Below are 72,089 nucleotides of genomic sequence, written 5' to 3' on the forward strand. Positions count from 1 at the left end.
GATTAGGAACACTTGGATTTGGTGTATTAAAATGAACCCTAGCTAGAAATCAATGGGGTAGTATGTATATAAAGGCTACTTAAGGAATGTATCACATCTTAAGTGAAATGAATTGAAGGATATTTGTAAATGATGATAGGATTGAGTTATACTAGTATATCTATATTTAAAAAATATAGGTAAATTATGCCAAGAGATATCTTATAATAGAAAGGAATTTCGCAATTGCAACAATATTAGTAGTATACAAGAGTTTCAAAAATATGGATAATAATAGAGTTGCTTAAGTATGTACCATGTGCAAATAATAATAATAATAGAGTTCTAAATATGGATAATAATAGAGTTTTAAATATTATGGCACTCTTCCACTATCATTTGAATGTAACGGTTTCATATAGTTGGAGACAAGTGGCGAGGGTTCTATTTTATTTGGAGTAATAAAATAACACCTCCACAAAAACCAAAAGATGGCATATTTCATGCATTTACCCATCATTTGCATGTCAAATTGTTTCAAAATTGAACTTTTGTTTACGGACAATTTCATGTCATTGTAGATGCCTCTTGGCATAATCATATTGTTACTTTCTTGATGATAAGTTAAGTAAGGGCGTTGAGATACCTTAGGATGAGATGTTGTTATTTCCGCTTGCATATTTTATTCTTGTGATCATGTCGATTATGTGCATGGATAGCAAATGTTAAGTAAATGTAAAGGATTATTGGGTTAAAGGTGTTGCATTGATTAATGTTTTTTAAAAAATTATCTCTATTTGCATGTTAGATGGTTACATTTCTCTAGGGTATTTTGGCGGGCATTACATATGGTATCAAAGCTCATGCTCATACACTGGGTACTCTAATTTTATATTGAACCCATTATACATATTAGTAGAGTAGTTGATGTTCCTTTGCTAGTTCCTTTCTTGTTAGAAGTAGCCCTAGATTTATTCTTATAGATGTTTCGTGTCTCGTCCAGTCGAGATGCCTCATAGAGGTACAAGTCGTGGACGAGGTGGTCACTATGTGGGTACTCGAAGGAATCCTCGTCTAGAGGTTTTTGAAGAGACTCGCCACAATGAGCAGTAGTAGTCGTTTGGGGTTGAGGCAAAAGGAGAATCAGCAGGAGGAGTTTCGTCATTCTAGTCGTCGGGATATATTTGAGTATCAGGAGCGAGAGAGGGATCATTCGCGTTCGCCTCAAAGAAGAATTGATACAGTACCAAATCAAGATGCAATTATAGCAAGTCACATGAGGGATCTCCTTAGGACTCATCCTCGCACTTTTGATGGATCTAGTAGTGGTATGGAGGCAAAGACTTGGCTCTTGGATATGGGTAGGTGTTTTGCTCTGCATCCATATAGCAGTAACACCAAGGCTCGGTGTGCGATCATGCATCTTCACAATTTTGCTTCCACTTGGTGGCGGATGGAGGAACAAAAACTACATTTGGATATTGCATCGGTCTCGTGGGAGTTGTTTCTAGAGCGGTTTCATGCTCATTTCTTATCAGATCTTTGAAGGCAAAGGAAGGCTAATGAATTCCATGACTTGAGGTAGTTGACCATGTCAGTGGAGTAGTATGAGCGTAAGTTCTTTGTGCTTAAGTAGTACATAGGGATCGTAAATGATGAGGCTATGTTGGTGCAACATTTTGTTAGAGGTCTTAACAACTTTATTAGTGGAGGAGTTCGGTTTTACGAACCCAAGACCATGGAGGTAGTTGTGGAGAAGGTGTGCTTGGTTGAGGAGAATCTGACTTTGGCTTTAGGAGTTACCCCTGGCGTGCAGGTTGTCAGTGCTCTGGCTTTAGGATCAGTTGTGAAACGTGCATAGCCATAGACATCAAGATTTTCTAGGAATTACCCTCCCTCATTCAAGGGTTGACATTTTCAACAAAAGAAGAGTTATCAGGAGTCAAAGTCATGCTCGCAGATATAGATCACGGATGGATAGAGAGTGTAGCAGGCAATACACTATTCGTTTTCAATCTACTCAACCAAAGCAAAGTTCTCAGCAGGACTCTAATAGAGGCAGTTTCCAGCAATTCGGTGCACCTTCAGTTAGTTGTGGTTTTAGCAAAGGAGGTTGTTTCTCTTGTGGCCAGTAGGGTCATATTGCAATGAATTGTCCTCAGAGATCTACCTAGATGTATGTTCAGAGGCCAATGGCTTCAGAGCCTACAGTAAGTGATGCAGGGAGATCTCATCGTGTATTTGCGGCGGTTGATAATCATCAAGCTAAGCATTAGGGGACAGTCGTGGAGACTTTAGGTGAGATGGGTGGTATTTCTTGCTCAATATTGTTTGACTCGGGTGCTTCAGATTATTTCATATCTTCGTCTTTAGTAGAGTGATGCGGACTTACGATGGCAAAGCAAGACGATAGGTGGCAAGTTGAGCTAGCTATGGGGCCTAAAGTGTCGGTGGATTCCCTTGTGCATAGTTGTGTATTGGATTTGGGAGCATGTTCCACCATAGTGGGCCTTCGTGTTCTTTCTTTGGAGTCCTATGGAGTTGTGTTGTGTATGGATTGGCTTGAGGCTCATCAGGCTAAGATTGATTGTCATGGTAAGAGGGTGCAATGTCTTGATGATGGTGGTAATAATGTGGAGATAGTGGGTGTGCAGCGACCTATTTCTCTTCGCATGATTTCCGCTATGCAGTTGAAGCGGTGTGTGCGATAGGGTTTTCAATTGTTCGCGGTAAGGGTGAATGATTTGGATGTGAGAGAGAGTCGTGATGAACTCTTTCGTCGTCATCCTATTCTTCAAGTGTTTTCAGATGTGTTCCCTAGTGAGATTCTAGGTATGCCACCTAATCGTGACATTGATTTTTGGATAGACTTAGTCCCTGGAGCAAAGCCTATTCTAAGGGACCTTATCAGATGACTACTCACAAGTTGAGTGAGTAGTTGTTGCAGCTGGAGGATTTGTTGGCTAAGGGATTCATTCGTCCTAGTGTCTCTCCATGGGGAGTACCCATGTTGTTTGTTAAGAAGGATGGATCTCTTCGCTTGTGCATAGATTATCGGCAACTGAATAAGGTGACAATGAAGAATCATTACCCTTTGTCGATTATTGATGACCTCTTTAGTCAGATTAAGGATGCTCAGATCTTCTCTAACATAGATCTTAAGTCGGGTTATTATCAGTTGAGGATTTATAAGGCTGACATCCATCAGACAGCATTTCGCAGTCGATATGGACATTATGAGTTTACAATGATTCCATTTGGGCTTACAAATGTGCATTCAATAATCATGAGCTTGATGAATGGAGTATTCAGGACTTACCTTGACATGTTTTTACTTGTGTTCCTTAATAATATATTGGTGTATTTGAGGACTGTGGAGGAGCATGAGGAACATATGAGGCAAGTTTTGCAATGTCTTCATGAGAATCAATTGTATGTCAATATGGCTAAGTATGAGTTCTTTTAGACAGAGGTGAAAGTATTTATGCCATGTCATTTCGGGAGAGGTATCGCAGTGGATCCCTCTAAGATTCAAGGAATTGTGGATTGGCCGGCACCCACTAATGTGGGTGAGGTTTGCAATTTTATGGGTCTCACATGTTATTATCATCAGTTTGTTTAGGGATTTTCGAAGATTGCTCATTCTATCACTTCTCTTCAGAGGAAAGGGAAGAAATTCATTTGGTCAGATCAGTGGAAGACAACTTTTTAGATCCTTAAGGAGCATCTGACTAGTGCAACTATTTTAGTAGTGTCAGATCCTTTAGGTGATTTTGTGGTGTGCACAGATGCTTCTTTGGAGGGTTGAGTAGTTCTTATGCGGGATGGCTATGTGATAACTTATGAATCACGTAAACTCAAAGATCATGAGTTGAATTGTCCCACTCATGATTTAGAGTTAGCAGCAATTGTGCATGCCTTGGTGAGATGAAGGCATTTTCTTCTTGGGCATTAGTTCGAGCTGCATAGTGATCATCGCAGTTTGCAGTATATCTTTACTCAGTTGAACTTGAATGCTAGGCAACCACAGTGGATGGAGTTTCTTTGTGAGTACGATTTTGAGGTGAAGTATATCCAGGGTAAGGAGAACATTGTGGCAGATGTGTTGAGTCGCAGGAGGCATGAGGTTTCAGTGATGACTCTCAGTGTAGATTTGAGGAGTCAGATTCTTAGTGTGCTTCCTTCTGATGCTTGGTACCAGAAGGTTAGTGTGGAGATTGCTTCAGGCAAAGCTCTTGAGGGAAGATTTATGGGCTATTCATTGGAACCAAATGGTCTTCTTCGCCATTTGGGACATATTTATGTTCCACCTTCAAATGGACTTCGTGTTTTGATCTTGTCAAAGGCACATCATGCACCTTACTTGGTAATTCCAGGTGTCAAGAAGATGCATGAAGATCTTCATCAGTTGTACCCTTGGGCCGATATGAGGAGAGATATAGCAGATTTTGTGTCTTGTTGCTTAGAGTGTCAGCGTTTGAAGGCAGAGCATCAGCATCCTGCAGGTTTGCTGCAGTCAAACCTGGTTCCAGATTGGAAATGGGATATCATATGGATGGATTTTATAGTTTGTTTGTCGATGTCTTCTCGTCGTCATGATGCTATCATGGCCTCGATAATTAAATTGAAGAAGCATTTCAAGGATATCTGGCCAAATGACTTTGACTGATTGGGTCAGTGCTTAGTTGCCTTTGTCCTTGATGGCAAATGGGTAGAAAGATCACTAAAAATGTTTATGTTTTATATTTCATATGTTTTATGTGGAGACATTGTTAGGGGAGGCTATTGGCTTTTGATAAGTTGTTGGTGTTGTTAGTTGTACAGTATTTTGTAGAGATATTTCTATTGGTAAATATTTTTTGGATGTTTTCCATCAATGACAAAAGGGAAGATTGTTGCAGATGTGTTTTGTTGTCATTGATGTCAAACAGAGTGGTCCGGACATGCTCTAGTCTGGACATTTGATGCATTGAGTTTAGTGTTGAGAAGTCATTGATGCATGGGTGGTTATGGTCTTTTGAACCGGAGTTTGTTTTGGTGCTTCTACATTTCTGGCAAGTTGTGTCGTATTGTTATCAGTATGTTCTTAATGATGAGGTCTATCGGAAGTATGTTTTTAATGGTCCGGATGTTAATTATTTTGGTTCGAACTTCTTTTGAGCAGAGATATATTTGGTACAAGCTTTAGATCATATTATTGAAATTGGACATATAATGTATTTATGTATCGGTGATTTCGCAGGAGTATTCTTTTGATCCAATACCGTGTGTTGGATATTGTTTTTGGTCTGGCTTATGTTCCACGTTTCAAATTTTTGGTATGGCTGTATACCTTGATTGGAGATTTATGTACACATTACAATCCTTCTTTTGACTGACTTGGCAAGAATGTTTTTTGTTTCGGTTTGATATATATAGGTACATAGGATGTATTGTAGTGATATAAGAGAGAGAGAGATACATGGATAGTATAGATGCAAATATGAAAGCCAGTGTGTATGCGAGATATGTGCAGAGATTTGTGAAGTGAGAATGAGTTGTATATGTGAGATGTATGAGATAGTGTTGCAGTAGATATAAGTGAGAATCTATCATAGCAGTCCAAAAGTTGCAGCGATCCGAAAAGATCCTTTGATCCAGATGCTTCAAGATCAAAATTTTGAGCTTTACTAGTAACTATAATCTACATTCTAAGAGGCCTTTATGTCTACAATTCTTTTTCTGATTCTATAATATTGTATCTTGCTCTGAGTCCAGTTAGCTCCGTGATATTGATTCTTTTTGTATCTTGCTCCATGAGCAGTTAGCCTTGGATAGCAAGTCCGAAGTAGTTAGCTCTACTCTTTTTGTAATCGTCTTTTATATAGAGTGGATTGTTCTTGTGCAAGTGATTATTCTGCTAAGTTAATTCTTCATCATGTTGTTAAATTAGATTCACTTTGTCACATATGCTGTTAAGTTCTGAAATTTAGTTTGTGTGGATTCACCCCCACCTCTCAGCATCCGGTGTGTTCAACATGCAATTGGTATGAGCGCACCGTTCCTCACAGCCTGAGGGATAGAGAATAGTTGATGTAACTTAGCCGAATTCATCTTTAACTAATAATTAATAAAGTATAGTTTAGAGTATGCAGCAATTTGATGGGTAGAGAATGTTTAAAGAGCAAGCCCCAACTCTGTGTTGACACCAATACAAAGATAAGGTGATTTAATATGTAACAAAGGTGGTGGTTATACGTCAGTAAAAGGTAGCAAAGACAAAAATTAGAAGCAAATGTATGACAACGAAGAGACTCCAAGAATAATGCAATACAAAGCAGCGACCAAAACCTTGTGACTCTCAATCTGAAGTCAGTCGTGATTTTTGGGCAAAGGATTGTGATGACCATGATCTATGTTAATAATACATCAATCAAATAGCCAACGATTCATAAAAGAGAATCTATCCTAGGATCGAACTATCCTTGAAAGGAGCAATCATGGTTAAAGAGAAACAATTTAATTCACCAAAAAGCAATCTGATTTATTAGAGAAAAGACACAACTATTGGTTGTTAAAAAGTCACAATCATTTTTTATGTAAAGATACATGGAAGATATAAAAGGTAAATTCAGTTCATTTGTTGAAATGGGTAAGGAATGCAAGTAATCATCTGTGCATTAACAATTAAAAGTCATATGCATCAAAGAGAAGAAATAGTGCAGATTCATTAACAATTAAAAGTCATATGCATCAAAGAGAAGAAATAGTGCAGACTTAAGAAGACTTGGATGAATACATTCACGAAGAATTTATAGAAGAATATTATTAATAAATGAAGGCTTTCTTGGGCAGGTATAAGAGGAATTTCATATCAGATTGTAAACTAAGATGAGAGATGAGAGATGAAACATGGGTTAGATCCACTTTCTAGCTCAAAATGGATTATGGGTATAAACATGTGGTTAGACCCATTTTCAAGCTCAAAATAGATTTTGTGGGTAGAAAGATGGTTAGACCCACTTTCAGACTCAAAATGGATAAAAAGATGGGGTTAGGCCCACTTTTTGACTTAAAATGGATAGAAAGATGGGTTTAGACACACTTTTTGACTCAAATTAGATATGAGCAGCAAGACAGGGTTAGGCCCACTTTCTGGCTCAAAATGGATTATGGGTAGAAAGATGTGATTAGGCCTACTTTCTGGCTCAAAATGGATAGAAAGATGGGGTTATGCCCACTTTCTCACTCAAAATAGATATGAGCAACAAGATTGGGGCTAGGCCCACTTTCCAGCTCAAAAAAAGGAATCTAATAATACGTGCAATTGCGTATCTGCTCTGTGTTTGCATATGTCCATGTGTATGCTTCATGTTTTAAAGTGTATGTTTCATGTTTGGGTTCATACTTGATGTGTTTCCAATATGTTTATTCCATGTGTTTTTCCAAAGCCATTTCATATTAGCATTCATTTTGAACACTATGTGATCATTCCTTGAAGACAAACAAGACTATAATGTCCACTTTTTGAAATAGAATTTAATAAAAATAAAATTAAAATATGAAAAAAATAAAAAATTCAAATTTATATTAAAATATAAAGAATATAATTAAATATAATTAAAATTTAATTAAATTAATGAATGGTCAAAAGACATGAAATAAAAAGAAGTGACTCCCTTGAACATGAGATATGAAAGGGAAAAAAGAACCTCATTTGAGAGGGGAGATAGAGAAATGAAGAAGGGAGCATGTAAATCAAGGAAAGATTAATAGAAGACAAAATGGAATGGAGAGTAGATAAGTGGCTCTTTCAAATGGCAGAAATAATGAAGGTTTGCACTGTTTCAAAAGGCTAATTGTGAAAGGTTGTGTCTCTTGCCAAAGGGCATACATGAGAGGTGTGACCTCTCCTTCACATTGGGCGATATAAAGTGAAGAAGGTTCAATTGAGGAGATTTAGATATACATGTAGACATTACACACATAAGAATCAGAAATTCTAATTTATCTAATCTACATAAAGGAGAATGAAAAGAATTTCTCGTACAATAATATGTCCTCTTTATGCTCTTGTACTCTTCATCAATTTAAGTTCCACTTTTGCCACTACTATATTTTTCTCGTGTTCTTATTCGTCTTATTTTGTCATAAAGTTCCCTTTCCCTTGGATTTATCCAATCCAAATATCTTAAATAATCATAAAAAACAAATACAGATAAAATTTGAACAGACAGCCCTAAATACTTTGCAAAGATTTTGATGGCCACAAATGTCTACCTTTTCGGATCCCATCAATCTAATCCAAAATTCTCCTTGCAAGTCTGCTCCCCATATCTTTACTCCTTCGCACATTCATTTGAAATTCAAAATAGTCAGCAAATGACAGATCTTGACATGTGATTGGCCTTATGTTCATATATTTGGTATGACATCTGGCCACTCCCTAGCAGGTTCTTCTGATCATTGTTCTTCCTTTAGAGATTCTATGTGCCATCTTTCTAGCAATTTGGCTTTGAATAGTGAAAAGAATGTCAATGGATCCATAGCTTCTTATTTTCATGGATGTGCATCAACAAACCCTCACAAGCTGACAGGAAGGTGGCTCCGATACCACTAAAATTTCCCAATTGATATGAACAGTTTCAGATAATGATTATAGCAAACATTCAGATGTCAAATAGCATATAATGATTTCTTTTCCACACAACAAAATGAATGTGAAGTTCTCGGTATGATTGAATAAACAGATCAGTCACACTTCCAGAAAATACAAGAAATCTTCAGATCAGTCTATTCACACATAACTCAATCTTGAATATCATACTTGGATGGATGCCCGTAGGCTGACTTAATAAAAGTATTTATTTATTTATTAATAAAAACTCTTACTAGGTAGCCCAGAACGATATATTCAAATATTTAATAATTTCAATTATTAAAATTTGAATTATTAAGTGTTAGGGCCGACTACCACAAATTGGGGACATTACACCGGGCATCTGTTAAAGTATGAATCCAGTGCAAGTCCTTTCTTTTTGAACCTAAACGACTTGATCCCCCCATCCTATTTATTAAAAAATATACTCCCCAAGATGGAAATTACCTGGCCAGTTTAGTTATCTATTTATATAGACACACATACCTAAAGGAAGTAACATTCCAAATGACTGGTATACAACATGCACGTTTCCTGAAATGTAATAGAAATAGGAATAATTATAGATCTCCATGAGGATGAAAGCAGAGAGTTTTACAACGATGAAGCTGACAAAATGTTGACTTTATAATATTAAATTGATGGGAATAAGAAGTAAAAACTCAAGAAATCGTTACTATACATTGGCTTAAATCAGAGAGAATATCCATACTTGTGACGAATATCTCACCAATCACCACATTTGACTATAAATAGATTGTCTGAAAACTGAAAGTAGTGCAACATAATCAAACCACTCACAACCTTCTGCTACCTTCGGATAAATAAAAACTGTGTTACGGCCAAAAACAGCAGTTTAGGCAAAAATGTTGCCATTCACATGCAGTCCAAATAGCATAACCCTAATAATCTAAAATAAAATATAGAAAAAGAAATGACAACCAAATGGATGCTAGAAACACAAGTCTATATTTTAAAATGCAGTAACATTAAGATTACAATTTGAAATAAGCAGAAACCTTGCTATCTTTCTAGGTGTTCACAATTACTTTCACTTGTTCACTGGCGAGCTTTGCATAACTCAAAATTACATCACAGCTAAGAAGCCATTAGGACAATACAAATATTTTACAGAACATGTAAACCAATAAAATAACGAATGAAGAAAATACCCACTTGAGCATAATCTTTTCCCTACCACGTCAATCATATGCTCCTTACACTAACAAATACAGCAGATATTTTATTTTGGCTACTATGAACAATTTGTTTGGATAAATCAATCTGATCCAAGTTTGTAGAGAAAAATGCCTGTGCAACACTTTCCTTTTGAACGATGGTGACTTAATGCTCTGCAGGCATTTCAACAAGCTCACCATCAGATGAACCATCACTTCCTGTTGGTTTTGTTAAGATCGTCTCTGACTCATTTGGTTTAATACTTTTCATCCCATCTTCATCATCGCTGTCTAAGGACTGCAATTGTAGTGAAGTATTAAAGATTAGACAATTAAGTGCAGAACCATCTCAACTTTACGGAATATAATGCAATCAAAAACAACACATCACAAACAACCAATAAAAGTAATCAATAGCACTTACAGTGCTATTCACAATTTTATCAAAATCATCACCATAAATGTCATCCCCTCCATCTGTACACAGCAAACAATAACAAAATCAATTTTAAATGTTTGAACTGAAGCACATTAAGGATTGCAAATTTAATTCAAAGCTTTCAAGACACCATATTTCCTTTTACCCATTTGGTTTCTATCATTCATGATTTTGAGTCATCGTATTCCAAAAGTAATTATTGATTAGAATAAAGAAGAGATAATAGAATTGTTCCCAATTAGCCTTCTGAATCTATTATAATCAATATTTTCTTCTAAAGAATTGCCAATAATAACTGATCTATACAGAACTTTGAATGTCCTAAAAAATTAGCACGCCTTTCTCAATTAATTACTGCAAGTTCTTCAAAAGTTCAAACTTCAAAGCCTTCAATATTACTGCAGGTTATTCAAAGTTTTTATGTTTACTGTGGATTATTCAAAGACTTAAATGCTGGGTGGGATAAAAAGCTATGATCAAGCGTCATCCTTCATGGGTTTAATGGAGATATCTAATAAATAAATCTATTTTTTTCAAAAAAAAAAACTACCGTTGTTCTATAAGCAGCTTTAAAAGGGGTATGTGTATGTTCACAGCTGCATGTGGTGAATTAAAATCGTGTAAGTGAAAAAAATGAGTTCTACTTTGTATTACAATATTTGTGAAGAAGACAACATTTACTATGTATCTTTTATTGATCATTCCTCAAGGAACTCTTGGATTTACTTGATAAAAACCAAGGATGAGGTGAAGCTTCAAAAGTTTAAGGTTCTTGTAGAATATCAGACAGAAAATAAGATTAAGGTATTAAAGTCTAACAGTGGAGGAGAGTAAACACTTTTGACGAGGAAGAGGGGATCAAGAAAGCACACTTACAATGCCCTACAATCAACAAAATGGGGTTGCAAAGAGAAACAACAGGGCCAAATCTATAATCCATGATTTAGATCTACATATGGGTCTCTCGCTGAAGCATGTCTTTTAACTATCTATATTCTTAACAAGTGTCCTCACAGAGTATTGAAGAACAAGACACCAGAGAAGCTATTCACAGGTTAGAAGCCTCAAGTAGCACATCTTTGTGTTTTCAGTTGTTCTACTTACATTCATATCCCTAATGAAGAAAGGACCAAGTTGGAACCTTCTAATTTGAAGGGTACCTTTGTGTGTTATAGTAAGACCTCAAAAACTTACAGAATCTGCATTTCATCTCAACAAAAGGTAGATATGAGCTGAATGTTAAGTTTGATGACCTCCAACAGTGACCAAGGAGATAGAAGTACTTACTAACTCAAAAGCTTATCTGCAGAAATCAGATTCAGATCAGCAAGCTTCTGGAGGTGCATGTTGAACTCAACAAGAAAGCCTAAGTGGTTCACCCACACGCAACAAAAGACACAAAAGCAAGTTGAACTCCTATGACTTACAATTCAAGTCATCCTCACAAAAAAAATTCCTAATTATATTGGCCTAACGTCTTCCATCATTACTATCGGGCCTTCTAGTTTTAAGGAAGCAGCAGGTCAACAGGTCTGGCAAGATGCCATGATGGAGGAGTACAATTCCATTATGAAAAATGATGGGTGGAAGATAGTACCTTGACTAGAAGGGAAAGCAATGATTAACTCCAAGTGTTTAATATGCAAGATCAAACATGCAACAGATGGCAGCATAGGAAAATTCAAATCAATTTGTGTCTAGAGAGTTTTGCAAGAATGAGAGAGATGACTATAAGGATACTTTTGCTCCAATTACTAGGTAAGCCTCTATCAAATTTATGTCTTTCACAACAGTCTTTGATTGGTATTTATATCAATGCATATGAAAACAGTATTTCATAATGATTTGATCGTACATAAATCTGCCGAGAGTCATGGTACTCCAATATCAATGAATCTTTTCCAGGTTTAAGTTTCACTAAGACAAATACAGATTCCAATCTTTCCTATTTAATTGGTCATTCTAAGCTACTTGTTTTGCTCCTGTATCTAGACGATTTAATACTTACAAGAAGTTCAAAAGAACTCATAGAATTGTGCAGGATAGAGTTGGCAAAAGAATTTGAAATGAAAGACATTGGCTTGACGCACTACTTCATGGGGCTAGAAGTATGACAAAATCTAGGTGAAATTTTCCTTGGACAAGGAAATTATGCAGTCAAGATTCTAAAGAGATTTCAAGTGACGGGACTGCAAGTCCATGGCTACACCTTTGGTAGCAAATCTTAAGTCATTTGTTGATTCTAATTCTGATTCTGATTTGATAGATCCATCTTTGTATAGACAATTGATAGGCTCCCTCATGTACTTGGTAAATGCCATGCTTGACATTTGTTTTGCAGTCAACAACTTGAAGGTTCATTAGGTTATTACAAAACACATCCTCTAGTGCTTGAAGGGCACAATGTCTTTCAGACTCAGATATGTTGGTGATGAAGACTTAGTCCTATATGGTTTTTAAGTTCCGATTGGACAGGTAGTGCTAGTCGTAGGAAGAGCACTTTGCTTCATTTTAGGTAAGGCATGGTTTCCTGGTACAGCAGAAAACAGAATTTTGTAGCACTCAGTTCAACAGAAGCAGAATATATGGCAGCCAATTCTACTAGTTGTGAAGCTATTTGGCTCCACAAGTTACTAGCAGAGCTGACAAATCAAACTTCCAAAACTACCATGATTTACTACAACAATCAAAGGTGTGTCAAACTCTCTTAGAATCTAGCATTTCATGATTGATCAGAGCATATTGAGATCAAGTAAGACTTCATCAAAGACAAGGTTCAAAAGGGAGCTGTGGTTCTGAAGCACATTTCAACAAATCAGCAAGTTGCTAATATCTTGACTAAGCTTCTTTCAAAAGAAAATTCAAGATATCTAAACAACAGCTTGGCATAATAAAGAATACTTTCATCAATAAGAGGTAGTGTTAGAATATGTATCTCAAATAGTTTTCTGCAGCAGTACTAGTTGGGCTATAGCAACTGTTAAATACAATTGGAATTCAAACCTGAATACCAGCTTTAGATAGCTGATATATAAGACTGGAGTTCAAGTCCTGAGCGTCAGCTTTAGATAGTTATATTAATATAAGGTTATCTCTCAAGCGCCGAGTTTAAAGTCATATCTTCAGTTTAGTGTTCTCTTGTTTGAGTTTAACTGAGTTAGGGCACAGATTCCAGGAAACAATTAACTCTCTCTTGAAGCGTACTATCTTGTCTCTTCATGCAGATGATGCAGATATTTACTTTGATGTTGAGTTTGACTTTTGATAACTCTTATGTACACCCTTGTCACATGCATAAATTGAAAGGGCAGAGATACAGTTTTGTATGAGAAGTTTTATTTATTTTCTACACCAGACTTATGTTCAGAATTAATGAAAACAGTTATAACATTTTGATAGACATTCATTGAGATTTATTTACTGTTTTCTATAGTATGTGTTAAATAGATTCTTGCATCTAAGATAAAGTTTTCTTTAATAGATTCTTGCATCTGAGATAAAGTGCAGAATATATTTACCATGATTTAGAGAAGTTAACAGGATTGACAAAAACCAGTACCATTTGTTAAGGTTATCTGATCAAGCTCTGTTTGTTACTTCCATATATTAATTCTAAATTCAATATACACATATATTTCCCAAGAAATAACAAGACTTACAAAAGAGAAGAACATTATTATTATTTGAAATAACCATAAAAAGGTATAAGTAAAAAGGCAGTCACCAAAAGAATTATGTTCTATCATCAAAGATGATTCCGTACCTCCATCATCATCACTACTACCAATGTCTCCCAGAAGGAATGCATCTATATCATGCTCTGAAGGAGCACTTTTTGCCTTTGTTGAACTACTTGCTGTTATCATTTCGACTTCAGATGATATAGTCCTTGAGTTATCTTGCAACCTGATATTTCTTTCCTGTTCTTCTGTAGCAGCCTTGAGTTGTTGCATGAAACGCATCTCATATCTGCTCAATATGAAACAATTAACTTTAACACCATAAAATTGTCAGATGAAAATAGATAAATACATAATGGTATTTTCAGTCAATATAACAATGAGCAAGTCAAAAAGCATGGTCCCAAACACCACTTAAAAAGTGACAATCAAAATTGGCATACAAAGATTTCCTTCTACAAGTTAATCTCCACATGTGTCTATGTATCCATCCAGTGATGATTTCATTAGTGCCTTTCTCTAGATAAACTATACCAGTAAGACATTCATTCATTGAAATTAGGTTCATAGTTATCACAAGGTTTTGTTTACAAAACCCCAACTGAGAATTAGAAAATTGAACCATTGTGCTGCAGAATGTGTTATCCCTAGCTTCTCTTATCCCAATTCCCACAAAGTGTCTACAGCCTCTTGGCTTTCCTCTATCCCTGTGGTAAATTTATGAAAGAGATATACTCCTTGGTCATGACACCTAAGCTAAAAGACAATCCCACAAGGGAATATAAATTTATCAATTAAAAAAACCATCACAATCAAAGATAGTTTAATAGAGCATTTTCAGTCTAATACACATCATAGTAGCAAATCATGGGATTGCAAGATCACAGAAGATATTGGGTCTCACGTCTGAGTCTATTTTTCCTTAAAAAATTGGACCAGTCACTGAAAATGTAATTGAGTGTTTTAACCCATTTTCCTCCAGATTTCCCCAGCATTTGGCCTGATATTTCACAATTTTATCCCATTTGGCCACCATTGTTCAATTATATTTAAGTTTTTTTATTTTTTGAGCCAGAAAAGTTGTCAATTTTTTTACATTTTGAATGCAAACTGATTGATTTTCTTCAGTAACAAAACATGTTTAGGGCTATATTTATTATTTTTGTATTTATTTCCAAAAACAGTATATTGTTTTGTTTTATTTTCTCTTAAAGAGTTATTTTTTAATAATATTAATAATACATAAAATGTAAAAACAAAACTATGCTGTTTTTAGGGTTTTAATAACTCTAGGCAAATAGGCTTTGGTCCCATAGAGGGGGGGCTTCCTAAAAAATCTCAGCAGGTGTTGCTCAGAATTTTTAGGAGATTTTTTAAGTAGGGGATCTCATGGATTTTGTAATAACAGGCAAGCTTAAAATTTTAGTTTGTGATCTCATGATTATTTTTTAGCAATAACAAATGCTAAATCTACAATTGTACAGCTAAACCTAATAACGTTTATAGGCTGGAATTTTAAAAATTATAGATGAATAACATCCAGCAGCAAATTTTTCAGAAGCAGGTGAAGGAAACTTTCAGCCCCACCCCAAAGGCATCCCCTTAAATCTAAAATCTAAAAAGTAGGGGCTCCTACTTTCTTGCACAAGAATCCTGTAGCATAATTTTGTTTTCTAATGGAACCCCCTTCTCCACAAAAATAGTTCCTATAGCAGCTCCATGGGACCCCTTCTCTAGAATGGCTTTAAATATTAAAAACATCAGCTGATTCTCTTTTTTTCCTGTGTTCTTTTGGATTCTCAATATTATCTCAAGAAATTGAAAATATTTTGATCCTTCAGTGTGCCAAGATATTCCTGAGAAAGATATATGCTTCTAAGATATATATTACATTACATTTTTTAGAAAATTCACAACTTGGAAGCTATAAAAATAGAATTATATTTTTTGCTTAAAACAAATTATAGGGTAGGTAAACTATCCCATGCTAGCTTGGACATCTTTCTTCTGGTATGAATAAATAAAAATTAACCATGGCATTGTGACGATTCTCAAACTACCGGATCATATGACATTACCATCAAGTTGCTTAGAACATTGTCAAAAAAGTAATTTCAAGTTTGCACCAAATAGATTTTACCTAAAGTTACAACAACAAATTTTAAAATCAACTACAACTCGGTCCTTATTCCAATGTGTATAATCCAAGCATTTGTGCACATACATACATTGACATGGAGATAGAATTCAACACTTAATGACTAATAACAGGTGTGCAAGTTACTCACGGAGCCACATGACTTTTTACCAACATGAAGTATATTTTCCAAAACTTGCCTTCCTTCATATGCCGTGGACATAGCACATATCTGAACTGTGAAATTTCCTGTAAAACCACATTAATTTTAAATAAAACTTCTGCTCACTTAATATTAAACATAAATTAGACTTAATGCTACACTATGCAAATGAAATTGAACCCTCCAGCTTGGCCTTATATATAATAAGACCTTAGAACACTCTGCACTGTCATGCATTAACAGAAAACCAGTGCCATCTATTTATGCTTTCTTATTTGTTTCAACTAAGTTTTCAAAACTGAAATATTATAGAAAATAAGTTAATTTGCTTATACAATTCATCAATATCATTGCAAATCTCCAACATGCAAAACATTAACCTGCAGCCAACACTGTCATACAAAGAGAATAAGCTAGAGTCCAGTGAACTGTATGCAACAGAGAGATTTGATGAACTTTTCAATCATAAGTAACAGATTGGTTAGCATAAACAACATACAATGATGACACTTTTACAGGAACTGCAATGTAATGATATTTGACAACTTATGATAACAGTTTGCACGTGCAGCCTATTTAAAGCAAGTTCAGTTTCAGCAAGAAAGTGGCAGCAAAGGCAGTAATTGAAAGGAAACACAATCAGACTTGTGGACAACTTAACACAGGCATTTCACTAGGAGGGCGACACTATACCACGTTCACTCATATTGGGGTTTTTTCAGAAAAATAAAATTAAGAACAATATATACTTAAGTATTTAGTGATGGTGGGGTTGTTTCAAACTGTCTCAAGTTTATATGTATTGGGAATTCAAGATCACCTTAATGTTCTTGTATTCCAGGATCTATACAGAATTTTGTATAAAACCAAATACAAGTTGCATAGCCTAACAACCTTTTTACTCTATGCCGTTGAATAATTCTTTCCTACAAAACATTGCAAAATGTAGATGATAAACTTAGTTGTCAACAAATGTTAATGTCTAGATTATTTGAAAAATAGTTTGGCAGGTGTGTCACAAGAATCCAGCCTATATAATTCATTTAAGCATATTTCAAAATTTGGCTTCAATCTTTGGTTTTGATCCATGATATTGGTTTCTACTAAAACAGCACTTAACATATTATTGTTTCCATTCATTTCGTTGGGACTGATGGATGTGCATTAAGCACATTGAGTGCACATTTGGCATGTTATAATTAAGTAGGCATGAGACTTTCACAGTGCTTGTCAAGAGTGCCCTTCCATTTTTGCCCATCTCCTATAGGGAAGGTTTCAGGGAAGCAAGGACACATAGGAAGCGTCCAGAGGACACCCTTATTTTACCAAGGGGGTGTTAGGGGACAGCTAGCCATCCCTGAGACAGCCAAGGGATGACTAGCCATCCCCGGACAGCCAGGGGATGTCCAAACATACCCTAACTATCCCAAGAACAGTTAACCATCTCCTATGGCCCAGCAATTTCAAATGCATTTAAAAATAAAAGGATATTTTTAATTAAAAAAAGGATGGGCAGGCCCATAAGGACCCCCCCAACCCCTTGACCAATAACTAAACCTAATAGAACCCTCAAAAGAACTCAAAACTAAAAAAATAATCTCATTTTGACATTTTCAAACTTGTGTAGAAGAGCAGCAGTCAAAAGAGGTGAGAACAGCAGTGGAAAGAAGGCACTAGGGCATCAAATCCACTGCATTTGAGGTAAGTTTTATCATCTACCATTTGTTTAATCAATTTCTTTTGCATATTTTCAAAGTTTTTTAAATTTTAAACACTTTAGGCATTTTGATTTTTTTTCCTTCTATTTGAGCTTGCAGCTGTGTGTTAAATTCTTAACAAAAACAAACAATGAGCAGCAGTGGGAGTGGTAAGTGTTGTCGGGTAATTATGTCATAATGTAATTAGAATGTTACGGTGTTGGGTCGGTGGTTACGTGACGGTTGTCGGCAGTTCGCACCGGACAACCTGCACCGACACCTATATATATGTACTTGGTTTCCTATTTCAGTGTGGAGATATTGTCGAAGAAAGATATGTTTGAATGTACTGGCATTTGGCATTAATGAATACAGACATATGAGTTCTTTTGTTTACTTGCATTGCTGTATACTGTCACCTTTCCTACATTTCTGTACTATTATGCAATGAATGCACACACACCCCTCGGGGAAAACATCCGGCGCCGTTACCAAATTAAACTTGGAATGACGGGAACATACTACATGGCACAACGATAATGGGGCAACCAGTGAGTGAGGGGACAAGTAGCAATCCCGAGGAAGAGCTGACAGAGTTGTTCGAAGGAGAGGGAGCATTGACAAGGGATTTCACCTGCATCCTACAGGCATCCATCGAAACTTACGTACGGAGGGAGGCCACGGCTGAGGATGTCCCTGAGAGCGCAGTGTGGAGTGCCCTTGGCGTACGTCCGATCGTAAAGTGGTTGATGAACAACTTTCCTAGCTTGTTGGCACAGGCGTTCCTTGCTCTCCAAACTTGCCGGGAAGAAACCTACCGCGAAACCCGTCGACAACAAATTTTGCAGCAATTTGAAGAAAGGAGTCAACGATAGGAGGAATGTGACGAAAGTCGTCGACGAACCTTCAACCCCACGGCAAGAAGGAATTGATGCCCGTGACGCTGAATAAGGATAGAAACTGTGTGCCGAAGGGACAGAAGAAGACGCGCACGAGGCAGCCGTGAGGACGCTAAGGTTAGAACAAGCAGAACATCGGCGACGACTGAAGAAACTTGTTGAAGAAAGCGTAACTGGCAATGATGGCTCGGGTGCTAAGGACCAAGTTTCCGTACTAATAGAAACCAATAGAAAGCGGTTGGGGGACCTTTCCCTGACATTGGAAGAGATTGGTGACGGGAGTACGATAGAGTCGTACACGCCATACAGAGGTGCTGAGACCAGGAGAGAAGAGGAGACCGAGACCGAGAACAGAGAGGCGGAGGATACCAATGCGACCGAAAGTGTCAGGACGACACAAGGTCACAGTAGTAGAAGCAATCTGTTCGGTTCAGGCTCATCACATCTTGGTAGTCAGAGTAACTTGGTGTGACCCAACGTACCAAATCTCGACGAAGTACCTTCTGGAGGACAAGTGTCTGGAGGAGTTCCTGGAGGGTCGAGTTTGAGTTAGGGAGGATAGACTAGGCCGCCGCCAAGGAGCGTGATGGCAAATCGGCAAAAATTGTCTAAGTTCAATGGAGATGGGAAAGAAGGCCCAGTACGGCATTGTCGTACATGTGAAACAATCTAATGCAAATGGCATGACCGATAGGGCGGAATGGGTGGTGCAATTCCCCACCACCCTACGAGGGGTAGCCATCGATTGGTACTCTGATGCTGACAAAACGAAGCTGGCAACTTGGGATGAATTACATAAAGCCTTTGAAACAGAGTTCAGAGTTTCGACTTCTCAAAGACGACAATGAAATCGTGGCGGAAATCCTGAGTACCAAGCACGAGAAAAACGAGACCGTCCGAGCATATAGTCGGCACCTGAAGGAATTGCTGGGAAAAATGGATAACCAGTCGGGTGACGAATTAAAGAAAAGGTGGTTTGTGAAGGGTTTGAAATCGTCGCTCAGGAGGAAAATGAAAATTGTACCACCCACCTCCTACGAAGATGCCTATAACCGGGCAATGGACCTGGAGAGTGAAGGCAAGACATCCAGGAAGAAAGACAAATCCTCTGGGGAGGAGGACTCCTCCGACAGAAGTAGCAGCGACGAGGGATTGAGCAAAGAAGGTGCAAGCCCTCCAGAAGGACATGCATCGCATGATGAAGGAATTCAAAAGTATGAAGGGAAGCACCAGTAAGAATGAGGAAGTGTGGTGCGCAGAGTGTAAGGAGGAAAGTCATACAAAAGGTACCTATCCTAAAAAGGCCTTCAGCGACATTTGCCAAGTGTTGGGACACTCCACCAAAGAATGTCCCTACAACATGAAGACATGAGTGAATCAGGTGCTCTTCACCCAGGAGTAGCCGTCACCCTTCGCGACAGCAGGCACATCTCAGCCTCAAGCCAACACCACAACATCATCCGATGGTTACAGAGGTAACTGAAGGGGAGGGAAAGGCAACAATAATAATAACATTAACCGGAGTCGAATGCAGTATGATGTCAAAGGACGGCCGATGATTCAGTGTCGGGCCTGCAACCAGGGGGGACACTTTGCGCAGGATTGCCAGAAAGAGGAAACACCCCAAAACTTGTGTAGATGGTGTGTTCCTGGAAACCACAACGACACAAATTGCCCCAAGCCAGGGGTTAATCTTCTCAATATTGAGAAAATAGGTGATGATAAAGAAGTGTTGGCAATCACCTCAAGCCAAGAAGGCCACCTATCCCGACCACCATACGGAGAAGGAAAGATTACGGGAGGCGAAGGCCAACATTGAGCGGGAGATGACGGCAGAACAACAAAAAAATGCAAGGGTGTTGAGTACCTCATCCCGTACTGAAGCAGAAGAAAACATTATTGGGCAAGTCTTGCAGATGGAGGTGCCAATAAGGGTGAAGGACCTTCTAGAAACAATGCCACAACTGAGGACCGCCATTCTCAGTACCATGCAAAGCACTACACACACATCTTCAGGTGTGACCCAGACAGAAATCCCGGTCAGCCCTTCGGCTGATCCAATGTTGTTGGCCTTAAATAGTGGTCGGCATCTTGCGGTAGTGGAAATGGGAATCCTCGGGGCTATCCTCAAGGACACCATCGTGGACGAAGGATCTGGGATGAATGTGCTGCCAGAGGATACATGGAAGAAGCTCAGGAAGCCAACACTATGGCCACCCACATTCAGTTTGGTGGGAGCAAACCAGCACGGTATCAAGCCACTCAACACCCTGATGGCCCAGTTCGTGACCATTGGCACACAACCCTTCTTACTAGATTTTGTGGTAATCCCACTTAAAAAGAAGGGCTATGACGCCATCTTAGGGAGAGGGTGGCTGGTCACAGCAAAAGTGAACCACAATTGGAAGAAGAACACCCTTTCCATGGAGAAAGGGGGGCGGAAGTACGCTATTGATCTGAGGACCCAAACCGTCAATGAGGAGCTTGCATCATCCGACTCTGACTCAAAAGACTCAAACAGATGGGAGTGGGATTCCTACGAAGGCAAAGACGAGATGGAACCAAATAATGAAGGAGTGCTTCAACTCGATGGCTGCTCGGAAGACGACATCTGCTCATTGATTGGACTCTTCCACTGGCAGATAGAAGATTATAAAGTATTTCATTCTACATGCCACATGCTGCAAATTGAAGAAGAGCCAAGCAAGAAAGATGAGTTCTCGCCAGCATACAGGGAGTATAAGGAGGGAGACACTAGAGTGAATGATGTTCCGGTGTACGAGTTTTCAAAGGACACACCAATGCGGTACAAAGACCCCACCGTGAAGGAGACGAACTTAGGAGATGGTGCCACCTCTCGAAATATCTGGGTAGGAGACAATTGGAGCCCAGTGCTGAAGGCTGCAGCATTCAAAATTTTCATGGAATACAAGGACGTGTTCACTTGGTCATACAAAGATCTGAAAGGGGTCCCGCCCAAATTGCGCGTCCATCAGATACCATTGGTCCCAGGAGCCCAGCCGGTACGGAAGAGGTCGTACCGAATGAATAAGAACTATGTGGCCAAGGTGAACAAAGAGATCAAACGGATGCTGGAGGTCGGCATCATATTTCAAGTGGAGACAAGCGAGTGGGTCTCGCCGATCGTGATCTCACCGAAGAAGGAGGCCAACCAGATCCGCATCTGCGTGGATTTTCGGTGCCTCAACACAGTCACCATCAAGGATCCGTTCCCTATACCTTTCACAAACAGCATCATGGAGGTGGCTAGCCATGAAATGTACTCATTTCTAGACGGCTTTTCCGGATACAATCAGATTTTGATAGCTAAGGAGGACAAGTTGAAGACCACCTTTGTGGTGGAGGACAGAGTCTATGCATACAACCAAATGTTGTTCGGTTTGTGCAATGCTTCGACAACATTTCAGAGGATAGTCCTTCACATCTTCGATAAGATGTCTGTGGGAAATTTTAAGGCCTTTTTGGATGACTGGTCGATTTTTAGTAGCGAAGACACTCACTTGGTGGCACTGCAAGAATGCATGGAGAGATGCTGGAGAGCCAGGCTGGCCTCCGAAGAAATGCAGATTTATGGTACCACAAGGAAAGTTGTTGGGCCACATTGTTTGTAAAGTTGGATTAAAAACTAACCCAGATAAGGTACAGTAATTGTGGAGATGGAGTCGCCCATTGATGTAACGGGAGTAAAGTCCTTGTGACATATAGGATACTACCAGAAGTTCATTGAGAACTTTGCTCAACTTTCATTCCCATTGGACAAACTGACAAGGAAGGGCGAATCGTACATATGGGGACCGGCACAGGGGGAAGCATTTGAGGAACTCAAGAGGAGACTGGTGGCTGCACCCATTCTGGCCTATCCAAACTGGGACCGATAATTCCACGTACACGTGGATGCCTCGAACTATGCCATTTGGGCTACGCTGGCACAGGAAGGGGGACATGGGTTAGACCATCCCATCTATGTTGCCAGTCGCTTGATGTCAAAAGCCAAGAAGAATTACAATACCACCAAGAGGGAAGCCCTCAGAATAGTCTCTGTCGTACAAAAATTTCAGCACTACTTGCTAGCGACACCTTTCACTTTCTATGTGGATCACCAGGCGTTGATGTACCTGGTAAATAAACCCATTATCCAAGGCAAAATAAGCAGGTGGCTACTGCTCCTTCAAGAGTTCACATTCACAATAATTGTACGGTCTGGCAAGAGCCATGTGATCGCTGATCAGTTGTCCCAAATTAGGTCAGGAGAGCCGACGGAGGGAGTCAATGATGACTTTCCTGATGCACATCTGTTCCAAATTGCGGCATTACCTTCATGGTATGCGAAAATTGGGGAATACCTATCCACCTCTCGTATCTCAGCCGAAATGCTACCGAGTGAGAGAAGGAAGTTGGCCTTGAGAAGCAGGACATTTCAGCTAATTAATGGGTTGTTGTATAAAATGGGACCCGACCAAGTCCTCAGAAGGTGTGTGATGGAAGAAGAGATTTTGGGAGTGCTCTGAGAAGCACACGAAGGGCCCGCAGGAGGCCACATGGGTCCAGACACCACCGTACGCAAAGTATTGTTGGTCGGACTATGGTGGCCCACCCTGTATAATGATGCATGGGAATGGGTGGTGGGTTGTGATACTTGCCAGAGAGCAGTGAAACTATTCAAGTGGGACTTTATGCCCCTCAATCCATCCCATGCCCAGGAATTGTTTGAACGCTAGGGCCGAGATTTCATTGGACCTTTGAAGGCCAACAGAACACAAAAATGTCGTTACATTGTGGTGGCAACAGAATACCTTACCAAATGGGTTGAGGCGCGAGCACTGCCGGATAGCTCAGCTTTAAGTACAGCCAAGTTCATTTATGAACGGATCATCACAAGGTACAGCATCCCAATCCAACTAACGAGTGATCGCAGTGGGCACTTTGTGAATCATGTCATCAAACTGCTCACGACGGAATTGAAGATTTTTCATACCTTGTCAAGCCCGTACTACCCAAGGGCCAACGGGCAGGCTGAGGCAGTCTATGATCTATAGGTCTTGCGGAGTTGAACAAGAAGATTGGGAAGAGAAGCTGCAATTCGTACTATGGGCATACCGGACCACCTACAAGGTCAGCATAGGCCAGACACCCTTTCAATTAATGTATGGCCAGGAGGCCATTGTGCCAACAGAATTCATGGTTCCGAGTTTAAGGATTGCAATTGAGAATCGCCTAGGAGATATGGAAAGCCAGCGGGAGCAGTTGTACACGTTAGGCAAGTTGGATGAACACAGAATGATGACCCAATGGGCCACTGAAGCCACCCAACAAAGACAAAAATTTTGGCATGACAAGCACATCCGACGCATGAAATTTCGTCCAGGTCAATGGGTGTTGAAGTATAATGGGCGGAATGAGATTAAGCCTGGGAAATTTAAAGTCCGATGGCTGGGGCCATATAAAATCCGCGAGGTAGCTGCGAATGGAGCAATTAAGTTGTCCACATTGGGTGACCAATCGATAAAGGAGACGGTAAACGGGTTGAAATTGAAAATTTACCACCACAGGCAACAACGGAATGACCCAGTTCGTCCAAAGGCGGGGCCCAGTCGAACAAATTGAAAAGGTAATTATTTAACTTTTGTTAGTTAAAAAAAAAAAATTGAAATATAGGAATATATATTGAAAAAAAAATCGGAAAAATAAAAGTAATTTGAAAAAAAAAAGGAAAGAAGATCGATAACTGTATGGACATAAGAGGAAGGTCGTACGGCCTCACCCTAGTGAATTAAGAAAGACTGTTTAAGTTATAATTGCAGATTGAATCCGTACGGCAGCAGAGAGGAAGGAATCCAAAGGGGAGACAGAGAAATCCGTACAATAATTGAAGGAGTTCGTACAATCAAATCTGTACATTGGCAAAATTGAGCATAGAAAAAAATCCGTACGGCAGCAAAGGAGCAGAGACCACGCAAAATCAGTACGGCCCGATGATCTTTGAAGCCCGTATAGCCAGGCGATCTGTACTTGAAATCCGTACGGTGAAGAAATTGAAAATCGTATGGCAATTTCCATACGACTAGAGTTGAGGCAAGTCGTACACTCCTTGTCATTGGGGCAAGAAATCAATTCTGTACGGACGAGTTGCAGAGCAAACGACCATACATCGTGCCAAGTTAAAATTCGTACAAGATGGCGCCATAAGCTTAAAAGTCCGTATGACGGAAACCGTACAAGGAAAGACATCAATTTCATCAATTCCGTACAGACGATCTAGTATAGAAATCGCTTTCGTATGTGCGGTTAAATCTGTACACAGGCGGTCAAGTTTAGCAAATCGGGAAGTCTAAGAGAGTTCGTACACCCCCAGTCATCCATACAAATTAAAAAGTGTCGACGTGTAATCCGTACTCGTGGTCTATGAAGCCAACTGAGCAAAAAGACAAGGGTTTCGTGCAATCCATATAGGTCACAAGAAGCACAAAAGCTATACCAACGTGTTGTAGCCGATAAAAAGAGTAGCCGGTAAAGTAACGGCATTGGACAAAATTTTATTAAGTGTTGTTGGCAATTCAAGAATCATTCAAATGGAATTAGGAAAACCGAGATTAGGAAAGCTAGACTGGCGAAAAACGGTTGCAGCAGTTAGACCAACCGTCTATGTCAAGGAAAATGGTAGAAGGAAGCACGGCAGCCAAGGACAAGGGTAAGCGGGTGTTGCAGTTTGGAGTAAAAGTTGCAAGGCTAGCAGATACAGGAAAGGCCAAAAAGAAGACAATTATGTAATTCAGGACCTGGTGGCTGAAAACCCCAAATAATTATGTAATTCAGGAATCTCTCAGGAAAGCATGGGTGCATTGGGCAATTCAAATGCCCATCTTTGCCATCAAAGATTTCGAATCATGTCTGCGAATGATGGTGGCTACATATGACAGCACGACGAGGGCATTGACTCTCTTACCAGCAGAGCATTGTGACCGTCTCCTTTGCACCCGACGATTTTGCTAGGGTATTCGACATACCAGTGAGGGAAAGAAAATAGACAAGAATGCCAATAAGATGTCGCCAAAGAGGAAAGAGCAATTATTGCGGTTGATTTGTCGAAGTGATCTCTCAGAATAGGAATGGGCTACGATCAAGGCACCTAAGGGCAGAGGGTTGAAAAAGTCCGACATCGTTCCAGAAGATTGGCAGTGTCTGCTAGATGTTATGAAAAGCAGACTTACGGGAGCCAACAGGGCGTCAAACACTGCGGTACCCATGATTGCACTTATGAATGGCCTGAGGAATGGGACAGTGTACAACTAGGCAACAATTTCGTCCAACAAAATTCATGAATTCTTGATCCTGCAACACAAGCTGGAAACCTCGGGAGATGTTGGACCCTTCACAGCTAGCCATTTTCTATTGGACCCACCTGGATACCACGGTAGGTAGCGGGGAAGCCCATTCCAACAGGAAACGAAGGAGACCACCATAGGTGGTAGTGTCAGAACATGAGCAGGAGACAGAGACAGTCGACGAGGATGCAAAAGAAGAGGATGATAGTAGTGCAGAGGAAAGGGAAGATTCTGAGGACACTTCTTCTAGGAGCAGCCAAAGTCATGACACATTCTGCCTTGATAGCCGGAGAGTAGTGGCCATGCAGTGTCTTTTGGGCATGTGACGAGAGGAATCCGTGGATTACTAGCGGGTGGAGTGCGACCTACGAGAGTAGGTCGACTAGTGTATGCACCAGTAGTATTGACTCAGGATGGAGGATTGACACCTCTCCAGACTTCGGGGTAATGGTGGGAGCCATACCAGTCATACCCATCCCAAGATTTGGGCAGTTGAGACCAAGACCTTCATTGCCTACACCCTCTAGGGCCACAACAGTTCCGACAGAGGAGGTTCCAGCAGTGTCATTAGTTCCCAGCGAACCTCCTTGCATTGGGTCTACCATACGGAGGGAACCGATACATACGGAGCTCACGACAACAAAGAGCACGATGACCGGAGATGATGATGCCACCATGGATGTGTGGTTGGGTCGCTCTGAGATGCCTCCTATGACACCATTGGGACCCCCGCCTGCCTCACCCCAGCCACATCCTTTTCCTGAGATTGTGGACCTCGATGAGGGTAGTTCTCATCAGGAAGCGAGACAACACGAGTTGGTGATGGACTTCTTGCACGACACCGTTGGGTTTGAAGAGGAGATGACCGAGATGCAGCAATAGGAGCAGGTCACTACCGAGAGCCAGCCAGAGGGCATAGAGATACTCTTGGCAGAGATGGGAGCCAGTGCGCAGAGGATGGCAGCACAGGTTGAGGCCAACGCACGAAGATTGGCAGCCTCTGTTCAAGAGCGGACCGTCGGGCAGTCTGCCGTTGAGGGACTCCTCGCCTTTGCCACCGAAAGGTGTGCTGAGGAGTTTGGGAGATGTTTTGAGGCCAGGGGTTGGCCTGTTGTGGAAACTCTCGAGATGTTGGCGGATTGGAGGAGTGAGGAGACAGTTGGGGTTAGTGGAGTACACTTGCTGCTACAATGGGTAGAGCAAGCCTTCCAAGACGAGTACTACCAGCTCAAACGTACCTAGCATGGTGCCTCGACAGCAGAGTCAAAGCAGGTGGCGGCCATCACAACTCGAGAGGAGCTAGCCACTCGCCTGCATACGATGGAGATGGAGTTGGCATAGCAGAGGGCCCGAGCGAACAGCCTAGAGGAGGAGTTGGCTCGTGCCAAGGCAGAATTGGCCCAGGAGACGGCAGGGCGTGCACACGAGGTAGCAAAACGGGCAGCCCTTGAGACCCGTCTCACATCTACCATAGAGGAGTTGGATGGGAAGAAGAAGGAGCTTATGGAAGCAGTTTTTATGGTGAAACGATCCAGGGAGAGGCAGTTGGTAGCTGAGCGAGATCTCCAACATAGGACACAACAGGTTCACCAGCTGAGGGAGCAGTTGGCAGCACCACCACCACCGGCCCCTTCTTCATCAGGGACACCCTATATACCCCCTCAGCTTTGATTTTCATGTTTGGTCTTAGTGTCATTTCCCATTTTGTTTGTACGTCGTGAAGAGACGACCTTCTTTTTGGGGGGTGATGATGTTATCGGGTAATTATGTCATAATGTAATTAGAATGTTACGTGTGTTAAGGGTCAGCGGTTACGTGACGGTTGTCAATAGTTGGCACCGAACAACCTGCACCAACACCTATATATATGTACTTGGTTTCCTATTTCAGTGTGGAGATATTGTCGAAGAAAGCTATGTTTGAATGTACTGCCATTTGGCATTAATGAATACAGACATATGAGTTCTTTTGTTTACTTGCATTGTTGTATACTATTTCCTTTCCTACATTTTTGTACTATTATGCACCGAATGCACACACACCCCTCAGGGGGAAAACAGTGAGAGTGAATAGAGTGAATTTCAAATGCAACAAACGCAAGTTCAACTAACCCATTTGAATGCCCTTTTGAACTCCACAAAAACTATGCAAAAGGCCCATTTAACCCCAAAAAAAATCTCTTAGAATTTGCATCATGAATAGACAAAGATAAGAAAAAAAATTTAGGGGGTAGTTGTGCAACAAAGAATATAGAAGCAGCTATACTAGAGTTTATTGTCATATTTTGCGAATATGTGGACGAGAGGTAAAAAGTTGTGAGACTATAACTCCAACTAAGAAGGCTAAAACAACTACATTACATATGGAGGGGGAGGTATTAAAGAAGGGAATTCCATTGGAGAGTATACAAACTAGTGAGTCATTGCCTATAAAGACTTCAAATGTTGGAATTCAAGGAAGAGGGATTCCTACTTCTACTATGTTTGACATTTCAAAGAATATAGAAGCAGCTATACTAAAAGAAAGAAAGAACTACAAGCATTGCAAATATGTTTAACATACAATTACAAGAGGTGGTTGAGTCTTCCATTGCTATGTCTTTGTAAGTTAATGCCATAACATTTCATGTGGCACAATCTCCCTATTTTAAACAAATGTTCAAAGATGTGATAGCTCTTGGTCCCTCATTTGTCCCACCCAAAGAACATAAGCTACGCACCACCCTCCTTAATAGAAAATATTCTAAGGTGAGTATGTGATGGATGAAATGAGACAAACTTGGATAAGGGATGAATGCTCCATAACCATTGATGGGCAGACTGATATCAAACATTGGCCATTCATCAAAAGTATTGTCACAAGTTCAACTGACTCTTATTTTCTTAGAGCTATTGATTGTTAAAGAAAGAGGAAGGATACAAACTTCCAATTTCAAATTTTGAAGAAAGCCCTAATAAAGGTTGGAGCATCTAATGTTGTACAAGTGGTGACTAATTCAGCCCATGTATGTAAGCTGACTAAATGGTGAAGGGTATTTACATGCACATTTTTTGGACCCCATGTTCTGTCCATACATAGAACCATACATTTAAGAACATTGGGAAGATAGATTGGGTGAATGCAGTGATGTTGACTAGAGAACGTGCAGATATTCATTTACAAACCATCACAGTTCAATTGCTTTATTCAAGGTTTCATTTTGTTAGAGAAGATGCTTGAGGTCCAAGAGGCTTTACAATTAGTCATGGATACTTTAAAGTGGGATAAATGGACCGTCAAAGGCAAGCACACTTAAAGGAAGAAAGTGTGAAACAAAAAATCCTTGATGATGATTGGATGTCATAATGAAATAAGAAAATTGCTGGTTTTATAATTAAATTTTTAAAACTTAATTTATTAGTGTTTCTAACTTGTATATTATTTACATTCTTTGTAATACCATTCACTCTATCATTAAGTCAGAAATTCTTAATCTTTTTTTAGATTTTAATTTTTTGTAATTTGTTTGCACTTATAGAGATGTTTGCTCCTTCATTGAAAATCATAAAATATGTCGATACGGACTCTCCTAGCCTTGGAGAGATTTATGAGACCTTTTAGAGCATGCCTCAACAAATGAAGTAAGTCATTTATAGTAGGGACCGTACTTCAGGATTTTATGAGGAGTATCTTAGGCCCATTGTGATGCAACAATTGAACACTATGAACACTCATCATCATATGGCAGCCTATGCTCTAAAGCCTAGATGGTATGTCGCTAAGCCTGAAAGAGTGCCTCCAATGTTAAAGAGGTAAAATAAGGGCTCATGAAGGCCCTTTGAAATATGTATTTGTAATATCCCAGTTATTTTTTTTTTGTTTTTAAGCCAATAACAATCATCCACAACAAATAACTCATTAAGGTTAGAAAGCATAAACTGAAAACTTGCTGAAGATTGCAACCCTTCCACTTTCTGATCACCAAGTACCCAATGTGGGAAGGTGAGAGCATATGGTGAATAGGGGATCGTTAGATCTCAAACTCCTAAAAGATGAAATGAAATACAATACTGGGCGACAAGCCAGCCCCTTCCGCTTATCCAGCAGGAATGCAAGAAACTTGGCGGTCAACCAACCAAGAGAAACACACAAGGCACAAATCACTCGACCGCAATATTTCAACAGGAGGGCTGAAATTACAAAACAAACTCAACTCAATCGCTTATGCAGCGGGAGGACCATCACAATCAGACATTACTCGACCACTTATGCAGTGGGAGGACTGAATTACAATTTACTTGAAAATAGGTGGCAAGCCAGCCTCTTCCGCTTTTCAACGGGGTGAGATTTACAAGGTAGAATTGGTTAGTAGTACTACTACTTAACCTTACAATAATCAAGATAATGTGAGAAGAGAGTAATGCTGAACATCCAATTAAGAACATGAAATTTCTGCTAACATCAAAAATCTGCAGGCTGGAATTGCAAAACCAGCAGCCTGTGGATTCACTAAAACGCTCATAACTCCCTCATTACTCACCCAATTCACCCAAAATTTGTTCTAAACAATTGCTATACTCGCCACAATGAGAACAAACCCAAGGAAAGCCATCGAAACACCCATATTTATTTTGCATGCTTCCCAATGCATTCACAAAACCCAATGCCTAACCTAGGAAGTTCGATTTGCAATATAAAAATCCACACTCAAAATAAGATGCTAAAAACTTACAATATGCATCGCCAGTGGTAGGAAGGAAGGATGAGCCGGTACCCAGAATGATGGAATCGCCTAGCCAAGAGGTGCGAGCAAAATACACTTTCAGCAGTCCCGCGACCAGCAACCAGAAAACACTCCAATCTCAATCAAAACACTCCACAATCTGCAACTCACTCACCAACAGCACTGGGAATACATGAACACGGCTAGGTACTATCTTGCAAGTACGAAACTGAGACTTTAGGAAGCCACACTTCGAAGCTCAAATTTTTCAATCGCCAATTCGGCAGCATAACGATGCAAATTCAATTCATACCAAATGAGAAGCCCAACACTCTCATTTATAGATTTTGAGGGCTCAAATTCAAATTCACAATCCCTCCAAATGCACGCCAAATCCAAATGCACATTCACTTCACATTATTTTGACATTATATTTCATTTCTCCTTTCTCCAAATCGACCTTCTCATAGGAGCAAATATTCTTTATAAAAATGACAATAAAATCATAATGTGGCATCCAAGGTAGATAAGTGAAATATATTATAAAATTAACTTATTTCTCCATAAGGCGTCCATCTTGCCGTATTAATATTTCACTTTATAAAGTATTTTTCCTCAACAATAAATCACCCAATATATAATTAAGGAAATGACTTATATATCAATATAACTTAAGCAACCCCTTTTAAATAAATCGTCCAACCTTTGCCTTTTATAATTTAATTTAAAACACCATTTTTCATCAAATACTGAACCTGCCAAAACAAGCTCCAAGGATATGGGGAAACAAGCTGAGAGAATTGCCCTGCCAGAAATAGTCACTGAACTGAGCTGAGGAACCCTTGCCAAGAATAGCACCAAAAAATGAGGGAAGACCAACTCCTCAAACTGACCTGGCGGAAATAGCCATCTGAACAAGCCTGTTGACATCCTGCTAAAAATAGTACTTACTAAAAATAGCATACTGCTAAAAATAGTAAGTGTTTCCAAAGTGATTTTAACCACATTCTGAGCAATCGTCGTACTTACTAAAAATAGTAAGTCTAGAAAAAGTCACCTTATGCAGATGCATGTTGAACCATCATGAAGCTCTCTGAAAACCCAGAAAGAATCCAGAATCCAAACTATCAAACTCCCACATATAACCCCTGAAAACACCAAAGAATCCTCCTAGAAAATAGGAAACCCTAATTTATGCCCCCGACTAGCCTACGGGCCTCCGAACTAGGCTAACGGCCAACATAACTAATCACTGTGGAGAAGGGGACATTACAGTATTCTAAAAGGAATCTTCTTTACTTCACACAGAATGGCTTGCATTTGTCAATTTCCATGGTCCAACCTTCAGCAAACCAGCGGTTCCATTGCTTGAGGCAGCCCCTTACAGTGGCAATGACTCGGACTCGGACTCCAATTTTGGCTAGGAGCTGCTATTTTAGGAGACTACAAGATGAAGGGGATAATCCCAAGTCTCTCCATTAAAACGATCGTTATAGGAATGAGAGGGTAATCATAAGTCTGCCCATTATACTGATTGTTATATAGGAACATGGAAGATTTCCATTCCATAACAGCATTGGGCAGTGTAATGCTGGTATATCTGTGACAAGAGTCTACAGTTCTATAGGTGTGTGTCTGCTTGCTTGACTGAGTACTTTCCTAGCTGTTTTTGAAATTGTTCCAGATTGTTATCTAATCTCACTGTACATAAAATCTTTAACTTGGTATGCATATGATGTTGATGATCTGCATTGGGATACAAGTAGGGAAACCTAAGCCAGTTATATTTTCTGACCTTTTGTTTTATTGTCCAGCAAATGATTTCATTCCATTTGGTTGCCTTTATTTCTGTGTTTTAGCACGATGCAAAGTAAAATTGGCATCCCTATCAACTATCAACCTATGTAGGAGATGGTGTTTTATGCGTACAACTTTCACTGGGAGTTGACAGTTGCATAATTTTGAAGAGCATGAATGTTATAAATTTTCCCGTGGTCAACATATTATTTCCTTGCACCCTTGTCTGAAGTTTGAACAAACCAAGCCAGGCCCCTAATTTAAAATATAAGGGAAGCCAAATCAGATATTTCTTATGTCCTTTGTTTCTGTGAGGAGATTAGTATATAATAAGATGGAACAGAAAATTACTTTATTGCTAAAGTCCCTTAAGTAGGTTATGAAGTTAGTTCTACCTGCTCCAGTATTCTTTGTAAAATTGTTTACTATTGTTCCTATTAGGTAGATAAAAGTAAGCACTTAGTTCTGATCTGTGCAAATACTATTTTCTCAAATACAACTGAAAGTGTACGTTATCACTTAAAATAAATTTGAACTCATAAAAGTTGATAACAGAGGCTACGCTCTGGATTGTTTGGCATAGTATTCAATATTTCAGGTTCTAACAGAAGTCTTAGAAAAGCCCCCTTATCAATTTTTTCTGCACCAGGTCAAAACCAGCAACCAATTTCCCAGCTTTATAATCCTGCCAAGCACAGTGCATGGAACTTAGATCACCTACAAGACTCTTGATATCTCTAATACTATTACTAGTACACCTATACTCTAAAAAAATATACGTAAAATAATGCCGAGACATATCGCATAATTGTCTTACATGTTTATTAGTTGTCAAGAAGGACATGGAGCTGAATAATGCTGCACAGTTTCATATACTTAGAGACAAGTGGCAATGATTCTATTTTTTTCAGAGTAATAAAATAATACTTATAGAGAAACTGAAACATCCATGCATTTACCTGTCATCTACACGTCAAATTTATTCAAAATTTTTGATTGCAGATATTTGTATGTCATTGTAGATGCCTCTCGGCATAATATACAACAAATTTAAAGTTGAAAAAGGGGGCAGTCTGAGTGAGTTTTAGTTTTATACTTGAAGTGAAAGACAGTTTCGAATTGAGACTAGCAGCTGTAGTCTTCCTAAAATGGAAAGAAAAAACTCCTCAGAATGCAACAAATGTGAGAGCCTTCCAGTCGTTCTTCAAAAAAGTGTCTGATGTCTTTTTCAGCTTTTTGATTCATTTATATAACTAAATGTAGAAGGAAGAGTGATCAAATTTTCAACCATGGCAATATTAACAATTTAAATCAAATTGAAACAATTTATGAAGGCAATAAGTTTAAGTAACATGCATCTTCAATGCTAAACAAACTAATGTATTAATTACTAACCACTAGAGACAGACCTGTAGTGGCAACAAGAAAAATATGGACTCCAAATAGAAATACAATGGAGAAAGCAAAACAACACCTCCTTTCTAATCCAAACATGATAACCACTTACTGGAACGACTGATAAGACAATCACTGCATGCCTCTCCTGCCATGCTGTCAAATCTTGACGAACATTGGATGATGGGGAAGCTTCTTGTGATTGATTTCTTTCAACTGACAAATGAAAAAAAATATATATCAATTTGATAGTCTCGAAAGCATCCAACAAAAACCTTTGGAATCAGAAAGTTTGAATAGGAAGTCAATGATTGTTGATTTAACTAGGGTTATTTAAACAGGAATACCTCACCATACTAAGCAGTTCAATTTCAGAGAAAGGTACCCTTAACTGCTCTGAAGAGTACCTAAGCATTGATGAAAGTCCTCAAAAAGTTCAACCAAACAATCATCTAGTATATTTCTTCTACAAATCTATCACATAAAGAATTAAACACAATGCATACCAGGTACAATCTAATACTTCATAATAAGATCAAGCTGTCTTTCTATTTATCTTAAAAAATTATATGCATTAGAATCAACAACCCTGAATCCAGACCACAACCTGGATATTTAATAATCCAAAGATAAAATTACTAAATTGCATTCAGAGATGATTTCAAATCAGCAGTACACAGAGTCAACTCCAATGGCCTTGCATCAATTTCATGAAAAGCGTAAATACAAAGGCTGTGATGGTATGGTTGCATGCAAGGGGGAAAAAGTAGATACAAAAAGAAAATTTTGTTATGACTTTGAATAGATCTTTATTAGACTAAATTGAGTATGGCCAATTCTCAATTTGTATTTGAAAGTAATTTGAGAACAACCCCACTTTCAACTTAATGTTGAATTATAACCTATCAATATATGATTTTTGTTGGTGTAATTAAGGTGTTGTACCTTGGTTATTTTTCACCTAGATCCTAATTACATATCACTTAAGCTTACTTAGGGACTACATAGGAGCTTTTAGGAGCATTTCCACTTTAGGTGGTGTAAACATGTTATCACATTATCACATCCACCTTTCATGGTTGTACTTTTCCACCTTAGGTGGGTGATCCACCTTAGGTGGTGTTATCACACTATCACTTTTCCACTTTAGGTGGGATGATAGGTTATCCTTTTCTGTCTCATGTCATAAAATTACGACACTTGTCATAGGATTAAGACACTTGTCATAATCTTATGCACTCCTATGTCTCACCTTGGCCTATTTAACCAAGGGGTCTCCTATATACTTTCATCCTATCCAATTGATTGATTCTATTGCATCATTGATGAGAATACAATTTATTCTTGTCATTACTTATCTCTTGTTCTTGTGTTTTCCATTAGGCCAAATCTTACATGGTATCAAAAAAATATTTAAAAAATAAATAAAGTTTTTAATTAAAGTTTTTTCTTTAATTTTTTTAATTAAAGTTTTTTTAATAAAATAGAACTTTTAATAATTTTTTCTTTAAAAATTTATTTTATTATATTTTTTTGGTATTAAACTTTGTTAAATTTTTAATAATGTTTTTTTTTAAATAGAGAAATTCATTTTTTCTTTATTAAATTTTAATAAAGTTTTTAAATGTTTTGATTAAGCTTTTAATTCAGTTTTTTTAAAACAAAATATCAAATAAATATGCAAATTTGGGGGAAAAAAAAATTGTCCACCTATAATGCAATGACTATTCCTCCAACCAAAAACTAGGGTGGGCAGTTGTTCCTTTTTTCTTGGCATCATCCCAATCGAAGGGCATTTTCAGCAGTTTTCTTCCAGAGCATGTCTTTGGTGCATCATCTTCATGTGTCCAGATTTGCATCATTGTCATGTCATCGTTGTAATCTCTTGTATGAGTCATGTTGTAAATGCACTAATAAAGTACCACACTTCTTTGTACCTTGTCATTGAGGTTTCATTTAATGTAATCCTCATGTATTCAATAATTATGAACTATCATGTGAGGCTTAGTACATGTCTCCAGTTGAGAATGTATGTAGTTTGAGTATCAATTGATGCTCATACTGGTGTCTCCACGCCTAATCTTTATCATGTTGCAGTGAAAGATTCATCATCAGTTCTTCATCAACTTGTATCAAGTTTTGTCAAAATTTGACATTCTTGGTGCAACATTGACTGATTTCTTCCTAAGGGGAGGAATGTTGGTTGACACCATGGACCATCTTTGCAGGATATTCTACATTGAGGGGGGGCTTCATGGTCTCTCTTCTTCTCTCTTATGGGAGGGACTTTTTCCTCACATGAAGTTTTGTTCTTTTCATTCATCATTTAGAGCAATGTGTTTTCATCTCTCTTTTGGGGAGGAGTTTTGTCCCACTGGGTTTTCTCCATTTGTGAGAGATTGCATTGCATTTGTAAATGGGTACCTAACATGGCCTAATTGCCGAGACCCATCTTGCAATGTTAGTTTTTGTGTACATTATCCCTAAGTTGCACTTAAGGGGGGTTGTTGGTGTAATTAAGGTGTTGTACCTTGGTTATTCTTCACCTAGGTCCTAATTACATGTCACTTAAGATTACATACAGACCATATAGGATCTTTTAGGAGAATCTCCACTTTAGGTGGTGTTATCACATTATCACATCCACCTTTCGCGGTTGCACTTTTCCACCTAGATGATCCACCTTTAGTGGTGTTATGACACTATTACTTTTCCACTTTAGGTGGGACAATAGGTTATTCTTTTTTGTTCTCGTGTCATAAGATTACGACACTTGTCATAATCTTAAGCACTCCTATGTCTCACCTTGGCTTATTTAACCAAGGGGTCTCCAATGTACTTTCATCCAATCCCTTACAACACTTGTCATAATCTTATGCACTCCTATGTCTCACCTTGGCTTATTTAACCAAGGGGTCTCCAATGTACTTTCATCCGATCCAATTCATTCCAATTGATTGATTCTATTGCATCATTGATGAAAATACAGTTTATTCTTGTCATATTATTTATTTCTTATCCTTGTGCTTTCCATTAGGCCTCTAGATCTTGGGTGGCTACCTTCATAGCCAAATCTTACAATTTGAAATTTCTTGTTTAGAATAATGTTAATGAAATTGATTTCAATTTTGCATTTCTTCTAGAACATGTGCATACTTATATTATCAATCAATATCTAATACACAAAAATTAATGGTGAATTATATTAATGTTTGGAATACTCCAACATGGGTTCTATGTCAAACATGGGAGACAATATGAGCTAAGAAGCCACTATCAAGCCCTAAGCACATAGGTGTGTTTAGCATTTTAATCCACACCTTTTGGTGCAACACAAAAGGGAACAAATTTATACAAGTAAAACTTAACATAATATAAACAATGTGTACTAGCAATATACAAACTTTACAGTCTTTTTTGGTGTAATTTTGTGTTTGTGCTAATTAAACAAAAGATGTGTATCTTTTTGGGGTTTGCCTGATGTAGAACGCTGACACGCTCTTTCAACACAAAGCAAAGGATTTTTTATTTTTTGACTAAAAACAAACCCTACAACTACACTCATGCACTGTTCAATTAATTGTAGAGACTAAACACGACAAGTACACATAAGGATTAATTGATACCAAACATTACGGGATAAACAAGGTTGTTGCATTCAGAGCTACAAGAGACTGACTCTACAATTACTGCAATGCAAAGCTTTCAATAATTGTTAAGTAATATTTAACTCAAAAAGGTACATTAACATATGAACACTTCGATGGTAATTTATAAGCAAAGTACGCATACTAAATCCCCCTGAATGACTAAAACAATTTGGACTAACGACACTGAATACTTGATGAATACCAATTTCAGCATACTGCAAAATGAGAATTACCATTGATTGATACTGAGTGCAAAAAGGCACTTATTTATACAGTTTACAGTGTTGCATGATAATAAATGAAATACATTAACTGCATTTATAATCTATCTACGACCTTGCATGATTTGCTAGATTTGTTACACATTATATAGTCCACTAATTCTAATTTGATATCATGTGACTATTAGTTCAACAAAAACTTAAAATATTGCAATTATCCCATGAAAGCTCTTGTATCATGCATGCTAAGATAGACTTCAAGCTAGAAATAGAGAACGCCAAAAATAGAAAAAAGCTATAAATACTAGGACACAACTAAAAATAGTTTATTATGGAATATGTTCTTTTTCTCAAAAATGATGATAACCTATTTTTTAGTGTGGACTAAAAATAGGCTTATGGAAGCCTGGCCCTAGAGTGACTCTAATTTGACAATGTTGTCCTATTAAAAATCTGTTGTAATGTTTCTATAATGGTCATCTTAGTTGGTTTGGTAAGTTTCTTTTTTTGTTGTTTACAATTGTTTCTTTTTAGAAACATCGTCTTGTAATCTTTTATAAATAGAGCCGTTTGTCTCTATTGTAGATATTGATTTATAATAACATGGAATCAGAGCAGGTCGAGGGGTTTTTTTAAGTTAAGGCCTCACCAAGCTAATACTCCAAGACTCATTGCTTGTTGGCTGGCCCCTCCTAGTGTTAGATTGAAATTAAACTATAATGGGGCCTCAATAGTAGATCCCAAGGCCGTGAGTTCAAGTGGCATTATTAGAAACAAGGTGAGAATCTCATCTAGGATTTATTTTGAAAGCCTACCTATTGGAACAAATAACGAAGTCAAATTTCAAGCCTTATTCGAAGGTCTCAATCTATCCAAACAAAAGAGGATTCATACCGTAGATATTGAAGGGTACTCGATACAATGTATAAACATGATAAGATGCAAGTCTACGGCGAATTTGAAATGGTTGAAGTGGCAAAACCTTATTCAACTGATCTTGGATTCGTTGAACGATTTCACAGTTATGCATATCTATCGTGAGGCAAAGAGAGCAGCTGATCATTTGGCAAATCTCGAAGTTGAGTAGAATGAAGACACCAAAGTGTCAAATTAATGCAGTATTTGGCAAGATCTGGACAGAATTCATTGGAGGAATAGTACTACGAATTAAGGTTGGAGGGTACTCGGAAGGTACTGCTTTGGATGTTTATCGTGATGCTGCAGATGGAGGCAGCATGTGATATTTCTCGATGGAAGAGATTTAGGCTTCTAAGCCCTTTTAAGTTTAAATCTCTTGGCTTGATCACTATGCAAACCAATGAAATCATGGAATTCTGTGTGCTTATAGTGGGTTTACGATACGACTACAGTATTCAGGCATTGCCCCTCCGTTTCTGTTGTTTGTAACTAGGTAAATATGAGTTCAGATTGCCTTAAGGCAACATCCGAACTCATTTAGGACTTGGCCCTATCCTAAAGGGGTGACGTGCCCCCAAGATTGAGCCCAGCCCTATACTTCCACGCTTCCCTAAATACTCCACGCCACAATAATTAAATTGGTGCCAAAAGAAAGAGGCTGACTTGGATATTAATAAAGGCTAAGGACTCATATAAATAAAGTCATCTTGCAAATACAATTCAATCATTCATGCATTCAGCGAATTAGCTCTGCAAGTAAAAGGTGCGAATTTACACAAGGATTGTGCGAACTTGTCTAGGATTGTGCGAACTTGTCTAGGAGGACATAGGCTGTTTTGATGCAGACTTGAAGAGCTTAGAAGTGCAGATCTGTCATACAAAAGGGATCAGATCTGAAAGGGAAGCTAAGTATTGTATTTGTGCTATTAAGGGAGAATATATAATCTGACCTGTGGGTCCTTAATGCTGGGTTTTTCCTCCTTGGAGGTTTTCCCAGGGTATTTGTGTTTGTCTCTTGTTTACTTCCTTCATTTCTGAGTTTACTGATTTATGGTTTACTAAAATGTTACAAATCTGATTAACAAACTAGGGCATAATGAAAAGACATAAATCTGATTACTAATCTAGGGTACTAAATTACAGTTTCCAGCATCTGTTCAACATTATGATCCCTCGGGCAAAAAGTGCCTTTGAGGTGGTAATTGGCACTCACATTGTGAATGGAGAACATGTTCATGACAATGTCCTTTCAGCAAAGTTTCTAATGACAAACATTGATGCGCTTAGCAGGAAAATGTCTGGAAAACTTGCAGTAGGTGGCTTTATTAAGGAACAGTGGCATCCACTGGTTTATGCAGACATCTCAAACTATGATAGAGGCACGACCATACATGACTTCGGTGGAGTATTCAATAGGGCAGAGGTTAACGGAAACGAAGCACTCTTGGACTGCCTATGGAAATTCAGAGAAGAACTCTTTAAATGTAACGTGGAGTTTAAAAATTTCCAATCCCAACACCCTGACCTGTTATCGGATTAGCTATAGAAGCGTCTCCGGGAACTAACTTAAAGCTTCCTTTGTGTCTTTCGTAACAATAATTAATTGGAAAATAGTATTGTTTGGTCATACAAGCCTTGTAAACTTGTTTGGGTGTATTAATGAAAAAGAAGCTACTCCCATGGTAGCATTTAGCAGATCAACAGAAAAAAAAAATGCTGACATATAGTAGTCATCTTTTCTCTGAAGAAAATAAAAAGCATGACATAAATCCAGGAAGAAGCCCTACTTTCAAATAGTTAAACGAAAAAAGCAGGCGAAATAAAACACTTACGGGCAGAATTATCGATCGGAAATTCCTTGAACGTGTCAAGAGTGAGTCCTCTAACGAATTCTCTCAGTTCATCAGTGACGCCGTATTTTGCAAGATCGTCCGGAGAAGGAGAGGGCGAGTTGCCAAAAGATTTCTTGGGGCTTGCCGGATTGATAATTTCTCCAGCGAAGGAAAGTGGCTTCAATTTGGAAGCCTCGGTCTTGATCTGATCAGCCTTTTTGGAGGCTTCAGTCTTGATCTGATCGGCTTTTTTCGTGGCCTCCACCGCAATTTCTTTGGACTTTTTGGCCGTTTCTGCGGCGATTTCTTGAGAGAATTTGGCAGCTTCTTTAGCGAGTTCTTGTGATTTTTTCGCTGCCTCCTGTGCGAAATCCCGAGCCTTCTGAAACCAGGAATCCATCTCGAGCGAAACTCTGCATCAATGTACTCACTGCTGTGTTGCCGTGCCACTGATTCTGAAAGATACTCTTCTATGGTTTCTCTGTTTTTTTATAAGGGGATATTTTCTACCTAGGATACACTCCACCTCACATACCTCGATTGTCCATCCACGTAACGAACCCCAATAGAGGTGGGATATTCGCCATCCTTAGGTGTGTTTGGGGAAAGTTTGTTTTTTTTATTTGATTTTTAATTTGCAGGTTTCATCCTTTATAAACTAGACTGATATGATATGGAAGAACACTTAACGGAAATTCAAACTAGCAATCATATCTTGGTGTACAATGAATATGTGGGAGAGATAGCAGAAATATGTGGAAGGTCAATTATGAAAAAAATCGTTTTATATATGTGTGTTACATGAAGTCAATCGATAGGTCGTTCAGCAATGATGGTGTTTGTGCAAAAATGGTCTTAATGGAGAAAAGATAGCTACAAATCAACTATTTGTCCACTTATAGAGATTCGAGTATGATAAATCAAAACCTCTAAATTAGAAAGATAGTCAATTTCCATTACCAATAGGGAGAGAGAGAGAGGGGGGGGGGGAAGAGTGGGAGAGAGAGGGGTCGATAAAGAGAGAGAAGAGAGGAATACATAGAGATGGAAGACATAAAGAGATAGAATGAGAGGAAGGGGGAGATAGAAATATAAAAATGGAGATAGGAAGTGATATATGGAGAGATGGAGAGGTGAGAAATATAGGGTTAGAGAGAGATAGAGAGATAATGAGAGGGAGAGATGTTTAGAGATAGAGGATAAGAGAGGAAGATATGGATAGAGATGAAAATAGAGGAGATTAATAGATAGGGAGAGGGACAAGGAGAGGGAGAGGGAGAAATAGAGAGAGAGGTAGATGGTGAGATAAGGGATCGAGAAATATAGATATAAGGAGATATAGAGGAAGAAAGGGAGAGAGATATATAAAGAAATAGACAAAGATAAGTGAATATAGACAAATAGACATGAAGAGAGGGAGAGATAGAGGGAGAGACATATAGAGGGATAGAGAGAGGGAAGGGGCGATGGGGGGATAGGGAGGGAGCAACAGAGAGAGATGTGGAAAGATAGAGAGATGAGGGATATATGAGGAAGGGAAAGGGAGATAGATATTTAGAGGGTGGGAGAGAGAGGAGGAGGGAGAGAACGAGATACATAGATAAAGGAGGGAGTGAAGAGGAAGAAAGAGGGAGAGAGATAGGGAGAGAGATAAAGGGGAGAGAAATTGCTCGATATATATAGAGTGAAAGATGGAGATAGGTAGATAGGGAGAGATATAGGGAGAGATATATGGAGATAGAGGTGCAAAAAAATATGGATTGAAAGAGAGAGAAGAGTGAGAGAAAGATAGGGAGGAGGGAAGGGAGAGGGGGAGAGAGAGGGGGAGAGGGGAAGACAACTCAATAGATAGAGAGGTTTAGGGAGGAAAAAAAGGGCAAATAGAGGTAGAGAGATATGGATAGAGAGAGAAGCAAGAGGACGAGAAAGAGAAATAGAGAGATAAAGATATAGAGTATGAGAGATGGAGTGACTAAGAGATGGAGAGAAGTGGAGATAATTAGATATAGATAGAGAGTGGAAGAAAGAAATATAGAGATGGACATAAAGGGGCAAGAGTGAGAGAAAAAAGATGACAAAGTTAAGTAATAGAGAAAGAGGTACAGAGAGAGAAAGGGGGAGATGGATAGGGAGGGAGAGACAAGGAGTGTGCATACATATAAGGGAGGGAGAGACAAGGAGTGTGCATACATATATGTATGCACACTCCTTGTCTCTCCCTCCCTATCCATCTCCCCCTTTCTCTCTCTTTACCTCTTTCTCTATTACTTAACTTTGTCATCTTTTTTCTCTCACATCACACACACACACACACATATATAACACATGAAAGATAAATAGGTTGAGATAGATAAATTTGTAGAGATGGAATGAAAGAGGAAGAGGGAGAGTCAAAAATAGAGATAGAAAGAGGGAGACAATTATAAAGGGGAAGATGGAGAGCTAAAAAGTTAAAGATATAGGAAATGATTTATAGAGGTTGAGAGAGGGATGCACTATAAGGAGAGAGAAATAGAGATGGAAGGAGAGCTAGACTGAACAAGAGAGGGAGATAGAGAGATAATAAGATATAAAGATAGAGAGGGAGAGGGAGATGGAAATATAGAGATAGAGGAGACATGGAGGAGAGACAAAGGAGGTGACAAAGACAAGTAATAAAGGGAGAGAGAGAGGGGGGGAGATAGGAAGATAAAGATAGAGACGAGGAGGGAGAAACAAGGTGTGTGTGTACATGAGAGAGAGAGAGAGAGATGGAGATGGAGATAAAGCTATTAGATTTGTACATATTAATTTAATTTATACTATAGAGATATATTATATTTATATTTAATAATCTTTATTATAGAATATAATATGTAATAATAAAGGTAAAGAGAAAAATCAAGGGGCTCGAGGGAAAATTGGAGGCTGGATCTATGTGTATGATAGGGTTCTATCTCTCGATATGTGCCTGCTATCACCCCTCTTATTGGATTTCAATCATTCCTTGGTAAATGGGCTTGGTTCTTTTAGTGATTTTGACATCAGTTTTGTGTTTTATGGTTGTTTTGGTTACTTCTTGTCATTTTAAAAAAAAATTGTTGATTACCCATGCAGTCCAGTTGCCCTAGATGATTGATTGCTTACACAAATGTGTTGACCATTCAAAGCGAGCTATATGGACATTAGGGTCAGGATGAGGGAAGGGGGGATGTTGGGCCTAAAAATACCTTGCAATTTGATCAAAATGAAAGCACTAAGGCCAGTAAAAATTTTAAAGAGGCCTTGCAAGAAGAAGGAATTAAGGATTTGCCAAAAGAAGTTGGCTTCAATATGGGAGTTAGAGGACATGGTCTAGGGGCCCTCATAGGTCAAGGAGAAGGAGATGATAGCATCCAAATTGAAAGAGGTAAGGATCCTCTCCTATTGAGGGTTTTGAGACTTAATCATAATGAGGATATGCTTCTCATGCTAAAAAAAAAAGAATTAAAAATATAGTTGTTTTCTTTGCTTATTTGAATAACAATGCCTTACCGACCAAAAGTTTTTTGACAGCTTGTTAAAGATAGTTTGGGGGGAAAAACTTGGCATTCATGTTTTATTTTGTAGAATGATACAAGTGTCTTTTTTTTTTCAAAAGTCTTAATATGCAAGGTAGGGTTTTAGAAAAGAAATACAAGAATGTTGGTAATTATTTGTTTAAAATCACATCCTGGACACCCAATGTCACACAAAGTGAAATAATGTTCAGTTCAAAGCCAAGATGGATTAATATTAAAAATGTCTTGGTGCAAGTGTAGAAATTTCCTCCCCATTTGCTTAAACCAATTGGAGAAACCCTTCAGACTAAAGAAACCTATACTATTTTGCAACACCTAAATGTTGGAATTTCACTCTCTTTCAATAAGGGATCACAAATCCCAAATGTTATCAAATTCCTGATGGAAGACCAAGTTTTCAAATGTGACATTGAAGCACTTGGAGGATTAAAATCTTGTTTTCTTTGCAAAACAGACAGGCAACATAAGAGGGAATGCCCTGAGATTTTAAACTATAGGAGAAATGTTAACTTTAACCCTCCTAATGTAGTTTTTAACCAAATGGTCTCTCAAATTTTTTATGAGGGGCTCCCTAGTCAGCGTAATAATGGTAACCCTAACGTGAATCAAACAGTTCCTATCAAGGACTCATCCCAAGTGGACAACTCAAGCTTTAAGGCTAAAGAAGCTACCAAAAACTCATCCCCAAAAGATGAAGAGAAAACATTTGTAAATGGGGATATATTGAGAATACGAGGTATAGTAACAAATCCCAAACAAGTTATTAATAGGGAGATGATCCATTGCTCCTCATAAGAAAAATGCCCAGGAACTTGTATTGGACAAATTGAAAGAGGTAAATAAAGTTAGACAAAGAATTAAAAATGCTCTCATAGACCCTTCTTGTACTACAAAAATAATAGAACCCAAAGGGAAAACATTAAATAATTTTCTTTAGAAGGAGGCTAAACAAGGGAATACCCTTGCCATCATTGACAAAAGCTCCCACTTCATGAACACAACAACCTCGGTGCCAATGCATACCACATGTTCAATTGATTCCAAAAAGAGGTTTTTATGATAATGAAGGTAATGGCATGATTTTAGATATGAATAGCTCTACCTCCATCTCCTTTGGTAATAAAAATAGAATAAAATGGAGGGGGGAAGCAAGGAGGAGATGATAAATTTAAAAGAAAGAGGATGAATGTCAATAGAATAAATAGTACCAAGAAAGAGGGTAAGAAAGGGAAGGAGATCAAACTTCCTAAATATTTTCACAAGCTATGTAAGGGTAGCAAAACCAACCCACCTTCTTAGTGCCATATGTTTAACTATGTCAGTTGGAATATCAGGGTTTAGGATACCCTGATGGAAAATACATCATTGGAGTTCTTTGTAATCAAACTAAAGAACTACATGTCATCATGCTACAAGAATTTAAGTTTATGGGGTTTTAGTCAATCAATTATTTAAGTTTTATCTAGAAGGGAGCAATGGCATTCCATAGAAGTCATAAAAAAGGGAAAAGGGGGGATTGTTGTGCTAATAATTAATAAATAGAGTAAATATATCAAGAACTACGATTGCTCTCCTTGTAATAGATGTTTTTGGATTTAACTCTAGAAGAACAATATCCACTTTGGGATTTGTTTTGTGTATGCATCGAATGACTATAAGAAGAGGATTGCATTGTGGCAATGGATGGTGGCTTCTCTCCCACAATTTCATGGATAATAGTTGGAGATTTTAATATAACTAAAAGAAAGGATGATAAGAAGGGAGGAAATACTTGGAATTTGAAAGGGAATGAAAAGTTCTTCTAGAAAAAATTGAAGAAAATGCTCAAGTTATTTGACCTCTTAGAAGGAAATCAAAAAGAAAGCAAGAGCATATGGTATACATGGTGTAATAACCAAGGGGTGGGGAAGAGACTATATTGCAAAATTTGAAAAATTTTATTTCTCAAAGAGATGTATTATGCTTCAATGATAACTATAATGCCAATAGTGCTAAGGTAGAACCGAAAGTACTATCCATTTAGAGCTAATATCATGTTTAAGGACAATGGTTAGGAGATGGCCAAAAAGAGAGGAGGACTCTATAAACCCAATATTGAACTCCTAAAGCAACAACATTGTCTTGATGGAATCCTCACATTAAGAAGAATAACCAAGGCTTCAAATCAAAAGAACAAAGATAGAGCATATTGGAATACACTAACAAAAAAATTGCAGAAATCTTTTGAGTACCATTGGAAAAAGAAATGCTATGGGATCTAGGAAAATTGAGTGCATCTCACAAGAAGAGCTATTGAATATCAAGTCTTAATTACAACTCGACCCTCAAAATGTTGAGTTGAAATATAGCCTTAAAGATCTACAACATAGATTGATAAAGCTCTAGACTAAAAGGGCCCAAGGAGCCAGATTAAGAGCTAACGTAAATTTTCTACCTAAAGGAGACAAAAGTACAAAATTATTTTTCAACATTATGAGGGGAAAGAAGAGTGTGGAGGCTATTTCCCCTGTCTAAGTAGAGAACCAACAATGCCATGATAATGAGGAGATCAAAATATATTTTTATACCTTTTACAAATCTCTATTCACTACAAGGATAATAATATAAAATGCCTTCAGGCTCAGAGTTTATACAAGAAGATCATTCCCACTAAGCTTAGCCTTGCTATGGCTAAAGAGGTAGGAAAAGGAATATTGAATGAGAAGATAATCAGTTCTATCATATCCTTAAAAATGGTAAGTCCCTTGGAGGAGATGGGATTCCTGCATAGTTATATAAAGCAAATTTGACTTGGCTTATTGATGACTTGTATGAAGTTTATAGTGAAGTCATTAAGGAAGGCACCTTGGGTGACGAAATCAATAGGTGGAATATTAAGTTTCTCCCAAGAGATGGGAATAAGAGCAACATTAAAGCAAAATTAGAGGCCAATTACTTTTCTTGATGTCTCCTACAAGATTTTTGCTAAACTCCTCGCTAAGAGATTAAAAAATGTTCTTCCTAATGTCATTAGTCCACACACAGATTAGATTTATTAAGGGGAGATACATTATGGAGAATACATTGACCAGTTGGTGATAGGGAGAAACCCATAGGAGGACCAATTAAAGCTAAATATAATCCTCTTGTTAAGAGACTCCTTCAAATGAGAGAGGAAAGGTTTAGGTTTTCTTGATAAGGCCCACTTTCAATGTTCACAAGCTTCACTCAACCCAAAACTTCCTCCTTGAGCTCTTCCCATCATTTGTTCATACACTTGCTCAACTCAAACTACCATGCTCTCATTCCTCAACCCATCAATTTCAACATATGGATACCCCTGCTCACCACACATAGTTTATGATGTTTCTTGGTAGAATTTAGCTTCTTCAAAAGGTTTATACAAGGATTTAAAGACTTGCTTTTGGTTTTGTTCTCAAAGACCTAGTTCAAGCTCACTTTCTTATGACTTACTCAAACCCTTCTTATAGGTCTAAACCCCAAATATAGTACCACTGCTCTCACTAAGGTGTTAAGAGGATTTCTTGAGTGTTTTTAAATTATTTCCAATGGTTCTTCAAGACCATTCAACCTTGCACCAATCAGGTTCTTAATTTTCTTCAAAACAAGGCTACAAGGAATAAGCCCTTTTTAGCCTCCTAAAACACTATTTTGCTCATTACTCACTCCCAACTTGGAATATTTGAAAAGGGAGAATATTTTTGAGTACCCTTTTGGCCAAAATAATTAATTAGTGCCAAGAGAGGTCTTGGGAAGGTCAATTTATGACTATCCTATTTTGTAGCCTCAAAACAGGGGTTTTTGTGAGGGTTTTAGTTCTTCCACCATAGTTACTCACTCCTAAGATTAGTTCAAGCCTCCACACTGTTGGGGAACCTCTACCACAACATACCAATGACTTCCCTACCACTAACAATCAAGCATTATGCCAAACACTTGGCAAGCAAACTGAAAAAGAACAAAAACACTGTCAAAATCATTGTTTTTCTGAGTTTTCACTGTCTAGGCTGCATTTCATTGGGTTAGAACTTCAAAACTACCTGCACCATAATGTCAACAATCCTTCAAACAACAATTTAACTCTTCATTTAATAAATATAGTGAGGTATTCATACATAGAAGGTTCCAAAGTCAAACTTAGTGCCAAAAACCATAATATTTCCTAAAACAGGGAGTTTGCTGCCCTTCACAAATAGTGACACTTTATAATGCAAAATGGATAAAGTTTGGTGCTCCAAATTGCTTCAAATTACTTCTAGTATAGGTTCAGACCTTTTTCCAACGTTGTTAGCTCAAATAGACTTTGAGAACAACATTTTGTTCATAATTTCAATCTATTAGCCAAGTTACTCACTTAACTTGCCTAATAAGTGCTCAAATTCACCTTTTCCATCACAACTGACAGTACAAACTTAAAATACAATATTTAAAAAGGTCCAATTTGGTCTCCAAGGTTCATTTTTGCTTGGTTACCCATGGAGACCAAGTGTTTCAACCCATTTTCTTCAAAACCCCAGTTCAGGGCAGCGAACTGGCAAAAACTGAAAGATTTTTTTTGATAAACCAAAACACAATAAAAACCCTAACACAAAGAATAAAAAATCTTCATACAACCATTACACAAACTCCCATGAAAGAATAGTATGGATATATTGCTCCGTACGGAATTTTACAGCAGATTAAGCTTAAAAAGCATGAAAAACAGTCATATTTTATTAATTTCATCTTGCTAATACAAAGCCAACCTATTTACAATGTTTGAAGTGTCCTTATATAGGCACACTCAAACCATTTCAACCCTTATGGTGACCATAACTACCTTGTAGACTGATTTTACAACTTTTCTCACTTTTTGTCAAAATGTTGCTTGACAACATTGGCAATTTTTGACTCTAGTGCATTTTTGGCCTACAAGACAAATATCTTCCACCTAACCATTTGAGATGGTGTCAAATCATTAAATAGACCTACTCCAATTCCTTTCTAAGCTTGTTACAAGGTTTTTAACACATTTTCACTATAATGCCATTTTTGGCTTGCAAGGCACTATGGGCCAAAACTGGAAAGAAAACTTGAGTAACATTATCTAAACCACTCTAAGATAAACCTAAACCATAATTAAACCTAAAACACACACTTTTACTCTTACAATAGTCCTTTATTCAATTCTTGATCCCATCAGGATCAAACAAGCCAAAATTGTGAAGGTGATCAATGTTGTTCTCAAAGTCTATTTGAGCTAACAACGTTGGACAAAGGTCTACACCTATACTAGAAGTAATTAGAAGCAAGTTGGAGCACCAAACTTTATCCATTTTGCATTATAAAGTGTCACTGTTTGTGAAGGGCAGCAAACTCCCTGTTTTAGGAAATATTATGGTTTTTGGCACCAAGTTTGACTTTGAAACCTTCTATGTATGAAGACCTCCCTATATTTATTAAATGCAGAGTTAAATTGTTGTTTGAAGGATTGTTGAAATTATGATGCAGGCAGTTTTGAAGTTCTAACCCAATGAAATGCAATAATGCCATTTTTGGCTTACAAGGCACTATGGGCCAAAACTGGAAAGAAATCTTGAGTAACATTATCTAAACAACTCTAAGATAAACCTAAACCATAATGAAACCTAAAACACACACTTGGACTCTTACAATAGTCCTTTATTCAATTCTTGATCCCATCAGGATCAAACAAGCCAAAATTGTGAAGGTGCTCCTGCACCATACTCCCACAAATTGAAAAAGTTCCAAGTCCTCTTGGAAATGATACCTGCAAAACAAATGATACTTGCAAAACATATAGGCTTTATCTTGACCTTTGGCATATACTTGTCTTCGGCTTCATCATGCATGGCCAAATGAAAAGCTCCTTCCTTCATCTTCACTCTAGGCCTTGCTTCAAAAATCAACATCCACCATAGCTATAGCTGCTCATAAGGTGTAGATGATACCATCAACTGCCATTCCAACAAACTCTCAGTCCAAGAACAAATCCATGAATAGATATGAGAAATCTTAATGAATTTCATCTCAAAGTGAGGAGAAGTGCTCATTTGTGGGGACCAATAGACGTGTTTGGTGTCATGCATTTTCCTAGTATAGAGCATTGCTCCCATAAAGGTCATGACACCTTCGTAAAGACTAATACCAATCTGATAGTGTTCATGCATGTAGACCTCTATAGCAAAATAATGATCAGTAACAACTATCTATGTATCCTGCTTGTCAATAGGCTTCTCAAGTGCATGTGACCCTTGTACCATGTCTTCTTCATGCCCAATCTACTCAACAACTCCATCATCAGGATAAAGACCATGTTCTTCAGCCACATTGGTCTCTAACCATTGCTCATCCTCAAGAACCTTTGCCATATAAGGTTCCTCTTCAACTCTTTGCTGCTCACTCTTCACTTCAGCATGCATCTACTGCTCAAAGTCACTGAATGGACTATCTACCTCTTCAACTTCACCTTCTATGGTACATGGGGTCACTTCTTCCACTAAACTTCAATTGTGTAATGCTGCACCATTTGCTTCTTTAACATCTTCCTTTCTCCTTTTCTCCAGTTCCCTTTTAAGCTCCCTCAATCTTGCTTCATTTGCTTCTAAATCCCTTCTTAAACTTCTCAATTCATCTCGTTTATTTTCTTCTTCTTCTCTCTTCATTCTTTCGACTTTTTGTTTCCTCAACTCTTCTTCCTCTCTTTTCTTCTTTCCACCAAACATTAGTTATTTCCACTTCTTGTAAGCACCTACTATCTCTTTCTTAGATTTTGTTAACTCCATCTTCACCCCTATATCCTAGACCTTTCGCTTTCTCTGATACCAATTTGATAGGGAGAAACCCACAAGAGGACTAATTAAAGCTAAATATAATCCTCTTGTTAAGAGACTCCTTCAAATGAGAGAGGAAAGGTTTAGGTTTTCTTGATAAGGCCCACTTTCAATGTTCACAAGCTTCACTCAACCCAAAACTTCCTCCTTGAGCTCTTCCCATCATTTGTTCATACACTTGCTCAACTCAAACTACCATGCTCTCATTCCTCAACCCATCAATTTCAACATATGGACACCCCGGCTCACCACACATAGTTTATGTTGTTTCTTGGTAGGATTTAGCTTCTTCAAAAGGTTTATACAAGGAGTTAAAGACTTGCTTTTGGTTTCATTCTCAAAGACCTAGTTCAAGCTCACTTGCTCATGACTTACTCAAACCCTTCTTATAGGTCTAAACCCCAAATATAGTACCACTGCTCTCACTAAGGTGTTAAGAGGCTTTCTTGAGTGTTTTAAAATGATTTCCAATGGTTCTTCAAGACCATTCAACCTTGCACCAATCGGGTTCTTGATTTTCTTCAAAACAAGGCTACAGGGAATAAGCCCCTTTTAGCCCTCCTAAAACACTATTTTGCTCATTACTCACTCCCAACTTGGAATATTTGAAAAAAGTGAATAATTTTGAGTACCCTTTTGGCTAAAATCATGAATTAGTGCCAAGAGAGGTCTTGGGAAGGTCAATTTATGACTGTCCTATTTTGTAGCCTCAAAACAAGGGTTTTTGTGAGGGTTTTAGTTCTTCCACCATAGTTACTCACTCCTAAGCTTGGTTCAAGCCTCCACACTATTGGGAAACCTCTGCCACAACATACCAATGACTTCCCTACCACTTAAAATCAAGCATTATGCCAAACACTTGGCAAGCAAACTGAAAAAGAACAAAAACACTGTCAAAATCATTGTTTTTCTGAGTTTTCACTGTCTAGGCTGCATTCCATTGGGTTAGAACTTCAAAACTACCTACACCATAATGTCAACAATCCTTAAAACAACAATTTAACTCTTCATTTAATAAATATAGTGAGGTATTCATACATAGAAGGTTCCAAAGTAAAACTTAGTGCCAAAAACCATAATATTTCCTAAAACAGGGAGTTTGTTGCCCTTCACAAACAGTGACACTTTATAATGCAAAATGGATAAAGTTTGTTGCTCCAAATTGCTTCAAATTAATTCTAGTATAGGTTCAGACCTTTTTCCAACGTTGTTAGCTCAAATAGACTTTGAGAACAACATTTTGCTCATAATTTCAATCTATTAGCCAAGTTACTCACTTAACTTGCCTAATAAGTGCTCAAATTCACCTTTTCCATCACAACTGACAGCACAAACTTAAAATACAATATGTACAAAGGTCGAACTTGGTCTCCAAGGTTCATTTTTTCTTGGTTACCCATGGAGACCAAGTGTTTCGACCCATTTTCTTCAAAACCCTAGTTCAGGGCAGCGAACTGGCAAAAACTAAAAGTTTTTTTTGATAAACCAAAACACAATAAAAACCCTAACACAAAGAATGAAAAATCTTCATACAACCATTACACAAACTCCCATGAAATAATAGTATAGAAATATTTCTCTGTACAGACTTTTACAGCAGATTAAGCTTAAAAAGCATGAAAAATAGTCATATTTTATTAATTTCCTCTTGCTAATACAAAGCCAACCTATTTACAATGTTTGAAGTGTCCTTATATAGGCACACTAAAACCATTTAAACCCTTATGGTGTCCATAACTACCTTGTAGAGTGATTTTACAACTTTTCTCACTTTTTGTCGAAATGTTGCTTGACAACATTGGCAATTTTTGACTCTTAGTGCATTTTTGGCCTACAAGACAAATATCTTCCACCTAACCATTTGAGATGGTGTCAAATAATTAAATATACCTACTCCAATTCCTTTCTAAGCTTGTTACAAGGTTTTTAACACATTTTCACTATAATGCCATTTTTGGCTTACAAGGCACTATGGGCCAAAACTGTAAAGAAAACTTGAGTAACATTATCTAAACCACTCTAAGATAAACCTAAACCACAATGAAACCTAAAACACACACTTGTACTCTTACAATAGTCCTTTGTTCAATTCTTGATCCCATCAGGATCAAACAAGCCAAAATTGTGAAGGTGCTCTTGCACCAGTTGGGAAGGACTCGGTTGGACCAAGAATGGTGAGGAGGAAGTAGGCATATTGCTTCTCAACTTTGAAATAGCTTATGATAGAGCACAATGATATTTTATTCTCGTTGTTCTTAAGGCAATTATATTTCCAATGGAAGATGGTTTAGGTGTTATTTAATAATGCATATGCTCATATTGATATTAATGGTGAAATCTCTAAGGCTTTTAATGTGGGAAAGTCTATTAGACAAGGGTGCCCATTTGCACTAACACTGCTTATTATTGCCTCTAAGGACTTATATTATGCATTGAGGTATGATCTCTTAGGTCCTAAGTTTCAAGGTGTTAGACTCGTAGATGAATCATCACTAGCAAACATACAATTTGTAGCCGATATTTCCTTACTCCCAATATTGGATAAATATAACATGATATATCTAATTAACAAACTATAATTGTTTGGTTGTGTATTTAGATCAAAGATCTTTGATTCCAAGTCTATCTTGTTGAGTTGGTCTAATTCTTCATCTAATTAGTTTATGGAATTTGGTTGATAGTTGAGGGGGGGGGGGAGGAGGATAATATAATAAGGTCTCTAGGGATACCCTTTTTAGTACAACCCACCCTACCCAATACGTGGAATTGGTTGTTTGCCAAATTGAAAGGAATCTTAACAGATGGAATAAAAAAAAACATCTCTTGTTGGTAGACTTCAATTCTGTCAAAAAGTACTCTCCTCTTAATCCATTTATTATGCCTCTCTTTTGTTCTTTGCTAGTTACCAAGTCAATAAGGTACAAAAAATAATCAGATAGTTCCTTTGGTCCGATGGTGGAAGTAAAAGAAGGAAGTAAGTTGTTAATTGGGATTGGTGTTGCACGAGTAAAGAGTCAAGAGTTTTAGGGCCTAAGGATCTAAGACTTGAGGGAATTGCATTAGCTTCCAAGTGGGTGGTAAGGACATTGAATGACAATGAACCATGGAAAGTTTTAATCAAGCAAAACATTTAGGAAGCTACCCCCAAAAGGGAAAAAGACAAGAAGAATTTGCATATACATGACATCCTCTTTAAAATAATTAATGTTATTTGTTCAAATTCTATTGTATTTCATAATATTTGGAAATCCTAGGAGATGTGTAAGGGTAAAGTACTACAGGCTGAGGTATTGAAGTGTGATAAAGGTGAGCTACTAGGTCATAAATCTCTTTGGTGGAACATCAATCATAAATGTAAACCTTTGCCATTGTTACAAGGTTGTTTTGGAAAGAAATGTAATATCTAACCTAAAAGATGTGTCTTATAACAACAACATGAAGGATTGGAATACCTTGCAAATTGAATTTAAGTTACCATGCAATAATAAGGTGACATACTTGATAATGAAAAAGGGATTAGACAAGTTGAAGTATCCAAGTAAGGTGATAGACAATCCTGATTGTCTCCTAGAGGTTAAATGGGTTGATAACTCCGCCTTTCTGAATTTCAAAGCCAAATGTATATACAAAATATTGTCTTAGTCTACTAAAATTATGAATCGTGTCAATAATAAATGGAAGTTGAATGTGGAATATAAAGGGTGGTCTACAATATTCTCTAGACGTCGATACAATATAGTAGATCCTAAAAAGGTTTAATTTAGATGTCAACTTATAACCCAAAACTTGGTCCTTAATCCATGCTATGCCAACTATATGTTATGTGGTTACCTTGAGGACTATTTTCACATTTTCTTTAAATGCGAGTATGTTGTGGTAGTGTGGTATGTGTTCATGGGTAATATTGTAGGGTGGAATAGTGTTGGTAATAAGTCCTGATTTGAAATTCTCATAACTCAAGTGAAAGGTTTGAGTAAAAGAGTTAATTATTTTTGGTATACCTTAACTACTAAAATTCTTGTGGATTAGAAGGAATGAGCAAGTCTAACAAGGTAAGGAGAGGCTCCTTACTAAGTCTAATTATAGACTCACATATCTAGTGATTATGGAATAGGTAACTCTTACTCTCAAGTTGCTAGCGAACAGGTTTATGAAGGTCCTAGAGGATGGTTCTTCCCTCTTGTTCAAGATATGGACTATAGGCCCTTGGATCTTAGAAAGGTGGATAAAAACTTCACAAAGGAGTATATTGATTTTTAAAATGCATACTTCAAAGAGAATCGGTATCAACAAAGAAGAGATGTAATGGTTAGAGATCTAAAGATCACTCATCAAAACTTTAATGCTTCCAACTGGGAGAGAATCTCTACACCATTTGGCACATATGAGTCTTTCCAGGTAAGTAGAGTTAAACCAAAGGACAAGGACATAGAGAAAGGTAAAGAAAAAGTGGAAGATGAAGAGCACAAATATGAAAAAGGAAACCATCACGAGGATAGTGATAATCAATGATAAGTCTTTGGATAATGGGCTACACATGCCACTTTTGTTTTAAACTATGCACACTGCTATGTAATTATCAAACTTATAATATGTACTCACACTAATCTTGAACTTGGATGTAATTTTGTTTTATTTTAACCTCGTATATGTGGTATAGCCTAGTTGGGGATTTGAGGATGTGACCATGTTGGTCACCATATATGTAACTAGACATATTTTTTGCTTAATAAAATTGGTAATTAACTTTCAATTTTTTAAAAAACATGTAATAATAAATATGACTATAATATTATTTTAAAATTAAATTAAATATAAATATAAATTAAATATAAATATAATGTAACAATTGTACAAATTATATTGTAACAAGTACTACATACAATAATAAATATAACTATGTTATGTTTAATTTAATGTGTATTACCTTAAAAAATCTCATATGTTAATTGTATATTATATTATATTTATATACAATATTTTCTATTGCAGAGTATAGTATTTGAATATAGATGTAATTTTATTTTTTACACTACAAGAATCAAGTAGACCCCTATAAATTGTAGTGTGTTGGGTAAACTTTTTAATGTGACCAATGATGTTGGCACAATAAATATAATTATATATTTTTTATTTTTTTGGTAAATGCCACCTTATGGGGGTGACTCTCTAATTGGTTTTAAAACAAAAATACATACAAATTATAAAATAAAAGTGAAGGATAAAAAGTATCCCAACACACAACTCACTAACTCTCCCCAATGGAGCTAGAGAGAGCAACATCCCATTCCCTTGTACATACAATTGCAAAGCTTCCATATTGTTCCTCTTTGAATCCTACAAACAAAATACTATATGAACTCATGCCCATCTAATACCCCAACCAATAGGAATGCCACAAACTCCTAATCCTCCAAACTCAACTTGCACCAAGCACCGATTATCTAAAAAATGACAGCCCACACCCCAAAAGATGAAGAGCCACCCATTTTGAATCACATAAACATTAGTCCAATCTGCACCCACCAAGGGTAATTCCACACAAAGAGTCAACCATACATAGATGAATCCAAAACAACAACCATCTCTCCTAAACTACATCACAAACTCAACAAAATCCTCACCCATAATAGATGAATCCAAGCAGCAATCATAACTAATTATTGAGACCAATAGCAAACATGCAAATCAAAATAGAGACCGCGATCCAAAATAAAAATAAATAAACATCCACAAATCCTCACATGTCTAGAAACATTGCCAAGCAAACAAAAAGATTCAAAGTGAAGCAAGGACCCTGAAACCACCATCCTAAACACCCATCAACTCCCTCTCCTAACATCCTTTGAGTCCTTCTTAATGACTTGTGAAATAACCTTCTAGTCCGTCGTTTCTTTCAAACTCACAAATGGGGGCAAGCCCTCCACACCATAACTAACCAATAAGTCTACAACACTATTGGCTCCCTAAATATGTGTTAACCAAGAAATTAAGTTGCTCTACCCACACCCATTCTCTTCTAACAAGATTTGTAAGCTTCCAATTTAGAGTCAATTTTATACACAACATTGATGCAAATAAGTAAATCTCCTCCACATCCACCTTTTGGTGACCCTCCTAACAAACTCTTTCAAACCAAATACTAACGCTAGAAATTTTGCCTCATTATTCAAGGCATATAACCAATATAACCACCCATCACCCACACCACAGAGTTGTGTCATCCCTTGAGATACATCCAATATCAGCCTTTTCTAGATCACCTAAATTTGCACCATTGAAATTCAATTTTAACATTTTGCTTGGGGGAGCCAACCCTTTTTCCTTTTTACACCCAACCCAAGATCTAAAGGGTGAGCCAATGGTAATCAAAACCTTTGAAACCCTCCTAAACCTTTTCCTTCAATTCATCCCAATATGAGAACATAATCAAGTGACCAATAGAAATTTGACTATTCACAATCTCCAACAATTCCATCATCAATGTTTTTAATATTGATTCAATATTAAGCATTGCATTATTAAAAACCTTCCAATTTCTCTTTTTCCACAAGTATCATGCTACTAAGGAGGGAGCAACAACCCATGACCCACCCCACAAATTAGACTTATGCAAACATGGCCAACCATTCAAGAAGTCCTTGAATTTCACATTCCTTAGGCCAACTCATAGAAGTCTACCTTGGATCCAATCCCAAAACACGGACACTATGAGACAACCCAAAAGAAGATGGTCACGAGTCTCTTTTTCTTTATTTTACATTGCACATATACTTAGACCGACAACACCAATCTATTCAACCTTTCCTCTATTAGAATCTTCCCATGTAATGTCATCCACACAAAAAACACCCACCTTTAGAAGAACCAGTATGCTCATACATAACTCACATTTCCAATCGCCTATACCTTCGCCCATACACAATGAATTGTTTACAAGTATGAACCCAACTTTGCTTCATACCACAAGACCTCATATGCTCCCTTAGTCCATACAACTCTACTCTCTTGCAAAATAGACTATAGGCCTGCATCTCCCTCTCCTCAATCTCTAATGAGGAAATGTCTTTCCAATGCCACATAGGTCTATCATCAATGGTTAAGTGTTCCAAATAATTTGCCACCTTTGTACCAAACTCAATAGATTGAATAGTATTCAAGTTTCTTGTAGGTTCAACTTCACACTGGGGCGAGAAGCCTTCCTACAAATCCATCCAAAAAATTGCTCATAAATTTCTTATTGTTGATCCCCTTGAGGGATCTACAATTGTGAGAATCCTTATAGTGTTACTAGAGTCCAAATACTTCCCCCTCATCACCCTACACCATGAATTTTTTTGGATTCACGTATATTTTTTAAATTAATTCTACACTTAATGTGATGTTTTGGAGCTTGACATTTCTTATTTCTGCTCCCCCATTTCAATACTCCCTATAGATGGTGTCCCATTTGATCAACTAAATGTGGTTGTTCCCATTAGACCCATCCCATGGGATTTTTTAAAATATTTTCTCAATTATAATTGTAGGTATTTCATTAAGGTTAAGGCATGATAGTGAAAATTGGGATAGCACTCAACACTTATTTCAACATTGTCATGCTTCCTGGTAAAAGCCAACCAACACCCCTTCCAGGATGAAGCTCGCACCATGCAACTTCCAATGCAATAAACCCAAAGAGCCAATCAAATGCTCCCCTTAAACATAGGAACCCCAAGGTATTTAAATGCCAGTTCACCAACATTAAACCCAATGATATTGATCACCCTTGGCATGCCTTACCTGCATTGGAAAAAAAAAAACTTTTGTCTTTTCCTAGTTAATGATTTGACCCAAATAATCATTGTAGTAACACAGTGTACCTCTAATCAGCGATTCCTTGCCCAACAATGCCATATTATCAACAAATTAGATATGGGAAAAAGGCTCTAAACTCCTCGCACTGACAACATCTTTCCAGTCATCGCTGACTACCTTATCTTTAATTAAGCTACTCAACGTGTCTACCACTAACACATATAAAAAATGTGAAATCGGATCACCTTGGTGCAAATCCCAAGCAAATTGGAAAAAAACAACATAGCAAACACAACAATCGAGAATCTGAATGTTGAAATGTAGTGAAGGATTTTTGCTAGCCAAGAAGGACCAAAACCCATCCTCTTGAAAACCATCATAAGAAACCTCTGACTAGCCATTTCATAAGCCCTTTTAATGTCCATTTTTTCAACATGCTTTTTTTTTAATGAGTCATAATAGAGAGAATTATTTCATTATCCAAAATATTACTAAGTGAGGGATATTTAACTACAACCTCTGACTAACCATGTCGTAAGCCCTTTTAATGCCCATTTTTTCAACATGCTTCTTTTTTTCTAAGTCATAATCAAGTGAATTATTTCATTAGCCAAAATATTACTAAGAGAGGGATATTACTATGGAAGTATATACCCTGGACTCAATAGTAAGAGAGGAATATGATGTTAACATAGATTGTGAAACAAACATGTTTAGTAGAATAACATATGAACAAAAATTAAACAAACTCCATATGATAGCATACATATAGCCAACTTCACATATTCACATAGATCCTAACATCCATTCATTGCATACATAATTATGTACAATTTCACCTTTACGTTATAATGTCCATTATGCCTCTTCTAAAACTCTTCTTCTATTTTGTTACATGGTATTTTACTTTATAAATATATTTTCCTAATGGGACGTGTTCCTTGAAAATATACTACTTCTTTGAGGGGTGTCCTTTCAACCAAGAGCTTTGTAACCTCCTTGTGGTGGTTCATGGTAGGATCTTTGCCTCCATTCTATGTCTTATAGATTTCTTGCTAACACACACCTAGGAAACTAAATACACTTTTTAAATATTTCATTTATATTGAGTTGGAAATCTTTTGATATTTGTTGGTGCTATAAAATAATAAATAAATACACTAGAAGCAATCTATAAAATAATTTAAATGAGAAATAAGCATATGCAAACCTTTATGCAATTGAATTCATTCAAGATACCTTCATGCACAAAGAAAGGAAAAATGTTTAGGGTTTGCCTCTATCAAATCCCTACCTTGGTTTTTCCACCTCCACAATAGCTGAAATAGATAGTTTAAAAGATAAGTAGACATATGTTCTTATTCTAAGTTCATATAGAGATAAGAATAAGGTTAAAAGTTAAATTATTTGAAAGGGATGTGATAAATCTCTAAGCTTCCTACAGGCACAAATTAATAGAATGATATTACTTGCGAGGCTTGATAAAGGTAAAGAAAGAGAAGTATGAGAGAATATCATGAGAGTATTGTAGCAATATGTGGAGATTTGTATGTGTGTATGGTGAAAATGGATAACAATAATAACAATATTGAAAGGCTAAATGAATTCAACCACCAAACCCTAGCCTAACAATCAACAAAGATCCACCATAACATATTAAGATTACCTAAGACAATGCAAATCACATGAAATCACAAAGATTATACCATCACATGTCCAATAGGGTTCTGATCTCCATTCTTCCTATCTCCATTGATCTTGCTTGATATATTTGCTCTCAGATTTTATATGCACAAGAGCTCAACAAAGAACGGAATGTGGTTGCAAGTAGGATCGTAGTGTAGTCAATTGCATAAAAGATCATTAGGTCATTAGGGTTTGATAATGAAGAAGGCATCTCTTTAAATAGAAGACACAATATGAAATGGAGGGATAAGATTGAGAGGTGTAAAAAAGGAGGTCGGCTAGGATTAGAGGGTAGGTAGAAGAAATAATAAAATAATGAAAGAGGTAGGTAGTGTAGGAATTAAGAGATGAATGGCATGTGTCGTGTGTAGAAAAGGCTAATGAATTAATTAAATAAACAAAGATTTATTTAATTAATAGAGGAAATGGGATAATTAAATAAATAAAATATTTATTTAATTTAGGAAAAGAATAATTTAAATAAATAAATGTATTTATTTAAATGAGAAATAAGGCTAGAAGAGGATAAATGAATTAATTGAATAAATAAAGATTTATTTAATTAATAGAAGAATTAGGCTTTGATAATTAAATAAATAAAATATTTATTTAATTAGACATGACAATTTTGGGTGTCTACATTTTGCCCCTCTTTGAGACAATGCGGCTTGTCGCGTTGTTTCAAAGAAGATAATATGAACTGATACAGAGTTGCCCCAGTATGGGAATGATATGCCCCCTCGAGAGATTGGATGAAAATGTCTGAAAAGATTGCAGACAATCTCTCGATAAGAAAGAAAGGCTATAATGGACTGACCGAATAAAGTGACAAAGTCACAGGATGAAGAAGACTGACTCGGGAAAATGAAGACTAAGGCTAGAATAGGCTATAAGATAGACCACGGGTAAAAGACATCCTCATTGTCATCTACACCTTCACGAGATCAAAGTGCAGAGCAAGAAAAGAGCAGCAGCAGTCAGCAGCGATGGCTTTTGTGCACAGATTCGACCGCGTTCGCCGATTTCAGAGACCAGCAGAGGCAGGAGAGCCGGTAAGTACCACCAAACCTCCTCGTACTTTGACGCATTTAATTTTGTCATTAATGCATGCTAGGTAATGTAATAAATGCATGTTTATGTCAAGAAAAAGCGTTTGTGTCCAAAAAATGTGAATTTGTGCCTTCTAGGTCAAATCGGCAGTTCTGTGATGAACATATGTTGTCGATTGGATAAGCTGCTGAGGGGATACACTCAAGCAGGTCCTCTAGGAAGACTAGGATAGATCAAGGCACTTTGTGATGAATAGTGAGTACCAAGATAGAGTACTTTGTGATGAACAGGGAGTACCAAAATATGAGCAGCACTTTGTGATGAACAGGGAGTGCAAATGTGAGTAACACTTTGTGATGAACAGTGAGTGTCACACACGTAGTACTTTGTGATGAACATGGAGTACTACTAGGATAGATAGCAACACTTTGTGATGAACAGTGAGTGTCACTAGGATAAATAGCTATGTGCATTTAGATGGCGAGTAGCATTTTGTGATAAACAGTGAATGCCACTATGACTGACATGATTTGATTTGCTTGACTGCAGGAGTACTTGCCGATGCTGGAGTCACGGGAGAGATTCCTGTCGACGCAGAGGTTGCGACCTGAGTTGTCGCCGAGGACTGAGCTGCGATTGAGGCTATGGGCTTGAGACATATTCTGTATGTGCCTGAGTTTCGGGCAAACATGGGATTGCTGACTGCACTAGCTGAGAGATGGCACTCCGAGACATGTACATTTTATTTGTCGATGGGGGAGATGACAGTCACCTTGGAGGATGTATACAGGATTCTGCGGATACCGATCGATGGGGAGTTAGTACCCTATGATCGAGACGGAGATAGGGATGCACTGAGACGAGTGTTCTAGGATCCAGGACTGGAGATGAGGGTGGGACATGTGGCATGGGATACCATGACAGGGACAAGATTAGCACTACCAACAGTGTTGGCAGGAGTTATCAGTGGGTTCCTCTGTCTGGATAGGGCGACATGAGGGGTGGCTGCAGGGATGATCTTGGGGCGGGTCCTTCTAGGGCTCAAACTCCGTCGAGGCCAGCCAGCTCTGAGGAAGGGAATTCATCATAGTCGTAGAGGGCTCCCTATGTATCAGTATTGTACCATTTTATATGATGATGTAGACACCTATGAGTGATTGTAGCCATATGATTTTGACATCATTGTATCATGACACTTTATATATATATATGAGATGATTCATCTTTGCGGAAGCTATATGCATGCATACCCATGTGATGTATGTTTCTATGTGATGCTTATGATATGGATGCAAATATGTATATGATGCAATGCAATATTTTTGTTCTTTTATGTTTTATATGTGTATGCATGATGCAAATGTGAATGTATGTAATGTCGATGAATATGATAATGCAAATGTAAATTGTGCTAACAGGTGTTGTGTGCAGAATGTGATGCAGTTTTGATATCTATATGTTTGTATGAAATGCAAATGTTTTTGGTGTGTCATTATACTCAGTCATGTGATAGCAGGCTACGCGGACTCAATAAGGACGATGGAAGTCAATCAAGAAAGGGGGATGAAAGATAGAAGATATGACCGTGAAAGAGCTTCTTGTGCGTTATCATCATTGAGCTTTATTATGGTAAGTAGGTTATGACAATCGAGGCATATGTTTGACCCAGAAAGTCATTGTACCTGTTTGCATGGAGATAAGACAGTCACAAACAAGGAATGCCCCAGTTCATACTAGACTCACAGTGTCCTCATATCCTTGGACAAGTCATAGCATTACTAAGAGACAATCCACAGACAGCAAACAAAATAGGTGACGATACCCCATCCTCGCCTTTCTAGTCAAAGACATCCTGGAGATAGAATCTCTAGTCAAAGACATCTTGGAAAAGCTAAAAGACATGTCACCAAAAGATAAAATCAAAAGAAAACCAAGACTCGACACCAACATCCACTGTAGTCCTCAAGTTTAGTGTCTCTTGTCACTTGTATAAGTCTTATTTGATTGTGGTCACAATGTTTACTTTCTCAAAAAGGATAGATAGCACTAAACCATATGTTGTCTGAGTCTGTTGAAAGATGTGATTTGTTGAAGCCCATTGTTGCTGCTGTGTCATCTGAAACTGACTGAATCCATGAAGCTGATACTTTATTGCGGAGAAGATGAAATTTTATTGCGGACTGGCAATGCAGATGTTGTTTTATTGTGGATTGTGTGCGAATAGACTGAAGGAAGCTGGAAGAAACTGTACTCCTCGAAACATGTGATGTTCTCAGTTCCACACCCATCACTAGACGTAGGATTTGCCTTAGCCACATATAGGATCTGATTTATTATGGATGGAAAGGGAGGTTTATTATGAATGGCTAACCAATCTTGGGTAGATCAATAACAAGCCATGAAGGGAATGGGTAAGTTTATTATGAGTGAATTAGTCGTGAGTGTGTGCAAAGTGAAAGGATGAAAGTGAATCCTGAAGGAGGGAGGAGCAATGTCTCTACGCATGGCGCTGGTAACCCAGTTTTCACCATGGTACTTGCCCAGGGCGCCACCGAAGTGATTTTCACCGTTGGACGAAATTATTTCTCTTTACTTTTTTGGATTTTTCAATTTTTTTGTGTCACAAGGCGCCTGTTTGCCAGGTTTTCACCAAGTAACAATTTTTTTGTTTTTATAATTTTTTGTATTTTTGAATTTTTTGATTTTTTTGTATTTTTGAATTAGGATATTCTGCAGAACTATGTGTAAAATCTGTGAAGATGCATGTTGTTGATAGGATCCTCCAAAGGTTCACCTTTTGTAGTTGAGAGCTGATATGCCCCAGATCCATATACTGTTGTAATGATGTAAGGAACAAGCCAATTTGGTTCGAACTTGCCCTTCTTCTCTCTGTCTTGCTGATTTTTGGGGTTTTCTCTGAGAACCAAATCACCTACCTCAAATGTGTGAGGCTTGACTTTATGATTGTAACTACAACGTTCCTTAACTGAATGATGTGTATCTTGAGTGATTGTCTTCCTTGATGAAGGAACTGAGATAGAATTACTAGTGTGTGGACTACATAGGCCCATATGCGTGTCACCTGAAGAAGTTTGGGCATCACTGATAACAAAGTCCTTTGAGGAAGCTCCATTAAAGCTCCATGATGTATCGCCAGAAGGGGATGGATGTGTGGAACACGTGGATGAGTTATGAAGGCTTATGATTGCAAAAATGAGTGAGAGTAGGATAGCATGATGGAGACTTAGGATCAACAAGTATGCTTTTTGGCTTAAAATTGTAGAACTTTTGCCCCCAGTTATTTTGATATTAGGGGAGATCAACTCTTGCTCTTTTTGCTTCATAGGATTTTTATCCTTGACTTTGATTTTTGCAGAGTCCAATAGCTTTTGATTTTGATTTGGACTAAAGGACTTTTCTTTACTTTTGTCTTGTAGATTTTTCTTTTCAAAGCTTGATTCTTGATCCCCAATGAGTAAGGGCTTTTGTAATTCTTGTTGATCCAAGTTTGGAAGTGGAGTGGAAATGGAATGAGTGGATGAAATAGTAAGGCTATGTGAGTTCTCAAGAGGGTTGGCGATATGCTCAATAGATTCTTCGTTGGAACCTCTCTTAGGACTATTGATATCAAGAGATGCTTGCACCACTAGAGGAGATTTGCATTCAGACTTAGTAGCCACAACACTAGGTGGTTCACACCCAATTCCTTGCAAATTGTTTATAGACTGTTCTTGTTGACTGAATACCTTAGGAGATAATGGGATTTGATCAACATGAAAGATATACTCACCACATCCCATGTCTTTAAACTTGAACTTTTCTTTGATCTCTGCTTGTTTTGATGTAAAAGCTTTCAGGGATTCTGGATCCACATATGTCGATGAAGGAATAGCTTCTTGATTGACTGGGATTGTTATTTCTGATCGAGGTCGTAGATTGTTGCAATATATAAATGGATTTAGGTCAGCTTTCACAGTCACTTCAACTCCATTGTGAGGAAACTTGATACATCGATGATATGTAGATGGGACTGCGCTCATTTCATGAATCCATGGACGTCCCAAGAGTATGTTGTATGTGAGATCTAGATCCAGAACTTGAAAAACCACATCCTTTGTAACTGGTCCAATTCTTAGAGGTAAGGTGACTGTGCCCTTGGATGAGTGTTCTTCATCATCATATGCTTTTATAGTAATTTTGTTTGTAGAATTCATAGCTTTGTCGGAATATCCCAATTGTTTAATAGTGCTCAATGTACAAATGTTTAGACCAACTCCTCCATCTATCAGGACTCGTTTGATTCTATGTTTGTGTATGAAGGCTTCAATGTGTAATGGTGCATTATGTGGCTGACTTACGGAGGCATCATCGACTTCTGTGAATGTAAGGGAATGTGGAACGGATAGGTATCCCACCATGGCTTGAAACTGGTCCACGTTCAAATCAGTAGGAACAGTGGTGTCTCTCAAGATTTTGTCAAGAATAGCTTTATGAGCGGGGGATATGCGCAAGAGCTCAAGGATGGAAATAAGCTCGGGTGTCTTCCCTAACAGTTCTACAAGGTCATACTCAGGCTTGGTTGATGAAGAAGCGGTATTTTTAGTGGAGGCACCTGGCAACGTAATTTTACCTCAACGAGTTGTAACATGACATTCAGAGGTATGTTCAAAAGAAGATCCAACACCTCTTGGGACAATCTTGGGTCTCTGAGGAGGATTCTCAGGATTTTTGTTCTTGATGGTAATAGTAGAGATATGATTGATAGTTGAATCATAGTTATAAGGTGCTCTAGTATAGTTGGCCTGATCATCTGTGACTTTGGCTTTTCCCTTGTCATGCTTTGGGAATGGTTCCTTAAACATCTCATGTTCTTGATTGGATGAGTGTCCCTCAATCTCAATATCACCTCTATCAATGAGATCTTGTACGATGTTCTTCAGTCGATGACAATTTCCTGTCTTATGACCCTTGCTCTTATGAAATTCACAATACTCATCATCATTCCACCAATTTGGTTTGACCTTTGGTTCATATGGAGGAAAATTTGGAACTGTGATTACCTTGTTTGTCACTAACTTTTTGAAGACTGACTCAAGTGGTTCTCCCAATGGAGTGTACTTCCTTCGTGATCTAGAAGTTGCTTGAGTATTCACTTGATTGTTTGTAGAACTTGATCCTGAAAAGATGAATTTGGGTCTCACTGTATTGGCGTCAACAACACCATCATTGACTGTGTTCTTGTTTTTATTCCAAAATCTTGGCTTGTCCTTTCCTTTAAAGTCATCTTTGTTTTCCTTGAATATCTTAATGACTCCTTGTTCAATTAGAACCTTTTCTGTTGCTAAGCCTTTTTCAATGACGTCCTTGAAGGTGGACAAACAAGCTTTTCTTAGATCATAGCCAATGTCCCTGTTAACATTTTGTGTGAACATTTCTACAATTTGTTTATGTGGAATTTCACAAGAGCATCTGCTGGCTAGATTTCTCCATCTTTGTAAAAATGATGCAAAAGATTCTCCCTCTTTTTGCTTGGTATTGCACAAAGTAGTGATTGACATGTCTGTCTCTATATTGTAGGAGAAATGTTGAATAAATGCCGCTGCTAAGTCACCCCATGACTTAATACCAGGTGGTAGTTGGGAGAACCATTCCATAGCTTGGTTGCCTAAGCTTTGTGGGAACAATCTCATCAAATATGTCTCTTATGCCGCTACCTCAATGCAAGCTGTGAAAAATTGTCTTATGTGTGCCTTGGGGTCCCCTTTTCCTCTATACTTGTCAAATTTAGGCGTCACAAAGTGTGCAGGAAATGGAGGCATTGGAATGCTCTTGTCAAATGGATAAGGACATATGTCTCTCATTGTGTATGTTGGCTTTGGTGTATTTATGTCCTCCATTTTCTTTTGTAAATCCCTGATTTGTTGCTCCAAATTGCTCTTAGGTGGAGATCGACTTCTTGAACCATATCCCATGTTTGAGGCACCAATTGGAGGAGGAGCATATTGCATATATGGATGATATTGATCATACACATGTTCATATGGAGGAGGTCTATATTGATGCTGTATATATGGAGCACTTGGTATAGCTTCATGTTGAGGAACCCCATATCTATTTTGTGCATGTATACCATATTCTACAGGCATGTCATGTTCTATTGTGTTGCCCCCAAATTTGACACGGGGTTTCCTTGTGTCCAAATTTTGAGCATGCCTTTGAGTATCCACTTGTTTTGGTTGATCCATAGCTTGAGCATATCTATCTGCATAAGACTTCCATAATGGTCTTCGAAGGTAAGTATCATACGTTTGAGCATGTGTATGTGGGACCTCTGGTTTTTGAAGCAAAGCTGATGGTGAGTCAGGTACCATATGTGGTCCTCTATTTCCTCCACTATTAGGTCTCCTTTGATCCATGTTGGAGTGAGTTTGTTGCAAAGGTCGGTTTTCCATAATTTGAGACATGTTAAAATCATGTGGTATCTTGGCTCCACTTTGTGCCATCATGTGTAAGAAGTATTGTCTATCCCTCCTCATTATTTCTTCAACCAATCGATTGAAATGGGGATTCATAATGGATTCTTCTACATCTGCTGAATGTATTGAAAAGTTGTCTACATTGTCATTATGTGTAGCATTGTTGTTTGTAGTGTCTGTGTTTTCCACATTTGGAATGTTTCTATAAACATCCATGTCCGGCAATGTAGTGTGCTCAGGATTGAAAAATAAATCATTGTCATACTCATAAGAACTCATGTTTACGGACTCTTGAGCCTCTTTAGTTTCTTTCCTAGATTTTTTAAGACGGGTTTCAACCATGAACTAGGTATTGACCAAGATGCGAGAGACTAGATGAAAAATGGAAAAAGTATGGAAGACCAAGAGTTGAATGGAATGTAAATGAATTTGAGGTGTACTTGCAAATGTCCAAAGTGTAAGACCAGGTATGTATGTAGTAGAGTAGGTGTGACTTCCAAAAAGAGGATAGTTTCTCTTGATGAGGTAAGCTGACCTTGACTCTAAGTAAGACCAAATGAGACCCAAAGGTAAGAAACCTTGATGAGGGACCACTTAGCAAAGTGTTGTTGTATGTAGTGTGTTGACAAAGTATGATGAGGACAAGCAAGTGACCTTTTGACCCAAGTTTAGACAAGTATGAATGTAAAATGAGATGTGAAGCAATGATGGACTATGTGAGACCCAAGGACAGGTTGAATGCTAGATGAAACCTGAAGAAACAACCTAGGAAGCTCAAGTATTCCGAAACTGATTTCTTTTGTTTGCTGGACTGTGAAATTTTTCCAATTTGTGAAGTTGTTGGTTGTGACCAAATCTGAATGTTTGACTATTTTTCGTGACAAGAGGACACAATGTTGATGAGGACTCAGTGTTTGCAAGTGTTTAGACTCCAAAATGACTCCAAGAAAAGTGTGTTGTTTGATGTAAAATTGTTTTGCATACACTTGAAGACACAAAAGACACAATGTTTTGCTGTTTGGTCTTGATTGTTTGAATATTTAACATAAGTCAAGCACAATTCTTATGGCTGGCCAAGACAATAGTTGTTGATCCACATGGGGTTTTACCCCCGAGGCTACGCTATTCAGAGCGGATACTTAGATGCTTGACCTCACTGGCTCCACCCTCGGCACTCACTTCTTGAGTCAGCCAAGCATCAGTCCCCATGAAAACTCCCCATGGCGAACTTTGTATCTCTACTAAGAACCGTATCTGTGTGGGCCGCTACCAGAGGTCCGACCTCCTGCCCCAACAACTAGAAGGATTTGGGCTTCTAAAACAAAAAGGTGCTAGTAAGGGCATCCGCTGATGTGGCCATACATGCGGCACTTTCAGCTCTGTAAATACAGAAGGCTCCCAGCCGCTAGGGGTTACGCCCTACAAATGATCAAATAAATTTGATCAAACGGGTTTATGGGGAGACATAGTGTCGGTATGAACTAATCAGCACACGTTATTCATAGTTTTCACCATGAATACATTTGATTGTAGTGGTTCGGAAGAGGTGGGTTTTCCTCGCTACCACTTGGGTCATTCTCTTCTCACTAGTAGTCCTAATGACCACACGGGAAGACAGACCCTCTAAAGATTAAACAAAAAGAGCCTATTGCTCAAGACACAAAAGACAATGATTCAATTTTAGTGCACCAATGGAAGTGTTTGCTAGTCTATGAAAATAAGGCACACAATAAAAATCTAAAAACCCTTGCCAAGGACCTGCAACAAAGATTTGTTAGTAGTTTGGATTGTTTCAAATGATCACCCCTTCTTACAAGCACACAAGCTAGGTAAATTTTAGATCCAAAAGACTTTGTGAAATAGGGGCCTTCAATAATGCGTTTTGTTGACCAATTCAAAGATCTGATTCATCATAAAAAAAGGCCACCTGTAAAATTTCAAGAGATTTTCAGAAATGTAAGAAAATCCAAAAAATTTGCTAATTTGCTCCAAAAATTATTTTTTTATGAAAAATCATAAAAAATTCATATAAAATGCAAAATCAATCCAAAAAATCTGAAATTTTTACTGAAGAGTCTTGATGGTCTTCCAAACCTGCACAAAAAAATTTCTACAACAAATCCAAGCAGTTTGTGAGATATGAGTAAAATAATGCAAAACCCTAATTTTCAAAGATCTGATTTTTGAGGAATGATTTTGCATCAAATTTAAAATCACAAAAAACAGATCCTATGTATAATTCTGAGATATTTCCAAAAATGTAAGAAAATCCGAAAAATTCGCTAATTTTCTCTCACAATTAATTTTTTATGAAAAATCATAAAAAATTCATATAAAATGCAAAATTGATCCAAAAAATCTAAAATTTTTACTGAATCTTTTTGATACTTTTCCTGACCTGCACAAAAAATTTTATGTCAAAATTAGAAGCCGTTTGTGAGATCTGATCAAAATAAAGAAAAACCCTAATTTTTAAAGATCCAACTTTTATGCAAATATTTTGCATCAAAATTAAAATCACAAAGAACAGATCCTGTGTATAATTATGAAATATTTCCAAAAATGTAAGAAAATCCGAAAAATTCTCTCATTTTCTCTCAAAATTAATTTTTTATGAAAAATCATAAAAAATTCATAGAAAATGAAAATGTGCTCCAAAAATTTTGAATTTTGGATTGAGAGCTCCTGATAGTTTCTTCAACTTGCAAAAAAAATTTGGTGCAAAATTTCAAAGCCGTTTATGAGATATGATCGAATCTCTCCAAGATCTTGATTTTGTGTCCAAAACCCTAGCATCACAAGGTTATTCTCCAAATTGTTTTACAAAATAGCAATATAGGGTTAGAAAAATCTGCAAAAAACACAGATCTAAGAAAAATCCATGTCCCACCGGGCGTGCCAAAATGTGTATGGTGAAAATGGATAACAATAATAACAATATTGAAAGGCTAAATGAATTCAACCACCAAACCCTAGCCTAACAATCAACAAAGATCCACCATAACATATGAAGATTACCTAAGACAATACAAATCACATGAAATCACAAAGATTATACCATCACATGTCCAATAAGGTTCTGATCTCCATTCTTCCTATCTCCATTGATCTTGCTTGATATATTTGCTCTCAGATTTTATATGCACAAGAGCTCAACAAAGAACGAAATGTGGTTGCAAGTAGGATCGTAATATAGTCAATTGATCAAGTTGTTAGGTCATTAGGGTTTGTTAATGAAAAAAGCATCTCCTTAAATAGAAGACACAATATGAAATGGAGGGATAAGATTGAGAGGTGTAAAAAAGGAGGTCGGCTAGGATTAGAGGGTAGGTAGAAGAAATAATAAAATAATGAAAGAGGTAGGTAGTGTAGGAATTAAGAGATGAATGACATGTGTCATGTGTAGAAAAAGCTAATGAATTAATTAAATAAACAAAGATTTATTTAATTAATAGAGGAAATGGGATAATTAAATAAATAAAATATTTATTTAATTTAGGAAAAGAATAATTTAAATAAATAAATGTATTTATTTAAATGAGAAATAAGGCTAGAAGAGGATAAATGAATTAATTAAATAAATAAAAATTTATTTAATTAATAGAAGAATTAGGCTTTGATAATTAAATAAATAAAATATTTATTTAATTAAACATGACAATTTTGGGTGTCTACAGTATGTGTAAAGAGAGAGATGTCCATGAGAAATAAGAGAGGTTAGCCACGAAGAAAGATGGATTTAAAAATGAGAAGAGGGGGGAAAGGGAATGTCAAGCCATTACAAAATATTTTGAGTTGTTTCATTGGCCAAGGAAGATGACAAGTGGAAAACACTTAGAAATGAGCTTTGTATATAAAAGTATCATAGGATCCTAGTGCTATGCAAGCTATTTGTGCTAAATGCTAGTGTAGTCACATAAATATGTCTAGTTTAATTAAATGAATATTTGATATTTATTTGATTAAAAACTCACTAGCCATCAGTTAATTAAATTAATATTTAATTAATTCATCTTCAAAACATTCTCCTATTAATTAAA

The 72,089-nt window shown here is 37.7% G+C and overlaps 1 protein-coding gene across 2 annotated transcripts; it reads right to left on the bottom strand.

Moving 5' to 3' along the window:
- Nucleotides 1–9,565: 9,565 nt before the first annotated feature.
- Nucleotides 9,566–41,254, bottom strand: LOC131076996 (uncharacterized). Of its 2 annotated transcripts, XM_058014358.2 has the most exons (6): nucleotides 40,669–41,254; nucleotides 34,160–34,263; nucleotides 16,203–16,300; nucleotides 13,998–14,203; nucleotides 10,220–10,272; nucleotides 9,566–10,093 (listed from the first exon to the last, which is right to left on the bottom strand). In XM_058014358.2, exons 1-6 carry the CDS (start codon nucleotides 41,066–41,068, stop codon nucleotides 9,962–9,964), a joined length of 993 nt encoding a protein of 330 aa, XP_057870341.2. In that variant the 5' UTR covers nucleotides 41,069–41,254; the 3' UTR covers nucleotides 9,566–9,961. The 2 variants fall into 2 exon arrangements, with proteins under 2 accessions (XP_057870341.2, XP_057870342.1); XM_058014359.2 differs by lacking the exons at nucleotides 9,566–10,093; nucleotides 10,220–10,272; nucleotides 13,998–14,203 and having other exon boundaries at nucleotides 16,199–16,300; nucleotides 40,669–41,207.
- Between the last annotated feature and the right edge of the window lie 30,835 nt (nucleotides 41,255–72,089).

This window comes from Cryptomeria japonica, chromosome 6 (assembly GCF_030272615.1).
Source record: "Cryptomeria japonica chromosome 6, Sugi_1.0, whole genome shotgun sequence".
NCBI lineage: Eukaryota > Viridiplantae > Streptophyta > Pinopsida > Cupressales > Cupressaceae > Cryptomeria > Cryptomeria japonica.

Coding starts and splice junctions, on each gene's coding strand:
- LOC131076996 (XM_058014358.2), bottom strand. CDS start 41,068: ATGGATTCCTGGTTTCAGAAGGCTCGGGATTTCGCACAGGAGGCAGCG. Junction 14,204..16,202: donor GTAAAAAGTCATGTGGCTCC/GTGAGTAACTTG, acceptor CATATTGAGCAG/ATATGAGATGCGTTTCATGC. Junction 10,273..13,997: donor TAGTAGTGATGATGATGGAG/GTACGGAATCAT, acceptor TGCTGTGTACAG/ATGGAGGGGATGACATTTAT.